Genomic DNA, 62,083 nt, shown 5'->3' with positions numbered 1-62,083 from the left:
AAGAAAAAAAAAAAAAAAAAAAAAAAAAAAAAAAAAAAAAAAAAAAAAAAAAAAAAAAAAAAACAGAGTGAGAGAGAATGCATTAAAACATAACACTGGAGGAGTCCCAAAAGAATTGGCATAAATACATGGAAAAAGTTGTTCCAGATCTCAAAGTACATGTAAAATAAGAAACTGGAGAAAATAGACATTTTAAGTCTTTACTGGGAATCCTATTTATTCCAACTCAAACTATGTTACTGAATATTAAGTAGCAAGTCACATTACAGATCTCTCAGATCTCTCTTCACATTGCTCTAGCATCATAAAAGTAACCCATTAAAATTTTGTTTTCATATTCAGTGTTGCTGATATGCACTTCATTTACAGTAAATAAAACACATGTAGTGGCTTTATGACCAAGAATATTAGTGTTGCATAAAGCAATAGTTGTTTGGTTGAGTTTCCTCTGAAGCAACATGCACACTGCATTGCCAGGTGTATGTTCATATGAATAACAGATGGGAAAATGGGAACCCTACTTGCCATTTTTAGTGTGATGTCACAAAAAACAGGCATTGTATGGGAATGTCAGAGACATAATTTATTTTGATTCCTGAAAATATTAACTCTTAGTTTAAGATTCCCCTCATGCCATCCAAGAGTGAAAAAAACCACCAGATTCTCCTAATTCTCTCATTATTATAAGTTATTTAGGATGCAATCTGTACCTTTTTTTCTCTTTTGCATATTCATGATAAATATTTCCTGTTTCCTTAATGTTTTCCCTTCACTCCATAGCTTCTTGCACTGCTAATACCTAGATGAAGAATCTTCACCCTCCTTTGCTGCATGGGCCCTTCCTCTTCCTTGAGAACTCCTTGTCTGCAAGGGTGGGCTCCTCAGCACCTTTCCAGTAAGGATCTCCAAAAATCATTTGCAGGAGTGATAAATTAACCTAGCAATATCTATAAGAAAGATCAAACATTCGGAGTGGAAGTCCTTTCACCTAATGTAAGTATGTAATCTATCTGGAAACTGAAACTTCTTATTTAAATTATGGTAAGAATTAAGCTCTTCTCTGGTGTAGTTCTCTGTCTGCTCTGACAGACATTTGGAAACAGATGAATTGTGTCCTAGAGTGCTTTAAAGGTAATCTGACTGATTGCTTTAGACCCAAATGTCTGCAGTTAAGTGGTAAGTGTCCCACAGCAGTTCCTCTTTCCTTCTTGTTTCCCTCTTGGTAGAATACCATGTGCATTTTCTAGAAATGCTGTCCGTGGTGGACAACTGAGGACATGCTTTTGTTATCATGGGTGAACTTGAACAACAATTTCTACAAAAATAGCCATATTCAGGGCATTCTTTCAAACCTGAAGGACCACAACAAAAGAGTTATTGACCGCAAGGTGGTTTTGCTTCGGACAACATAGGAGAGAGAGGGCAGTAGTAAAGGATGATATTCATAAAGATTAGAAAGAAATGAAGATGTTACTCCTATGAAAACAGCAGTGCAAGGAAAATTGGTCAATTCAAAGAGTCCACGAAATCTGTTTGTTGAGCTAACATGACTTTAAAACATCGTTCTGTGAAAGCATTCAGTAAAGGCTGGCATCTTCAGGAGAATTACAGGAAGGGTTAGTGAGTTTGCTTTGGAGCATGTGATACTGATGTCACTGTTACCCCCAGGCTGGGGATAACTCCAGCGGATGTGTGTGCTTCCCTAAGGGCACAGCAAATTATTATTTCCAGATGGAAAGACACGCTTCAGAAAATAGTTTCTGGACATAACTGTTGATGAGCCAGGTAGGCAATAAATGCTGAAATGAGGTAACTGCCTGAGTCTTGGGTAGAAAGGAGCTGCCTGCAGTCTGGATGACAAAACACAGCACAGAGGCAGATGGAAGCAATCCAGTGTAAATAATTCATTTACTGAGTGCAATGATCAGTCTTCTGCTGAGAAATTTTTGATAATTTTAGGAAGTAATCCTTTTGCATCGTTGTTGCTTTTGGCACTTTCCTTCTCATCTCTGTCTGCCCTTTTGCATCGGATCACATGGTGCAGCATCTGCTGTTTGTGCTAGGGAAGGTGTTTGAGGAGGAAAAGCAGTCCAGGCAACTGCAAGAGAACAGTCAGGGAGAGCTATAACCCTGGAAAATGTCAGGGCCATGGACAATCTGTGGTGAGGCTTGCGTATAGGGCAGCTGGATGGCAATAAAGAATAGCAAAGCAACTGGATTATTCTACCTTTGCATGGAAAACTACAAGTCCTTTACAAGTACCTGGGGATCAGGACTTAACAGAATAAGATCCTCCAATACATTTTACAAGAAGAAACTACATATATGCTGTTTGTGACCTTGTTGCCTGTTTCTCTTCTTTACTGTGATGATGATCTTAGAAACACTTTAATGTCTCAGACATGGAGAAGATGTGTTTTACTGAAGTTTAGTTTGTCCTACATACAGCAGCATGCATACACAGAAAGAGGTCAAGTACTGACTTTCATCCATTGTCTTGTCCAGTTCATTTACAGTTTGGATACAGTTGTAGTGACTGCCAAGCCACATTTCTCCGGTATTATACAAGTCCATTTTCAAACAGAAGAGCCTGGAAATACCTTGGAAAAGCTGCCACTATGTTTCCTGGTTCAGAAAGGCACAACTACATCTCCAGGTAAACTGTATGAACTCTTCTACTCTTCATGAAATCACAGAATAGTTATGGTTGGAAGGGACCTGAAAGATCACCTAGTCTCAATCTCCCTACCATGGGCAGAGACACCTACAGACCAGGTTGCTCAAAGGCCATCCAACCTGGCCTTGAACACTTCAAGGGATGGGGCATTCACAACTTCGCTGGGAAACCCATGCCAGTGCCTCACCACCCTCACAGTAATTTTCTTCCTAGTATCTAGTCTGAGTCTATTCTCTTTTCAGTTTGAAGTAATCAACCTTTGTCCTATCACTGCATGTCCTTGTAAAAAGTCCCTCTCTGCTTTCTTGTAGGTCCCCTTTAGGTAGGCTGTTTGTTTCTCCTTAGAAAAGACAAGTTCCCTGGGCAGAGTGCCTGTGGTAGAAGGTAGCAGGCAGAGCTGGAACATTGCCATGACAAAATTCTTCTTCATGGAAGGGGGGACATTAGTCTCATCCAGAGAATATATTTAACCCTTGAAATCCAAACTCCACTGGCACCGATTATCATCTGTCCTACACGTATTCATATGGTAGGATCTAGCAGAACAGGATCTGGCTAGATTTTCTAATTGGTGTTACAGTGCAGCCATTTTCCTAGAACAGCCACAGTCCAGCAGAACAGTTTCACTTCCAAGCCTCCAGCAATGTCAGGTGAGCAGACCTGAACAATCCCACATATTTTCTTAACATTTCCCTTACAAATTAGGTGGAATCACCGACCATTAAAACTGCCGCTTGCAAACTTGTAAGTGAAAATTCAGCAGTACAATGTGCACTGATGGTATTCAAAAGAGGACTGGGTAGGTATTGTCTGCCACAGATTGTCTAGTGGAATTTTGCAAACTCTTCAAATTTTAATGAAACTCATAAATCTAATCCAGGTACACACTGATGTACCGGCATTTCAGCTGACCTAAAAAACTCCAGTTGTTCTTTTCCCCTCTTTTCAAAAAAAGAAGATAGTTACTAAAAGTACAAGGATTGTGAATTGCAATTTTAATGAAAGTTTTCCTACTTGCCATACAGACAGCATTATTAAATACCCTCTTTATGAGGAGGCATACTTTACAGGTTTTAGATTAACATAAATTGAAATTTTATAGATTGCAGAGCTAAGTAGATATTTGGAAGGGGAAAAAACTGGATGATAAGCATTACATTAATTTACTGTTTTGCAAACAGCATTATTCATTAATTGCTGACAGGTATTTCGAACTGAAACAGCAGATCCAGGAGTGGGAAACATTGACACCCATGGGGGGACTTCATTGTTCATACAAACAGACAATTAATTCTTTGAGGCCATAAAGACAATCAGGTCCTCTGCACTCCAGTTCAACTACTTATCTCTGGGGCTTCAGTCTGTATTCATAATTAACATTGTAACTAGTGTAACAATTGCAAAGTTTTAGGCAAATTAAACAGCTATGTTCCAGCTACAATGGAGTCAAATGATTAATTTCAGTGGTTAAGAAACTGAAGTGGTTAAGACTCTGAAGGAGAGCAACTATTTACTTTGGCAAATTTAAATTTCTTGTCTAGGCATGAACAAGGCCTTTGGTGTTCCTTGACAAGCATGGGCTGATGTGTTCCCTTCACAATAATAAATGCGCATAAGGTAGCATTCTGCTGTTGGGAGAGGTTAGATTTGGTCAGCAATAAAGTCTGATACTTTCTTAATCCAGAAGACTTCTTTTTTCATCAAAGATTTTTAAATGTTTTGTTATTAATACTACACAAATTCAAATTAAAACTAAACAGCCCTTCTCTAGTTTAAAATGCTTACTGGCAAATTAGGAATAATGCTGTTTGGAAAACAGAAACTGATGAAATGTTTTGTCATGATTTAGGAATGGTACTTTCCAATTTAGTGCTCCCACTGAGACTGTCCAAACCACACTGATGCTCGCTTGCTCTCCCTCTCCTTTCCCCTCCCCCTGTGGCCAGCGGGAGGGAAGAACTGGAGGCATAAAAGGTAAAGATCGCAGATTGAGGTAAGAACAATTTACTGGAAACAGTAGTGAGATAAGAAAACAAACAGCAACAGCAGCAAGATTAATAACAAAGGTGTACAAAAGAGAGAGTGATTCACATGCAAAATGCTCAACCAAGAACCTGGCCTGATGCGACTGCAGTGACGCCACCATGACCGCTCCCTCTGGTTCTGAACTGGTGCCACCCAACTGGTCCCTTTGGCTCAGAACCGGGGTGTGGTGGTGCATCCTCCCCTTAAGCTTTACTTGACTGGAAGGAACTCCTCTTCAGAAGGGACTCCCCTCCTCCACCCCCACCACTGACACAAGGTGTTATAGAAAAACCTCTGGATCCTGGCCATGCCACTCTGAGGATCCTACCGGGCCTCAACCTCCATGAGTAACATCCAGCATGATCCTTCGGGATCCTAGGACAATCCACAAATCCTCAAGGTGCCTAAGAGCTGTGAACTGGTTTGACAGTTCTCTTATTCTGCCTCGAGGTCACCATGAGCAGGGAGCAATTTTGCTACCATGAAAGGGAACTCTCTCCCTGGTGCAGGACCACTGCAGACACCTGTCCACTTAGCACTGCTGCAGCAGGTGGCCTAAGAAAGGGAATTGGGCAACAATCACCCACTGCTAAAGAAAGGATACAGCTCACACTCAAGTTACTTCTCTTTTTTATTTTCAAAACCGAGAATCAAAATCTAGTGCTTGTGGTTTCAACTCCAGTACAGAAACAAAACAGGGAAAAGGGATGTAATAGGAGCCCACCTTACATAATCGAGAATGCTTTAAGGGCAGCAGTTCTGTAGTATCTGCCTATCACAAGAAAGTGATCACATGAGAGGGATGTCTCAATGAATGAAAACTCCTCTTGAAACAGTCCCCGAGATAAACTATGAGGGAGAACAACTGTATTTATTATGGCAAACCTGAGATCAGAATTTGTTTTTCTTTTTGGTGTTTTATTTCCCTCATGGATCCTGATGCCGGAAAATAATAGAAATGAAGAAACGAGATAGCAATTACTTTAAGATTTGTCTGCTGCAATCTGGAAATTATAAAGTACTGCAGGTTGCTCCAGGCCATAAATCCTAACCCAAACCCACGTGCAAAGCCTTGGAAAATTAAAATGCTGCAATTGGGTTTTAACTAGCCAAAAAACCCAGCTGCTGAGTCACTCTGACTACACAGTACATATTCTTCAACTGTTAAGGGATGTATTGCAACACCCTGTGGATTAACCAATTATTAAAGCACATGGGTAAACAGGTTTTGCCAACAACTCAAACAATCTTTAACATTATTCATAGAATCATTTCAATTGTCAGAGACCCTTGAAATTGTCAAGTCTAACTCTTAACCTGACACTATCAAGTCCACCACTAAACTGTGTCTGAACAGTACCCTGTCTATTCAAAATAAAGGATCTCAGAATGAAAATCACCTTTTTCTTTTTTTTAAAGAGAAGTTATTTGTATGGCTGACATGAAGAAGCTATCTTAAATCTCCCACAAGACTTCTGAAATTATCCTAATGGATGCAAAGAACAGTTAAACTTTGTTAGGCCAGCATGGGAAAAATACTAAGCAAAACAATGGTATCTTCTGTATTAGTTTATCTTGATATGGAAAGCTTGTAACTATTACAATTATTTTCTGAAATACAATATTGAATCTCCAAGAAATGTGTGAAGTACAGTATATTAGCTTGCTGTTTATTCATGACGCTTAATCACTATCATACTCTGATATTGCCTTGGTCCATGGCAGCTGGTATGGGCCAGGGTTTGGGGAGGAAAGCAAGAGCAGGGTGCCCATCTAAGCTGTGGTGTGGGTGAGACTAATTCAGGTCTGGCTCCCTCCAAATCTCATGACACCCCGAGCTGCTCAGCACATTCAGCCCCTAGGACTGCCCTGTGCACCTTCTATGAGCATGCACTGCTCACCCCCCTGGGTGCGTTGGTCAAGGGCTACACTGGATGAAACAACCAGGCTGCAACACACAGTCCCTGCACCATCAGCAAAGGCACAGCCAATGTTAATCCTCTGCAGAACTTTTCATGTGTTCCCATTAAAAAAACCAAACCAAAACAAAACAAAACTCTGCAAATAGTACTAATTAGAGACTTGTGCGTTTACAAGGGCATAATAGTGTCCTTCCTTTGCTAGTAACTGGCTGTGGGTGCCCTGCTCAACCACCCTGCCATTCTGGATGACCACAATGATGTCTGCTGTCTGCACAGTTGACAGGCGATGAGCAATGACGATGCAGGTTCGACCTTGCCGGGCGTTATCCAGAGCTTTCTGGACAATCTGCATACAGATATCATGAAAATGCTGTTAGCATCTGGAAAGTCTTCACCTGTCACAGGAACTACATTTGATTCTCACTCTGTGTTATCACTTGAATACATCTGCCACAGATATACAATCAGCACATACAGGAAACCCTAACTAACAGGATTTCTCACTGGGGTCAGTGAGCCTGATCAAAAAATCATGAGACACAGAGAAGTGGGTTCTCCAGTTATCAAGCCTTGCTTAGAACACAAATTCGATATTCACCATCAAATAGAGCTAATCGGAGGACAACTGAGGAGAATCAGCTCCACATGATGTTTTATGCTTAAAGTTCTGGGTTTTTTTCTACTTTATTTAGCAGATGTGTACAGCTTCCTAGTGTAGTTCACAACTTTCAGGTGGAAAAGCTACCATGGCACACCTGCCTTGTTGTTTCACAGTTGAGCATTTGTAACATGTCTGCATTAATTTTATTCTACAGAAATCAGCTAGCCATGTCCATAGACAAATATTTTACATAATAACCATTACTCACCTTTTCACTTTCTGTGTCAAGAGCAGAGGTAGCTTCATCCAGAAGCAGAACGGCAGGATTACGAACCAGAGCACGAGCAATTGCTATTCTTTGTTTTTGACCTCCAGAAAGCTGTGTTCCTTTATCACCCACCCGGGTATTATATTTCTGGATGTTTTAAAATAAAGAAGATCACCTGTGAATACTCTCACAAAAGGAAGATTCGAAAAGTGAAATTTTATGCTTGGCTATAAGTTATTAGTTATTTCCATCTTGAAAGAAAAGATTAGTACAAGTGGTTTTAATAAAGCTAGGGCTTTATAATAAACATCTTTAGTATAGGCAATTTTATGTACAAACACACACATTTATACCCAGTCTGAAAATGTACTCATCTAAAAACTGGTATATATCTTGAATGGTACTAGCAGTGATACAGCACTGAGGTGCCCACAGAGCATGTGATCATAAGAGTAACTGGAGATGTAATGCTTACTGACATACACATGAAGAAATTGTTCTTGCATTGCTTGTAAGTAAAGAATCCTAAACATCATTAGTAGTAATGAAGATGAAATATTTTTCAGCATCATTACATCATTTTCAGATACACAGAACCGCAGTGAAAACAAACTATCAAAGCATTTTTTCCTTGTTAGAGCCAAATTCTTGGCAGGCATGAAGTGAATGTCATGTCATTCACTTCTGATTTATTGCCCCTTTGAATTTATCAAGAACTGCTCCTTGTGCATGTCCCTTCACTTATTAATAGACCACTTCATTTTACTAAATTATTTTAGAAAAATAAGATTTCCTTCTCAGAGTAACTTGAAAAGTTTCAGCTGCCAAAGGAAAAATATATTAAAAAAATTATGGTCCCCTCACCCAAATATTCTGTTTTGTCTACCACTATTTTCTGGAAACATAGGTTTTTGGGTCTTTTTGTATTTGAACAAACCAAAGAGGGGTTTAAACCATAAATTCTATACTTTTTCTTATTAAGGGACACAAGAGTGTGTATTGTTAATTTATCTATGTAAGTGAGCAATACCTGTATTTCTACATATCATGACAAAAATCTGGTGATCACATTGTGAAGAGAAAATTACTGTCTCTTACCTCTGGCAGTTTTTCAATGAAGGCATGAATATTTGCTGCCTTAGCTGCTTCTTCAATTTCCTCCTGACTAACCACCCTACCGTTGTCTCCATAACTAATGTTTTCGGCAATGCTGCAGTCAAACAAAATGGGCTCCTGTGATACCAGGCCCAGTCTGGACCTCAGCCATTGTATATGCAGAGATCTGGTATCAAATCCATCTGCTAGCTAGAAAAAGCAACAGAAACGTGATGCCAAGCTGGCTACAGAGTTCATTCACAAATACACACTGTAAACAAGAAGTATGAATTGTAAGAGGAAGCCTATTACGTGTTAGATTCCCAGATGAAATCAAATCAATTTTTTGCATGCAAAGTGGAAAAGAACCAGCAGAATAGATGGATTATTTCCTTTATTTTTAATTTTGTGTGGTTTTGCTTCCATTTCCCAGCAGATGGAAACAACGTGCAGATCACAGGCTGTTCTTGCAGTCTTTCCAGCCCTACTGACCACAAGAATCACCAGGAAGCTCACCGGAAAGCCTGTCCCTTAAGAAGCTGAACACAATAATAATATTCTCAGCTGAAGGCCTTTAACTTAATCTTACAACCTCCAAGGAGGTTTCTTTGGACTTTCTATGCCCATTAACAGGAATTGCATCAAAATGCCCATTGTCACTTTCTGAAAGTGGCACAGTAACATCTGTATGAAATTACATTTGTGTTATCTGAAGCATGTATCTATGCCCCTAATTAGTGAGTTCATATCAGCAGGAAAATTTACACACTGACAACTAAGAGACATAAATGTTATGCCCCTGTGCGACCAAGGTGTGAGCAGCTTTGGGGAGGTAATGCAATTTCACATGGTCATTCCTTTCCCTGAGGAGATCTGTGCCCTGAGCCTGCACACCATGCCAACATGGGTGCTGGAGCTGCTACATGTGAGCACATGCACCAGGCAGGCAATGACAGGGGGGTTGGGTTTGTCTATGGTGGCACTGGAGCCACAGACTCAGTAACTGACACTTCTAAAATAGGCATCCTAACAGAGATACTGCCAGGATTGTCGAATGCCTATGAAACCTTGGAAGATAAAAAGAGCCCCGTAGATTTAATTTGTATTAATAGCCACACAAGTCTATTTTTACCACTTGTCCTTCCACAGGGTCATAAAATCTCTCCAAGAGCTGAATGGATGTGCTTTTGCCACAGCCGCTGCTTCCTACTAACGCCAGAGTCTGTCCTTTGTTAACTTTCACACTGAGTCCTTGCAAAACTGGAACTTCTGGCCTTGTTGGATATACAAAATGGATGTTTCTGAATTCAATGTTGCCTTCAAAATGGCTCTGAAAAGCAGCAGAGAGTTCACATGCTCATATTAATGTTTACTAGCTTTAACTATAACAACACTTTTTAAGACTTGGTTATTAAAGTGAGACAACTGAGAAAGTTTGGGAGGGTGTTTTCAAAAGTGCTTTTCAAGTTCTTTTAAAATTGCATGTTGAACTGAATGTAGTATCACCAGTTACACAATGATCCACAGATGTAAGTCACTAGATCCTTATGGAGAAGAAAAAAAGATCCTTATTTAGAGAAAAACTACCTTAAAGGCTACACATTCTTTTACTGAAACTCAGAAATAATATGGCCCCTAAGTGAGTGAGTACCACTATCTTATGCAACATTTGTCTTTTCATAGAATCACAGAACAGATTGGGTTGGAAGGGACCTTAAAACTCAGCTACTTCCAATCCCCCCACCATGGACACTGACACCTTTCACTAGACTAGGTTGCTCAGAGGTGCATCCGGCCTGGCCTTGAACACCTCCAGGGATGGGGAGGCTACAACTTCTCTGGGCAACCTGTTCCAGTGTCTCACCACCCTCACAGTAAGAATTTTTTCCTAGTATGTAATTTAAACCTCCTCTTTAAACAGTTTGAAGCCATTATCCCTCATCCTGTCACTCTTGTAAGAAATATCTTCCCCTCTTTCTTGTAGGCTCCTTTCAGGTACTAGAAGGCTACTATTAGGTCACCCTAACTTTGTCACCCTTTGTGACACCTTAAAAACTATGAAGCTATGAATACAGTTGCAGACAATAAAACATTATTAGTTTTTTACAATATCTTTTCTGAAAAAAGATTCCTTCAAACCACGTCCCCTGCCACATCCAAAAAAATCCCCAAATCCCCCCAAATCCCAAGCCAAAATACCCCCAATGCTTACCAATTTTTCACCTTCTTCACTGTAACTGTCAATTAGAGGTTTTCTGTCCAAAAGTTGAAAGATTTTGTTGGCTGACATTTTAGCTTTGCCATAGTCTGGTGCCATAGAAGCAGACTGACCAACATTCATAGCTGCAAATATGACAGCAGAAAAGACTCTAAAAGGCAAAAGACAAAGCACAATTAATTTCAGGGAGAACAATGTATTCATTTCCTCATGTGTAAAACAAACCTTCAGGATAAAGTTTTTAGCATCTTTAGGTTATGACATTTCTGGAGCTCCTCACCCCCCAAAATGTCATCCAGTATTAGGTAGTTCTATTCCCACAGCTATTTTTAGATGAACAGGGATATCATGTCACTTCTCTATGTAATGCCCTCTGCCTCAAAAGAACATCGAAGGCTAAAGGCTTCTCCAGAGTAGGTGTACTGAGCTTGCTGCTCAGTCTTGCTGTTTCACTGCCCAAATATTCACCTCTCCCCAAACAGCCTTTATGCACAAAGAATGTTTCCCATCAGACTGAATTTCTGAATCTCTATGCCCCGTTACATCTGTAATTTGATAAAATAATTTGCATGCATTGAAATCACTATCCCATGCACTGATTTTGGGTTTTCTACATTTTATAAAGTATACTCACATAAATACATTTTCAAAGTTGGTCAGACAATTAGCAATGAGCCATGCCCCAAATCTGAAGACTGCAGCATTGATGAAGTACTCTGCGCTTTGAGCTACTCCATAGTTAAATCCATAGAAAGGGGCTTTTTTCAGAGAATCTCTGATAAAGACAGACACTTTCCATAAATAACTCATAAAAGAGAAACAGCAGACACTGGGGGATACCCAGACTTTATAAATTAAAGTTTTCAAGCAATACAGCTCACAACACATTCACAACAATCTCTGCCACACCCAAAGTCTCCTCCCCTTCATGACACAGAACTGCCCTTAGGACAGAAAGCAACGAGATCCCTGATCCTCAGTTATGTTAATTTGAATCCCCTTCCTTTGTTTTTTAGCAGGGCAGGTCACTAGAACAGTTAAAATAAAATAAATTAATAACTACCCCATATGACCCATTTTATTAGAAAACAAGCAGGCTCCAGCTCGGCCAAAGAGCCACCTGCAGACTTCTGCCAGGTCATCGCATCTGCAGAGACACCTCTCATCCTGATTCAGAGAGGGCCATAATGTTTGGTATCCCCACAGGAATTCAGACTAAGTCACCATTTTTCAATACATCCCTCTGGAGAAGATTCATTTTGTGTAACTAATTGAACAGGCATTGAATCAGTCTGGAGTGCTCTCTGTTCTCATTGTTTTGGATGCTGTCTGAGGAAATCTTTCTAGTCTGAGCTGTAAATCAGAGACCCGTGACAGTTCAGACTAGCACCCTGGCCAAATCTAGGCTATTACTAGTTCACCAGATATTGAATTTTAACACCATTTTGGCCAAGGACAGATTGCAATACATTATTTTCAGTATCTTTTTTTACATTAGTTATTTGGAGGAGTAAAGAAACAAATTGGATTTTGGGCTATTTTGTTTAAATAAAATGGAGCTAGAAAAATCTTACATCCCTGGTGATTCAAATGCATTTCAGTGAAGACAAGTCAGTGCGATGTAGCAGGCCAAATGAGGGAAACATAGGAAGTTAATTTCAAGGTTTCAAAGTCATATGAGGGGAATAAAACTGATTTATATTATAAACGGTGTGGTGGAACTGTCAGTTCCTGAGTTAAGTAGTATCAATGCAATAGACTGAAATGGAGTGACCATATGTCCGATATTGCAGGCATACACATGCAAACACAATAATCTGTAACGTACATGAAGTGTAAAGTGTACTAAGAAAGAATCATTAAAGAAAAAAAAGTCCCACCTATATGGACCATTCAAACTAGCAATATATTTTTCATAAAATGCTTCTTCCCTGGTCAGTGAAGCTATAGTTCTTATGTTTTCAACGGATTCTGTTGAAATCTAAATGGGAAGATAAAACAAATGTGATGTAATCCTTTACAACTATCTACAATCTACAACATGTCTCCTAAACACTTGATCTCTTCCCTAGCAGTTATTATTTTAGATCAGAAAGTGCTTGCTTAAGGGAGGAGGGTTGAAGTCTACTCCCAGATGAATGAAAGCCCCAAGCAATGAAATTATTCCCTCCATAGCTGTGAGACATGGTGGCGGCTGAAGCCAACAATACATTTGAGTTCAGAACCGTGGACTAGCAGGAAGCTGCATGCAGGAAGCATTCAGCAGCATCTGCTCTAACCCTGATGAATTAAACCCAATTTAATAAAATAAGAACCAATATCAGTCATCTGGAGACAGCTTGCTCTTTTGCATGGACTGCTTCTGTCTCCTGGAAAAGCTCTATCAGGTGAATGAAGGCAGTATTCTGAAACTCTTGAGTGCATTAATGGTTTGCCGCTATGATAGAATAAAAAGGTTGCAATGCTTCTGGCTGCAGCAGAGCAGTGCAGAGTTACATTTCTCACCCCAGAGACAGGGCACACCAGTGCTCAGGCTTCTACTGTTACAGCTGTCACTGCCAAGAAATCCACTGTGAAGTTTTCAAATGCATTTCTATTGCCTAATTTACAGATGGTTAGTGTTATCTATGTTTTGCTTTTCTTGAGGATGTATAAACATTCCCCTCAACCCCCACCCTGCCTTGTCCCCTCTTTCCCCTTCATTTATCTTGGACAATTGAGTCAGCTTAATGTAACTACACCGTTGTCCTTAAAAGTGATCTCACATCATAACCCTGCAGTTAAAATTGAAGAACTTACTCTTCCAGCCTCTTCCAAAGCTTTTTGATCTTTTGCAGCATGACCAGACATGGACTTAGAAGTCACAGCATTTGTAACAACAATGTAAGGAATGCAGGCCAGGATAAGCAAAGTTAACTGCCAGCCATAAACAAATGCAATAATGACAGCAGTCGCAAGGGTAAAGACAGTCATAGTCATCAGTGCAAGTCGGCTTCCAGTTGCCTAAGAAAACCCCAAAAACCCCCCAAATATTTGTCATTAGATTCTTCATTTTGTTACTTATATCACCACTTCAAATTGCTTTATATCAAGGCCAAGGGTTCCAGTGGAAACTGTGTTTGGTAGTGTGCATGGACATTATGCACCTACTTACGTAACCATTCCTAGATATTCCTCATACCTGCCAGCATTCAGGCCTTCAAGAGATGTTAAAGTAGTCTAAAGAGTTGGTCATGACAGTTGTCTAATGAATTATGTGCCTGGGACTTCATGTACAACCCAAGGCACAGGACACTGTGACCACTGTCACAGTAAGGCAAGTTGGTGGTTGGGTATCCAGCATTAGGCAACAGGATCTTCATTCTAACAACAGCCATCCACTGACCCACCACACTAATGGTGGTGGAAAATACTCATCCTCAAGTTCTCAACTGCTGCACTTTAGGTTGGGTTCTCAGAGAAAAAAACCAACCAAACAAAAAAAAAATCTGAATTTAGCCACTCTGGAGAAATGCCTTATCTCTGTGGAGGAAAGATTAACTACTACTGAACTCCCACCTCCTCCCAGCCCATGTAACCTTTTCATTAAAAACTTTTAAAGATGAGAGATGATTAGCATACAGCATCTGGGTGGGCTCTGATCTGCAGAAAAAAGTTCTCCAAACAACCCTGTGGAAATAGTTCATCTTCCAAAATTTGGCATGATGGAAAAAAACAAAAATCCTTGGGCGGGAAGCAAATAATCTTCTTTCTTTTGCCAAAGACTTTCCTGCCCTGAAAAGGCTTTTCTTGTTCAATAAAATTTAAAATAGTAATAACTAAACTAATGCCAAGGTGAATTGTTGCCATATGTTCTAGGAGTTGCACATAAAGATGGATTTGGAAACTTCAGCCAGTGCAGCATGAGGCATGGTACTGACTTACTGACACTCTGCAGCACTCCAGAAAAAACAATAGCTGGACATGCCCTTAGGTGTTTTCTGTAGTCAGGGGACCATGTGCACCCCTCCTTTCTATTGCCCTGATAGGGTGATATAGTTCAGTGACACTGAAACAAACTTTTAAAAGATGAAAATGACTAAATTTTGTCAAAGACACTTTTCTCACTGCAAGCCCATAATGAAGGATGACAAAACAAAAGTCCCTGGAGACTGAAAAATGTAGGGATTAAAGGATTTTTTCATGCACAAATTTCAAGGGAAAAAATAAAAAAAGACATCTTAAAACAAACTAGTAAACGTTACCCCTCAAGTCCTGCATCCTGCAGTTATTTCCACTACCCTGTCCCCACCCCCAAAAGAGAAGGGAATACACAGATGTTTGGCAGATTATCAAGTTCTGCTGATGGGGTGAGCAGTTGGAGGAATTGTACAGAATTTGCTATATTCTCCTACCAGTGTCCAATGGCCAGCTCTCCCATACCAGCATCTTTAGTAATTCCCTTCCTTGGCCATCACCCTTCCCTGGTGCTCTTTATTAATGCCAGGATATTTCTGTTTGGTGTTTTGTGAAGCACATTTTGTGGGGATGGGAAGAAGAAGTCTCTTCACTGGGTCAGTAAGGGTTTGCATCACCTGCAGATGCAAACCTCCTTACGGCACTCAGGTGCCATAAAGAGGTAACCATCATAAGGTAACCCCTTACCCATCATAGGGTGTAAAAACCTGGAGTCCAGTGACTGTGGCCCAAGCACATATGCAGATTTCACTCTGCCTGGTGAAATGGTCTACAGTTCTTACATACTTAGCTTAAAGACTTGCAGGGGGAGACATGAAAGGCATATGAACATCTACTTGATTTTTGATAGCTCTCAAATTATCAGCTGGGAAATCCCTTCCAATATTTCTGCAGCATGCAATGTAAACGCATCTGCCAGTCTGTAGGGTAGATTTACTACCTTGTGTTCTGAAATAATCTTGGTGTCCCCTGCCAATCACAATTAACATTTGTAAGGAAAAAAATACTTTAAAAAAAGAATCAAAATACCCCTTTGACTTGGGAAGCATCTGTAGCAAGACGAGTTAGCAGAATACCAACAGCATTTTTCTGATCATCATACCATCCAATCTCCTGTAAGAAAAGACAATTAGATTTGTTTCAAAAATTACATGAAAGTACAAGTCATGATGACTAACTGAATATTCTTTCTTTGTACTCAGCATTTCCAAGTGAACTAAAAGAAAAAGCTTAAAAAGTATTATTCTTTTGAGAACATTTAATTGCTCATAATCAAAGTGTTATTGGCTGTGATGTTTTTCTGAATGTACCTATTTAGAAACTTTTATTATTAATCCCTTTTACTCAGACATTCCTTGGGCCTGAAGAGGTTAACTATTCTCTTCTTATGAATTACCTATTCCATCAACTATAAGAATCATAGAATATCCTGAGTTGGAAGTGACCCACAAGGATTTGTACATAGTGAAAGAAAATCAGGCCCTCCTACCTCCCAAGGCTACTGAAGGTGGTTTTTTCATCACCAATTTATTGTCTTCTAGTCCCTTTCAGATTTTTCTACAAACACACAGGTTCTTGTCCGCAGTGTGTATGTGGAGTGCCAAGTTACATATTCACATGATTATTACAGAATGAGAATTCTGTGATTCTCAAAACTTCTATGCAAATAACAAAATTGCACAATGTGACAGGAAGTGTTTAACATAAATAACTTCATTCTTCTCATGGGTAACAGAGAAATATGATTTTTTTTCAGTAAAAATTAAGACATTTTTTATTTGCTACAGATTGCATTATGTAGATCTAAATACAAATAATTAAATGAATTAGACTTACATCTATATAATAGATATTTGGATCACGACCACCCAAGCAAAGGGAAATTAAATATTTTTGGTTGTCCTTGCACACACATATATCTGCATATTGTGTGCATACTAGCATGCCAGAAATATGCACGTTTGTAATGACACTCCTTCAAAATCAAACTAATTGCAGTAGCAGTATTCAGCCAAATTGTGCATGGATTATGAGACTTCCAAGAGAGCTGTACTTTTTTTCTAAGCTAGTGCTAGAAGAGGCATGTTTTTGTTTTCTTTTCTCCAGACCCCACATGGACCTTGTAACAGTCTGCAAAGACACCTGGTTTTCTTGATACCCTAGCTGCATAACTCGTACCTGCTGAAGTAATGCTTTGAAGGACAAAGAGCGCAGTCTCATTGTTAGCATTTCTCCAGACTTCCCAAACATGAATCCCTGGAGGAGGAAAAAGAGTCATATTTTCTCATCTGGTGCAGTAACTCTGTTAATAAATCTGCACAACAAAAGCAATTACACCAAAAGGCCTCCTACAACCCCCTGTGAATACATATTCACGCTGGGAAAAGCACTCTTCACATTCCTGCAACCTAAAACTCTGCTTTCCCACAGAAAGGGTGCAACATGTCAAGGCAGGCAGGAGCTTCATTGTAATACCTTATTCCTATGCCCCACCAGCATTACAAGATAAATCAACCTAATCCAGTCACTGGTCTCCCTACTCCGACTGCGGCCAGAGATATTCACTCACAGAAGTCATACCATGGATTTTATGATACGGACATCAATGGGCACAAAGTATTTCCTGAAATCTGTAAAGGAGTCATAAGAGGACAGCAAATAGAGTTTACTTGATGGTATGAAAAGCACTGCCTGCTATGGAAGGAGTCTATTTCATAATTACTTTGGCAAGAATCTATAGACTGTCAGTGAGAAATGTCAATATTAACTTTGACTTTTAAGGCCAGACCCTCAACTTTGATTTCAATCATGCTGAATTCACATTGCCTTCAGTGGCTTATTTAAACCAACAGCAAATACAGACATATGTCTTTAAGTAAACATAACCATAAACCCCACATATCTCAGAGAGAACCCTGGCACTTCCATATATTTTTTAATCTCTGGTTGGTTTTTTGCTTCTCAGACTTCATAGACACGAGTTATATCTGCAGCCTGATGGGGAATTAAGAACTTTTAACATTTCAGTGTAGTGACACTTACTTGGATTATGTATGCTGCTAAGATAATCACTCCAAGTAAAAGAAACATTAAAGAAAGCACCAAAGTATTTTTGCTCCTCTTTACTGGATCTGTTTCTTGAAAAGCCTATGCAAGGAAAATAAAAACAAACCACAAAAATGAGTACAAAGATGAGTGTCAGTTACATAAACCAGCCCCTATCTCAAGAAGCTTGTCTACTTTAATTTCTCTTAGCAAGTATCCTGGATCTTGAAATCAGTCTGCAGTCAACTTTCTGTTGAGGACCAGGCAACAGTCCAGACTTCCATTTAACCTACATCACACTAATTTGTTACCCCAGCTCCATCAATGTTCCTCCTCTCCTCTGCTAGTCAGATGCAGTTCCACCACACTGTGCCTCTAGAGGAACTCTTTTAACATTTTTCAGTGGATCATTCATACAAGTTAAGCCTGTCCAGAGACTAACATAGGAAGAAATGGCTGCGTAGTTGAGCATGAGGGAAGCTCAGGATTGCAACATCCATTTACCAGAAAACTCCAAAAAACCCTAAAGAAAAAGCAAACAAACCCAAAATCTGAACACGCTAAAAATGCCAAACAAAACAAAAAAAACAACAGCCAAAAAACTTACCCCGATGACTTTTCCAAATATAACAGCAAATGCAGGATGGACCGCACCTATGACAGCAGCAGCAATCACTCCCAGCAGTAGATAGAGCCACTCAGGTTTGTTCAGAGCCAGGATTCTTGAGTAAGGCACATCAGGGAGGTTTTCTTCCTAAAAGAAGAAAATAATCAGTAAAAAACTTCTAATTTTTCCTTAGAAAGTTGCAGAACATAAAATTCCCCAGAGAGCAGATGCTCATTAGGCTTTGAGCAGTGAATTGCCTTGGGAAGCAGCTGAAAGCCCTCTTTGTGCACTCAGACCAAGCAAACATGCTGGAGTGGAGATCTGCTGCTTTGCTGTTTCATATCCTAGAATGTCAACTGCACTGTAAAAATTTGGAGGCAAAAAACTTAACAGGAGGCTAAGTCGTGAGAGGAGAAGGGCCAGGACAGTTAATTGAAAGTCAAATAGGACTGGTCACATCATGAATGGCAACTAGCATTGCAATCATCATAAAGAACTAAAAGTCTCACTGTTCAGAGCACAGAAGAGATCCCTCCAGTTCAGCTAAATGTTAGAGGGCTGGCAGTAGTACAATGGGTAGAGGGGTAATTTTTCTTTTTTGCAAACTATAGCCTATGCATCATTGCCAAAAGCATGAAAGAGGCATATGTAAGAGTCATCCTGTAAGTACAGCTTTGAAAGTACAAAAAATGTCCTGTCCTGCTTTACAAATTGATTCAAGTGCCTATGCCTCCACAGGGGGAATTCTGGAAGAGCAAAAAATGAAAACATTGCAAGTGAGACAAAATATTAGTCAGGATTACAAGCAAGTTGCTCTTGCTTCCTGGTTATTTTATCCCATGTTTCAGATCCTGAATGAGGGTGGCTAATCCTCAAATATAAAAAAGTGGGCTGATCTTTCTGAAATAATTACAACTGCTGGATGCTTGACTTCTTAATTTTTTCTGAATGTGATAAATATTGAAGTCTTGAGCATAGACACCCACTACTTCCTCTGAGGACTTAAGTACTATTAATATAGAGCCAAAAAGTATCTTTTGAGGTTGCATAACTTTTTATGTGATAATAGGAATGGATCCAGCTCCTTCATTCTACTTGAAATATGTATTAGCTGGAAGCTATATTTTAGTGAGAAGGAATATCTATAGATAAAAATCATACTAAAGCTTCCATAAATATTTTAAATAATCAGATGATGTTATTACAGATGAGGTCCTAACTTCCATAGATTTAAAAGGATTCATGGTTTTACTTTGGAATTTAGATTACAGCACACAACTCTTCCAATGCATTTCTTAAGGGGAAAAAAAAAAAAAAAGCTGTAGTTCAAGTAGTACAAAATGGAAAAAAAACAAAATGAAGTTTATTGAGCTGCTTACCGTAAGTCTGATCCAGAATCTATTAGAAATCCACTCTAACTGATGCCATGAGCAAGTTCTACTCAACTTTGACAAAACAAAGTTTTGTTTCTAAAACCTGAATTTCCCATATGTCTTTTATTTATATATGACATCTGTCAACTAAACTGTTTTCTCTGGGAAAAAGCCTCTAGAACTGGAGCATATACTAGGAGAGAGAGAATAATGGATCTTTTATTAAAAATGTTCAAAATATTAGAGTTTTGATTCTTTTTTTTAGCTTGACGTAAATGTAGTATGATGCTCCAGAGTGCCTTTAATTTTGGTATGCACACCCCAGGAATAACATAATTCACCAATACTTGCAACTGTGTGTACCAGGCAACAAAGAATCCTGCAAATGAAATCTCACAACTAGTTTTAATTAGACAGAATTGAAACATCAGTAACAGTGAAATAATACAGTTACTTGCATGAAGAATGACAAATCAATAGTCCAAGTTTTTCCAGTTCCACACTAACTCTGTAATATTAAAACGAAGATGTTTTTTGTAAGACATAAATGCTTGTCCTCAGATTCCTACAACAAGTATTCAGTCTGGTGTATACTGACTGTCATAGCACCAGAGTGAAGGTTGCATGGCAGCCAGCTATCTAAAAGTAATCAAAGTTACGTGCTTTTTGGTTTTATTATTGTTGTTGTTTTTGTTTATGTTATCCCTAAAATTCTAAACTGAAGTTCTAATACCAACCTCCAGCTCCTTTTTTTTCTTCCTTTTTCCAAAGGACTTCTTAGATGTGCTCTTATATCTGCTAGATCTTCTTCGAATGCTGTCTCTGCCAGAGATCACAGATTCTTCAAAGTGATCTTGAAGAGTCAAATCTTCCACAAGATTTATGTTTTCCTCATATTCTTCAGCCCCTGTACCTTCACTATCTTCTGATGTGCCATCGTCTTGAATATCATTGCTACAACCCTAGTGAGAATTCAGGACATACAATTATAAGGCATTTTGAGCAGAAAAAAGGAAGAGTAAATTTTTTTTGCTCATGAATACTGCTGTTTCAGTTGTGTAATTGTGCGTTGCCTATAAGATAAATTATTTCAGTATGTAAGAGTAGACTATTTGATCCCAATTTTTTGTTCCTCTGTTCCTTTAAGCAGTCTATGGAATCCACCTGGAATCTAACACCTCTGTGGTTAGGCCATAATTATGTATTCTGTGCCTTCAACTCATGTTGTTGACATATTGTGTTGTGTAAGTGTGAAACACTTATGGATAAAACCCCCAAGAACTGCAAGCCTGTGTCTGAGCCCAGACTAGAGCAACTGAGCAGCTGCCCATTGGACAACATGCAGGAACTAGAGAGAGAAAATGGCTCCACCTACAATCATATGACAGCTTTGTGAAATGGAGAAAGAAAAATAAATAAATTTTCCCTTACCTGCTGCATTACAAGAGAATAGTAGACTCCCTTCTGCAACATGAGTTCACTGTGCGTTCCTTGTTCAACCACAACGCCTTTCTCAAATCCAGCAATAGTGTCAGCAGTCCTGATGGTAGACAGTCTGTGAGCGATCACAATGGTGGTACGTCCAGCCCGAGCCTTACAGAAACACACACACACACAAAAACCCAAAAAATCAACGTACAAATGTGCAAGAAAACAGCACAGAAATAAAACAAAGTTATTTTAGTCATTTGTGATATACAATAAAAATAAAATCAAATAAAAATCAAAGTTTCAATAATAATTTTCTTTTCTAAATTTTTTTTTCTGTCTCTTGTTTAGTAGTCTAAGGACACTTTCATTTGACTAATTTGGGTAGAGAAAGCCACGTTAATCTTTTTAGACAGGCAACACAGGTATTAAAGACTATAAGGTTATTTGACTTTTTATGAAGCTTGAACTGTTTGAGCTAAAGTGCTCATAAAGTGTTTCCATGTGAATACAAGGGTGAAGGGAAATTGTAGTGAAAATAGTTAGATCTTTCTGAAAATAAAACTAGGATAGCAAGTATATAAAGAATGGATATTTTCTTTATATACTGTCTGTGCATATTTTTGGAAGTACAACATCAGCATGATTTCTGACAAGACTTAGCAAAGTGCAGAGGAGTGGAGCACAAGTAGGGTCAGAAATGGGTTTGAGCCACTCCCTAAAGCACTTTCCCAGTCTTTTGAAATAAACCAATTTGACAATAATCCTGTTGGGATTTGGCAGAGAGAGCTGCTGAAGTCCCAGCAGGTTACATGTTCCACCCCTCTCCAGTTCCCCCCTGCAGACCACTGGCACACACAGTCCTCATGCACCAAAGTAGCATGTGCCAGGTTGTGATTGCTGTAAAGGTCAGCTTCACTTGTCCCTGATGCCTGCAGCACATGGTGGCATGGAGGCAGGAGGAGAAATCCAAGGGGACCCCATGTAACAAGCATGCTCTGTGGTCCAGGGGCCTGCTGGAAGTTACTGGCTACATCATATGGGCACAGGAACAGGGGCATGAAGAAGATGAAGGCAGCTGTAGTAGATGAATGCTTCCACAGATATTTGAGTTCTTTCACTATGCCTGCCATCAAGATGTCATTGTTGCAAGTCACTGAAAGTCTGTCACAGGAGGTCTGCAGTGCGGTTTTCATGCCTGTCCCCTAATGCACAGAGCTTTCATCACTGCAGCTGGGAGCTGTGATCAGAACAAGCAAAATGCTTTAAAAGATTCAGAGTTATCTGGAAAACAGCAGCCTACAAACAGGTGTACATGACTGCCCAGAAAGAGTGAGCACTTAATGAGGTTAATGTCTCTGCTCTTCAGCTGTAAAAATGATGAACAATATTAGCATCATTTTTTCCACTCAGGGATGTTGAAATTTGGAAATTCCATTTGGGGACTACACTGATGGATATCAAAAAGCTGTGAAAAGATGATTAAGTTATGATTCAAGGCTCATGTTGGCGTATTCCGGGAACATGCTGAAGAACGAAGAATTCTATACAGAACAGTCCACTAAATTAAATGACCTCCCTCTTCAATAAGCACTAAATGAAGCAATGAGATCCCAGAAAAGGTAAGTATGTGATAATGAAATTAAAGAACATGCAGAAGAAAGCTAAATTATGTCTGGAGCAGCAATCATTTAATGTTAAATTCTCCAGCAATTGTATCATGAATATAAAAATTAGATTATATAATATTTTTGCATCTACATGTTACCTCATATCTGTTACTAATATCGTTAGAATCAGGTGAATATAACAGACAGCTGCATTTTACCTCAGATTTAAATTGACTGGCAATGAAGATGGCAAATTCTGTATTTCCCCTGAGCCATACTAGTAATTTCTATCTCTCTGCCTAACTACTGTTATGAAAAGCAGAATTTTTCACTTAGTTTTTTAAAAAAACATTAAAAGAAATATTAGCAAAAGAAAAAACACTAGAGCCCAATCATGAAGTTCCTTTTCAGTCAAAGCCTTTAGGTTCCACTACATGTTGTTGGAAACTGCTGATGAGAGAGGGCTGTGAGGAGGGTACTGTGTGCTTATCAGAAGAGACAGGGGTAGAAGCTCTGACAGCTCTCTCTGCAGCAGCACCCACCCTAGAGCTGTGGGGCTGATAAAAAGAGGTTGTGGGGCAGAGACTCAAGTATTTGTAACTGGCTCTGCTTTTGTCCTGTGGTTTGCGCTATCTCCGAAAAGAAAGAAAATAGCCAAATACCAAGAGATGCCTGAAAATTATGAAGCAGCTATTCAATGAAGAACAAATACTAGGAATATCATATATAAATTTCTATTTATCTACCTGAAAAAGGCGATTCAGTCCTCATACCTTGCCTTGATAAGATGCCATCAGTATTTGACCAGCAAATGAACAACTATGATTTGAAAAAGAGTGCAGGTCACCTAAGCTGCAGTTCCACACGACTAAGTGTCTTTGTAATTAGTAATAATGCAAAGCCAAAAACCCTAAAAAGCAACCTGATTCCCATGTATATTTTTGATAGTTCAAACACCCTGTTAAAACACTGAAATTAATTATCCACCCAAATTTTATTTTCCAGTGTCCTCAGTTCCAGTGGAAACCTGCACTGAAAATCATACATTCATTTTTTCTTAAATGCTCTTGCACCTTTTCATGGCAGCTGGTAGTTTCAATAACACGAGTCTTACCTTATCGAGAGCTGCTTGTACTATGGATTCACTCTGAGTATCTAATGCAGACGTAGCTTCATCCAGAAGAAGGATCTTGGGATTTCTTGCTAGGGCACGAGCAATAGCTATTCGCTGCTTCTGTCCTCCACTCAGCTGAGCCCCTCTTTCTCCTACCATGGTGTTAAATTTCTGCGGAAGGAGAGAACAAAACAGAAGTTGTGGGACATCTCAAATGAAATCCACACTCCTCTGTGCAATGTAAATACTCAGTTTCTAGACAAGAGGTAGCTTGATCCACATGACTTGAGCATAGGCAGAGCAAACATGGAACTATATCCATCCAACTAGCCCTTAGTCAAACCGTCCTACCGCCACTGCACACTTTAGGTGCCTAACTTTGAACCTATGGCTCTTTAAAAACAGAATCTTTCTTGCTCACTCAGAGAGTGCTCCAAACCCTGGGTTTTCTCAAGGTGAGTCTATAAAAGACATCTCTGTATTTACTGAGGACTGCCTACCTTTCCAAAAGAATTGGAATCCTAGGCACAAACCAGGACCTACAAAGTTGCGTCCTGCACCTGAGACATCCCACACAGAGCCATGGCTTGGTTCTTACTGACTGTGGCACTTACTCTAAAAGTGGTAAGCCTCAAATGCAGCCACTGCACCCATTTCCCGTTGAATGTATAGACAGCTTCTGACAAAGGGTTTGGGATTTCTGGATCTTCTCTTTAAAAGCCCAACTCTTCCCATGCCTCATGAGATGATTAAGGATGGCAATATAGCTGTGAAGCTCTCTTTCTCCTCAGTTAAGGCACTGACATTTTTTTCCCAGACTTCAGCAGAAGCCCTTTGAGAGCAACTGAAGGTGTAATATCTAGTTAAAAAACTCACTAAACTGAAAGCTGATGGAGGCTGTAAGAATATTTTCAGAAGTTGTGGTATAATGTAAATTCCCATGCTCTCCTTCTCAGAAACAGGACACCAGCCTAAATGAACCTTCCATTTCTACACTCAACAGATGTTTGTGAACTTACATCAGGCAGTCTAGATATAAAGTCAAAAGCATTGGCTTCCTTGGCTGCTCGCTCAATTTCAGCATCAGAAATGTCTTCTCTGCCGTAGCGAATGTTCTCAGCTATTGTGGTTGCAAACAAAACAGGCTCCTGACTCACAATCCCAATATTTTCTCGTAGCCACTTTACATTAAGTGTCCGAATATCCCGACCATCTAAGGTAATCTAAGAGGAAAAGAGGGCGTTAAAGAAGTTGAGGAAATGCATTTTGTTCATAATTAGAGCAACTAATTACCATCAACTGACTTGAGTATCAGCTACAAGGTCAAGAAAGAAAAAAATGCTTTCTTTGGTAGAAAACTATGTTGGGGAGAAGCTACAACTGCAGTTTTTCTGTCCACTGCACAAGCCGGGAAATGGTGAGGGGCAGCATAAACAGAGAAGACATTGGTTTTTTGGTTTGGATGGGATTTCTTGTCTGTTTGTTTCCCCCCAATAACCATCCTGTCTGAGCTGACTTAAGACTTTTCCAGCTTCTTTGCATACTTTTTACCCAGTTCTCATGCCCCTGTGTCAGTTTGCTGTCCTCACAGCTGTGGCTACACAATTGCCTCTGTGGCTGTGCTTTGCATCAGATCAAAGAAACAGTCCAAGTTGACTGAAAAGAAAGGGAAAGTTATCTTTAATGTAGATAATTTGCAATTTGGTCATATGAACACTGGCACAGCAAAATCAGGCATGGGGGCAGGAATAAACAGCCACAGAAACACTATGAAATGTGTTGGTAACAGTCACCTTGGTACATTATGCACTGATAGGTAAACATTTTAAATATTAAACATCAAACTACTTTCAACTAGCAGTAGCAACTAAGTAGCATTCTTCAAATATCAAGAATAAAATCTAAATTTTCCTTAAAAAAAGGAAATGTGGTTTATTTTCCGCCTTTTCTTTTTCCTTTGGAAATTTCTTATGAGAAGTATTTACCATTTACTGACTGGATTTAGTGTTTAGTGGTAAAAGACATACAATGCATAATGATGGAGACTTTTGCTGTGGGTTAGCAGATAGAGAAAAAAACCTCACCAAGCAAACAACCATTTTAAAATAGGAAAATTCTCTCCAGGTTTTAGTTACCATTCAATGAAAGGGAAGCAAAATACAGCAGAACGTTGTAAGATTATGCTTTGCTTAAAGTGTACAGAATTTTAAAAGTCATTTGTTGATAAAAATTATTTAAAATTCAGATCTTGTATATATTGAAAGACTAGTGGTATTTGCTATTTGTGGCATAGTACTGTAAGAAGGAGTAGAATAACGAAGTTAAGCCAACAGGAGAATATGTTTCACTTGAAATTTAAATTGTGGAAATATGGATGATGCAGACATATGCTCAAATTCAGTAAAAATAGAAAATGAGGTTCAGTCAACATGGAAAACTCATGTTTGACCTAATAGCTCTCAGTTTTTACAGTTCACTTATAGACACTCACTTCTCCATGGTCAGGATCATAGAACCTCTGCAGCAACTGAACAGTAGTGCTTTTTCCACAGCCACTGGAACCAACTAAAGCAATGGTCTTCCCAGTTTGAACTTTCAAGTTTAGACCTTTGAGGATCTGGGAATAAAAAACCACAAACAAACATATCTTAATTTGACAAGTTTGGTTAGAGAACAGTTTGTCAAGATAACTTCAGTAACATTCAAGGCATTCGTAAGGGCTGCAATTTAAAGATATGTCAATGTTAATAAGTTAATTGTACTTGAGAATATTTTGAAGCACTGATAGGGGAAAGGTTGCATTTATGCTTGTGAAGTGTATTAGCCTTTGAAACAGGATGGTTACATGCAATCTCTCTTTTGGGAATGGTCCCTGGATCTTTCTGGGCTACCAAATCAAGCCTGGGAATTATTTGAAAAGACTGATAACTGGAACAGGCCAAGTTCATGCCAAGAAGCATTTTTTAAGAGTTCTCCTGCATAGATCATTGCATTCCAGTTCTTGGGAAAATTGCCCAGCACACTCAAATCAATGAATACAGACTTAGCCACAATACTCTAAACTTGATAGCTCATTTTCTCCAGTTTGTGTGATAGCAGGCTGGGGATCTTCCATTCTCCTGCTGTCCTTCATTTTCCAATGCTTAGCCAACGGCATAACACTCAATTATGAATCTCACAGAAAAACACTTTTCAGGTGCTAAACATGATGGCTGAGAAACAAGCTTGCCTTCTATTTTTAGAATATAAATGGTTGTTTTGACCAGGTAACTGCTGGAAAGCCTTTAGTAAATCTCATTCCTTATTGTTAACAGACTCAGCAACCTGGGAGGTAGTTAAAGATTAATGGTATCCTTGTTGCTATTTTCACATTAAGGAACATTTTACCTCAAAAGATGTCCATGTCATATACAAGTTAATGCTGTGTAGCTGCCAAAATATTTGGCTGCTATGGGAACTCCTCTTTTTTATACCAGGCCGATTTATAATTTTGCCTGCAAATGTTTTTGCAATGAGAGATTAAAACAGTGGCAATATTCCTCTCCTTTCCCTGCATTACATCCAGCAGGTTTGCATCTCCAAGAAGCTGATATCCTCATGCCTGCATTATCAAGAAAGAACCATATTCTGGATGCCACAGTATCTCCAGATGCAAATGGTCACAACCACATAATAGGGTATTTCTAACTCTTTCATCAGGCAAGGTGTTGTCAAGATTAAAACTAACAACAACTAGACTCCTTAGATCTCTTTGATTTGGTTTAACATGGACAGGGGGGATTATACTGTATTGCATCAATTGCTTGAGAGATTGTGGATAACTTTTAAATACCTTTGCTGATTCCTTTTGGATACATTAAATAACATTGATGCTCTTAGTATGGAGAGCTGCTGACTTAGATTTGGGAAGAATGACAAATATTTCTTATTTCCCGCCCATTTGGCATGCTGACTAATAACAAAGCTTATCAGTCTGAACAGCATTTTTAGGAAGAAGGACGAAGACTCTGCTCTCTAACTTCATATTTGTGATCTAAGAGGGACAGAAGATGCACTGCACCAACTTCTGTTAGGGAAGAAAGGCCAGCTCTGAGTCTGCCCTTCAGCTGCCCCAGAGTCCTGGAAACAGATTTGATGCCCAATGGGACAGGCCTCAGATGACTGAGGTAGGAAGACCCATCTGAAGAAATAACCCCAGTGATTTCTGTGTGTGAAGTCAAGTGGGAGTGGGAGTGAAGCTCCCCATTCTCACCACTAAATCAGCATGTCCAGCTTTCAATTGTTGGCATTTAAAATCTCTATTCCAATCTCTTTTTTCATCAAGTAAGCAAGAACAGCAGCAAATTCGTCTTTCTTTTATCTTTACCAAGGTGTTCAAAAGATTATAAACTGTTGAATACGGCAAAGAGGTCATACTAACTGTATCACCACAAAAGTAACTAATCACAATGAGATGATGTACATAGGTCACTAAGGGAAATTGAACTGGCAAAGAACAGGGACAACAGTTTATCAAACAGCAATTTTAACATCTGCCCAATATAACTTTTGACTTCCAAATGCATATTTAGGATGACACTTTTCAATCCATTTGACTGCATGTTGTTTTAAAGCCTACGTCACAGATAATTTTTCACATGGGATATCATAGCAACTCTGAATGACCAAGGAACTAGAAAAAGCAACTTTCTGACTTAATTGTTTAAAGTCTAGAAGTTTTAATGACAGATTTTGAAAAATCTTGTTTGATTTTTCAGAGTGCTTGTTCACAGTAATTCAGACTAGGAACAATACACGTGCTTATATTTTTCCTGCAGAAGAGAATTGTGAGCAGATACAGTGACAGTTGATCCAGAGCTTTGTGCGCTATTGAGGGAAAACTAATATCCCACCCTCCAAAACAGGAATGCATTTGGCATTCTAGAATAACAAGATTAGACAAAAATAGACATAGGCTGAAGAATTTCAGTACAGCAATTGAAACCAAACACTTACTTTAACATCAGGTCTGGCTGGGTAACTGAAATGGATGTTTCTGAATTCAATTTCTCCTATGAGTTTGTCTGGTTTGTAGCCTTCCTTAGAACTGCTGTCTATGAGCCGTTTCTGGAAAGAGGTTTTTAAAATATATTACTGTTACGTCACTTTTGGAATTATTATTCCTGCTAGCTACATTGCTGTTTACTCTCTCAGCTGCTGGTTTACACTGCAGTTTACCATGGCAGAGCTGCTGCATTTTACTCACAGGATGTTGATTACATGGGAACATGTAACTGTGAATTCTACTTTGACAAATATAGATGATTTTCAAATGCAGCAAAACCCATAGCAGAAAATCTGTAATTGCAGAACTTAACTGCACTATCTTGCAGCCAAAACATGGCCCTCAGTAATCTGTACAGGAGGATTTTGTACTCACATCAAGAAGAATAGTGCAGCCATTTCTCCATGAACTTTTTAGTCCTAATTGTTTAAATTATTTTATATACACAGATATGCAACTGCTGCATAGCATAGCAAGACTAAGATAATAATATGGAAAACCTTTTTCATAGCAACATCAGGATCACAGATTATTAATATTGTAACTTTCAATAGCACTACTAATCCATTCCTTACCAACTCCTCCCACAATAAACCACAGCTCAGCTCCTATTCTGCACATATGCACTTTTTAAAAATTAGTACAGTGCATTACCCCTGGAGCTGAAAGTCCAAGACTAGAGAAAGACCTCAACTATATATCTCAGATAAACATGCTAAGTTTCCCAAAATTCATTATAACAAATAAAGAGGCTGTTTCCTTCATATGAATTATTATGAGTTTGTGTGGTAGGCATCTATAGAGTTTATGGGTTTGGGGCTTTAGAGTGCTTTTGTTATATCTCAAAGAGGGAAAAAAAAAAAAGGGAAGGGAAGTTAAGTGTGGTTGAAAGGCTTGTATTCTATTTACTTAGCTATTTACCTTATTAATAATCTTATATACTTCATAGGCAGCTCCACGTGCCTTAGCCACACTCTCCAGGTTGGGAGCTGCCTGGCCCAGGGAGAAAGCTCCAACAAGCACAGCGAAGAACACCTGTGGGAAATGGAGGGGAGCATTGCACTTAATGCTTACCAAGTCCCCAGTGCTCAGATGTGCACTCAAAAGACTTTGGTATTTAACCCTTTTCTGATAAGTTAAATACAAAAGTCAAAGGTGCATTTCACAGTTGCTTGTGTGCACACCCCATTATCCCAGAGTAAATTATAACTACTGACACAAGCCTTTGCGGCATGAATTACTTTTCTTTTTAATGTTCTTGCATTTTCTCTTATTACAAATATCTTTCTCTGTTGTTGTCCAGATGTTCCCAAAGTTAAGAGGCTCACAAAATTTAGTCCAGATTTTCTTAACACACAATTCACTTAACATGCTGTGAGGAAGTATACTGAGGACAGAGAAAAAGTTAAGCATGTAGCTAAACTTCTGATGATAATAAGATAGTTAAATATCCTCAAACCATTACCAAAAAGAGACATATTGGTAATGTACTGTTAAACACTCTAGTAAACAACAACAAAATGCATAGAAGACACTGTGGCTAAATGAGATCTTGAGAACTTCCCCGTACACATTCAACACACCAGTGAGATCCATTTAATCTCTTTCTAGGTAGAATTTTGTTGGCAATTCAGATTACTTGTCTTCACTTCTTAACCACCAGCTCTCGGTTGTTCATCCTACTCTACAAATAGAGTCCAAGACAAGTGAGAAAAGCGCAGACACTTTTGCTTCTGCATTGATTAGGGTGGGAATACAAGGTGCCCTGTTCAAGCTTCTTGTATCAAAAGCTAGGCAAAGTGAATACCTTCCAGCTCTTTTATACCAAGTGAGTCTGTAACAGCTAATTTAGCAAGCACGTGGCAGAAAACAGATACACCACTTGTATAACTATTTTCTTGAAGTTATAGAACATTTTTCAAAGCTGGACTGATGTACTTACAATTAAGACACGACCAATGTCATAATGTTCATCCTCAGCAGTGAGCTTGGTTCCATACCAAAATCCAAGTGCATAGGACCCAAAGATAATAAATTGTGAAACACCTAGAGATATGTTGGTGGTAATGGATTTTTTCATTCCAACACGTTTAGCCGTCTCTAAATTAGCATTGTATCTGAAAGTGGACAAGGAAAAATTTGACAGGTTCTACATGGCATTCTGACTGCTATTTCCCAGTGCCCTTTTCTTAATTGAAAGGATTTATGTAATAAAACTAAAATCTCAAACAATGTACAGATTTATTTTTTGACAGAGGACTATTAGGGATATAATTAATCTGAATAAATCTGCTCTGACCTATGCTGGCAACATTGGCATACTTATATGTTATGGAAGACAAATTAAAAAAACAAACAATTGAGCATCACTTTGTTATCATGATGGAAGACACAATACCAGTCTTGAACCACTTGTTTCCTTTAATCCTGACAGGAAACCTTGAAAAAGTTTTATCAGCATATTCTACCAGAGGTATGGTTTAGTCTTTCACGTTTTAAAAAGGCAAAATAAAAATGAACCACCTCAACAACCCTAGGCACTAGGGAAAGAGGTAAAAGAAAGCAAGCTCCCTCTGATAGCAGAGTTGTTCTCTTACTGGCCATTCTGGGAAGTCACACATCTTTCCCTTAGGTTAGTTTACTGATTAATATGGCATTCATATGAAACCACAAGAATTGCACAGGAGTCACAAACCCCTATCTGCAAAGTGCCCTAGTCAGTCCCTGATAGGAGTTTGTCTGTCCCTAGTAGAAGATGTTCCTAGGAGAGCCACCAAGGGGTGTTTTTGATTTGGTGGGGGGTTTTCTGTTTGCTTTTTTGTTTGTTTGTTTTTACATTAAATGGAGGTAGAGCTTTGGAAGAGGCTGACTGGTCAGCCTCAGAAAGGAAAGGCCTTACTGTCATGGAGTTACTCAGGTATCAGTTATTTTGTCTTTAGGCAAGATAGTTTGGAGCAGCTCCTACCCTTTGATTTTCAGACACTGGTAATTGCAGAGGATAGAGAGGAGGGGAAGACAACTGATCTAGATCATCTTAGGGGTTTTTTTGCCTTTTTTACTGCATAAGCAGAAAGCGTTGCATCTTAAGAACAATTCCTAGTAAGCAGGATACAGACCTATATTATAGTCAGAGCTCAGTCCTTAGAAGCAGACAAATACAGGCTGTAGGACACTGAGCTAGGGCTGACATCACCTTAGAAATTTTGCACAACACCAAGACAAATGTAAGAGTTGAAAAATATACAAGTTTCATTAATCAGGTCTTCTGGGTTGCCTTTCCCAGCTTCATAGAATCATTTATTTGTATACCGAATGTTATTGTTTACATTTGTTATCTGATATATATGTGAATAAGTTCCTGGCCAGCCATAACCACCTCACCTTTTAGATTTGACTAGGGCCAACACCGGTCAACTACAAGTGTTATTTGCAAATCATGAGAGTAGCAAAAATCAGTAATGTGATTTTACTTAAGGCTGTTATCCAGTATAGCTTAAATATAAGTTCAAAGATCATAACAGAGCACATGTGCTATATAAGTTAAGCAACTGATCACACGCTTTGCTGTCAGACGACTAGGTGAAGACAGTCTTTCCACCACTTTCACATTAAGTTTAACTCCATATCCGAATCAGAGGGGAAATTTTAGTTCTATGCTTCAATGATAACACAAACTAAACTGTATTCGCTGGCTAGATCTAATTACGTATCTGTTTTCAGGTGATTTACAGAAAGATAAAATTACTCTAAGGAGAATCTCATTCCCTTGTCCCTTCCAAAAAAATAATTTTAAAAAAACCACAAACAAACCAAATCCTTGCAAACCAAATTCCTTTCCCATATTTTAAATTAGTTAAAAACTTACTTTGCTAATGCCTTCTGCTGTCCATTGAAAGCCACAACAGTCCTGACTGCTGTCAAAATTTCTTCTGCCACAGCTCCTGCTTTGGCGTAAGCAGACAGTTCTTTAGCAGTAAGGGATGCCAAGAGCTGGAAAGTTGAAAACCAGATGTTATTGCAGCCTACTGAAAGGATATAAATAAGATGAGATTTTAGGAAAGTGGAGGTCAACTCCTCTGAGTTCCCCCCAAATCCAGCCCAATTTATCATTGTATCCCCATTACAGTCACATGCTACACAAGCATCAGATGAGCTTCACTGCTGATCTGCTTTCATCCCAAGCTGAGGACAGCCTATGAGCTCTACTACGATGTGTGCAGGAGCAGAGAGGTGTGCCATAGCATAGGAGAGTGCCAGCAGAGATTGAAGTAAGCAAGTCAATCGCTTTACAGCCTCTAACATCCTTGTTCCTAGCTTATCTGAAATGCTTTAATGAAGAAAATAAACCCCCACAGAATCATACATAAGTATCCATTTAGGAATATGAGCCATACCCATTAATATGGCTACAACAGCACAAACTGAGAAAGTGTTTTCCTATCTGAAAGGGAAACCTCTCCAGATATTTTGCTGATTTATCTCACTACAGTCTGCAGCAGCTGTATGTATGTCCTAGGATCTACTGTGTACACAGAATGCGATTTGGTAAATTATTTGCAAGAGATGTGGTACATGTAAGTGCAGATGGAAAGCACTTGAAAAGTATGTTTTGGAAAGGAAAAGTGAGGGTTACAGGTATGTGCTTGGGCTTCCCCAATGCTCTGTATGAGGAAATCCCCATGCAAGGAAGACTCTCTGATGCACATTACCCTCCTGTAACATGGAATAAGGACAGAATATGCAGACAGAAGGAACATGACTTACAAGTATGTGCTTGGGAACGCAGAGAAAGGCTACAAAAAGAACAGAAATCATAAAGTAAATGTGGGGCCAACCTCACAACTTAGAAACCAAACCAGTTTTCTTCCATTCTCTCCCCATTTCCTGTGCATAAGAGTTGTAATGTTTTTGTGGTATTTGTTTTTTAATCCACACACACTTACAGCTGACCAAACTGCTGCCGATGCAGCAAGAAGAGGGCTGACTGACAAAACCACCAGTGTGAGCTTCCATCCATAGATGAATCCTATAATAATCCCTGTCACAAACGTGGTAAAATACTGTAAAAATATACTGATCTTGTCTCCGATGCCTTGGTGGATGGTGTTGATATCCCTTTAAATAATAATAAAAAAGATTTGTTAGCTTGGAATGCCTTTCATTGTGACTCCCTTCCCTTTCATGCTGGGTGGCCTAACGTCAGAAGCTTTGCCATTTCCTAACTGGCACAGGGACATTTCTAACCACAGCTACTGGACTCTACTATTAGGCTCTTCTGCAGCCAAAACACAGCAGAAACCTCCTGTTTTAAAGGGCTCACTTACTGTATTCTTCATCATTTTCTGCTCTTTCTATGCCCTGTCACTAGGTCATAAATGACCTAGCTCCCTTATCAGGCATCCAAATGGAACAGTACAAGTAAACAGTCAAGGAGCCTCCTCACCCAACATAACTATCTCCAAACAATTTCTTCTGCTCAGCTCTGATGCATTTTATGTTCTGAATTTTAGCTACAGACTCAGAGGAAGGGTTACCTCTATTTCATCAGAACATTATTTGGAATAACTCCATTTTTCATAATGGTCATTTTCTCTTCCCAGAACATATAAATGCTAGAGTTGAGAGTACTTTGGTTTAAGCTTCTCTTACACCTTTCAGGATACAGCTCTGTCTAAAGTTACTTTAAAATCCAGGAAAAAAGAAATTCTGCTCAAGCATACAGTCCCATAGCATCTTGAGGTTTACAGTACTTATCCCTAAGTCTATTTAAGTTTATGGAAAAGCTCCAAAGACTAACTGCCTGGACAGAGTTCAGCCTGAGATCTGACTGGATGCAAGTACAAGCTCATTTTCATTCGATAAAATGTCAGAGCTTTCAGTGTTTGTAAAACAGGAAGAGACAGCAGAGGTGTTTATCTAGTACTGACTGCCACATACTTCATGGACATCAGAAACCCAGTGTCAGGCATCTCACACCAAAAACCCTTCCAATGCATGTATCACAGATACTTCACAAATTAGGTTGAAAAGGATTTTTTTTTTTAAACTCTCTATAGGCTATTCCAGAAAGATAAATGGCAGTTTTCTTCCAAATGTCACGCTTGGTGGGGCAGGGGGGCAGTATGTGTGAAAAAAGAGCAAAACTCTCACTCTGTCAGTCTGGTGTTCAGCATTCCTATCTGGGTAGTATCAAACCAAGCCATCTCCTGATGGAGCACTGCAAAAAAGAACTTCTGCCGGATCCTTGCTGTTTGCCTCGCAGCAGCAACCAAAAATGTCCATACTTGGACGGTGCTCAGGATCAACACAGCAAAGCCAATTCCCACGTAATAGTAAGCAAATCTGGAATAAGAGAACAAAAGTCCATGTGATGCCACATGGGTGGTGTGAGAGAAGTTAGACACACAAAGCAGCAACTAGTCTTGATTTATCACACCAAATTAAATATTGAAGCCTGCGATGCATTATTGGAAAACCTTTTGAGAAGGCAAACATTTGGCTTCTGCTCAAAGAGATAACACAGTAAAAGAAAATTCTCCAATACTCTACTAACACGAAAACTATAAAGACTCTTACTTTGTCATGTCACCTTCTATATCCACACCTGGAGCTGATGGGCAGCTGGAACTGTTTACTGAAGTATCTGTCAAGGGGAAATAAAAAATAGTAATGTTTGTGAAAGTGTTATATGTAGAAGATAATTCATGGCAATATAAGGTCATCAGTTTCTTGCAAAATACAAAATGATTCAGCAAATTCACATTTAAGGAAATAATGTCAGATAATCAATACAGAAGTTGGTTATGCTCCTTACTATCTCACCCAAGTTGAAGTTCATTAATAAAGAGCACATCCAATCCTTTGGTTCTACCCTGGCTTTGTCATTAAAGAGTGATTAAAATGACTGGATTATTTCCAGCAGGATGAATGTTTCTCATTATATACTTGTTAGATGTGTACTACTGCAGAATCTGGGGGGAAAAAAGGCATCTTAGCCCTTGTAGCAAAACATAAGCAATATGCAGAGAATTCTAATTTTAAACTTCTTACCGTTTGATTCCACGCCACTTAGCACAAAGCTGTTTGTCATCTCTCCAAAGATTATGATCATAAGTGGCATTCCAGTACCATTTGCAGCAGCTGCGATCAAACCAACTATCATCAAAAGGACATCCACCCAGTCAGCATAGCAAAACTATGTGTGCATTAAAAAAAAAAAAAAAAAAGAGAGAGAAAAAGTGACATTGCACCTGACAGTTTATGTATTTGCTACAGTACAGCATGCAGAACAGCGTTGTTTTTACCAACATGTTCTAAAGTAGCAACGCTCCAGCTGACAGTAAACTCAGAATATAAGAATCTTATAGTAGTTGAACACATCTTTACATCAGTACTCAGTAAGGTTGCTAAAAGAATATTGGCAGAACATGGACTCGCCATTTGGAAAAAACTACATGTTTGTAAGTGATGATGACCTTTGTACAATATATTGCACTTTCTGTTCCATGAAGTTACTCATTTCCTAAGATAATGCCTTTACAATATAAACAAGAGTGAGTTATTGACCAAAACCTGACTTATATCTACCAGTAGAAAATTATTTTAGCAGAGATAGGTTGTATCTTCAGGCCCATCTACCCTTGTACATTTGTTTGGTTTAAAGAAGGATGTGAATTTAAACTGCCATAGCTATGCTAGGGTGGGTTAACCTGAAATCAGAGTATTTTATTCCTGACTGTCCTAACCCTCTTAATAAGGCCTAAATGGGCATGGAATAAATTAGAGAAGAATAAAACTTCTCTGTTCCAGAACAAGCAAGTCCAGAAGTAATAGCTATTTGGGAATAGATGCTGTAGAGAAAACTGACATAAAACTATACTAGAGAGCAGATCCCTCAGATGTCAGACACAGGACAAACCACTTATAACTAGAGGTAAGGCAAGGCCTGTGCAGTATATATGTCCTAGAAAGCCTCAGCAGGGGTGAGGTTCATCTTCCAACAGAACTAAGGTTGAACTGCTGTCAGTGCTACCAATCCACCAAGAGGGGAATCTGACATAACAGGGCAAAATGTAAAGAGATTTAGAATCAGTAGGTCTCAGGCTTTTTCTCGGGTTTTTTGTTGCCTATTAATTACAATTCATAAGCAACTCACAATGACAAATAAAAAAAAAAAATAAAACAGACCATTAAACTGGACACTAACCAATTCAAAAATGCCAACCATTTGTTTTTCTGACTTCTCATTTTCTTTCCTAGAGAAAAATACAAAAGACTAATTAATATAAGGACTTTTTTTTTTTTTTTTTCTCTGTAAAGCTGTACTAAACTCTTCTTTTCCTTCCCCTGCCCCCATATAACAAGCATACAAGCATCCAATGCCTTGAGTTCAAATAATACCTACTTTTTTCTCTTGGGCTTTAATTTGTCACTTTGTTCAAGATGTTCTCCATGTTGGAAAGAGGGATTGTCATATCCTTCACCTGCAGGTTCTGTTAAATAAAAAGCAGACATTTTAAACTTAATAACCTAACTATTGGACCAATTTCCTGCATCTTTCACTGCTGAGACTTTTGCATTCTAGAAATAGTTTTCTCGTGTCCTTGAAAGAGCCCAGTGAATTTTTCTTGAAAATTCCTTTCTATTCAGTTCTTCTTTACTCCAGAAAAAACTTCCACTTCCATTTCCAATAGGGAAACAAAAGTAAGAGTTAATTAATTCTTCAAACACACAAGTGAATGCAAATGAGAAGAAGACCTAATGAAATGAGTGGATTTGCTTAGAGCGAAGGTTATAACTGCACAGAAGAGATGGAAGTTAACTGAAGAAACATGTCTTTGCCTATACTAATAATCTCCATTTTTTCTTTCTATTGCAGTAGTTGCCATGTGTCCCACTTCCTTTGTGCTAGGGACTTCAGAAAACCTACATGAAAGATGAATCCTACCCTGGAAATCTCATAATTCTAAATGCATAAAATGACATGTAATAAGTATCTAAAGAAACTGATGAGCAACCGCAGTAGGGAACCAGCTGTAAAACGTGGGGAAAAAGGGGCTCCCCACAGCAGCGACTGTGGGGTAAATTTACATTTGCCTTAACTGCTGATTCACTATGAATAGAATTTTCTACATTTTCTTTTTTTTTGTAATGCCAATCAGTCTATAATAACTGGTTTAGACAACCATTTAAAAACAATAATGTACTCCCAGCTTAGCTTACCTCAGAAGTATTTTCATGCCAAGGCTAGAACCCTCCTAAACAGTTTTACCCACATAAATGACTTCTGTTGAACTTGATGGAATGATTCATCCAGAAACACTTTACAGGTGTGGCTTTAGTTCAGTGGAAACTCATTATGTTATCTCCTACAAAACCACTATAACATTAAGGAAAGGTTTATAATGCATCTTTAGATTGAGAGCTGTGGAATATATTCCTCAGACACACATAGTGTTCATGCCTACCAGCATCAGAGAGGTCCTTTCCTGTGGAATTTACAAAATGGTCCTTCATTGTTCTTCTTTGTTCTAATTTTATAAGGAAGTCGCATTCATCAAAGCCTGCACTTAAAAACCAACATTTAGAATTAGTAAATATTTAAAGAGTTCACATCCGTGAATTTTTCCATGACTCATTACATCTTGGTCTCCATTCTATTTAAATCGAACAGAAAATAAAATATGTAACAGCATAACAAAATAACTACTATTAATGAGATACTGGGAACAGTGCACACTTTTACAAGGGGACCTAGTTGAGTAGCCTGCTTTAGTAGTCTTTTATGCTAAATCCTGAGGTCATACAGAAATTATTGTAGATGATCTAATACAGAATCGAGGATTTCCCTCATTACTTTATGTTTGATTAAAACTAATTGAGCAGTCACAATATGGTCATTATTACAATGATAAAGACATGTACTCATTATGCCATATGGTACTAGGAGAGATTCAGAGGCTGTAAATGACTGGTGCTCCAAGTCTCCCTAGACTTCTCTTCCTGATACATCAAATACACTGGTCAAAAAAAACCCCAAAAAACCCAAAAACCACACAAACAACAAGAAAAACCAAAGCCCCAAACGAAAAGCCACGTGTGAATTTGATGAAGGCTAAAGTAATAAGGATAACAAAATACCTAATCGACTTCAGATTTAAAAAAAAAAAACAACCAAACCAAACAAACAAACAAACAAAAAACCCCACAAAAAACTACCCCGTTTTTGTTCGACTGCTGATTGTGCTTTCCCCCTCACGTTATTTCAGCTTACCTTCACAGCCCACGCTGCGCACACACGGGTGGGTTGGCGGCTGCAGCCACCAACAGCCGCCCCGCTCCCTGCGGGCGGATCCCCCCCAGCCCGCCCGGGTGTTATAGAGGCGGGCACCGCCCTCCCTGCTCCGGCTCGGGTTTCAGGTGATGGTCTGAGCCGCAGCCGGGCTGAGCCCTTGAGAAGATGACTCCCACCGCCCCCTGCCCTGCACACTGCGCACGGCGAGCAGCTTGCCCCCCTTGCTGGGGCTTCGCTTCCACCCTGAGCCCTACAGAAGGGTTAATGTTAGAAGAGACCACGGGAGTTCAGCCAGTCCTACCTCCCTGCTCGAGCAGAGTCCCCTAGAGCATGTTACTCAGTATTGATCCATCCGGATGGATTTTGAATATCTCCAGGGAAGGAGACTCCACAACCTCTCTGGCAACCTGTTCCAGTGCTTGGTTACCCACACAGTAAAGAAGTTCTTCCTCATGTTGAGGTGGAATTTCCTGTGCATCAGTTTCCGCCCATTGCTTCATGTCCTGCTGCTTGGCACCACCGAAAAGAGCCTAGCTCCATCCTCTTGCACCCTCTTTTGTCAGATACTTACAGACATTTATAAGATCCATTCTTGGTCGTCTCTTCTCCAGGCTAAACACGCTCCACTTCCTCAGCCTTTCCTCAGAAGTGAAGTGCTCCAGTACCCTCATCATCTTCATAGCCTTATGCCAGACCCACTCCAGGAGCTCCAGGTCTCTCTTGTACTGAGCAGCCCAGAACCAGACACAGAGTCTTATCATTACTTGAACTGAAAGAATTTTAGTTAAGAAAACTCTGCTGCTAAGCAGAGGTGAGGGGTTATTTGAATGAGTCTCTTTTCCAAGGAAACATTCAGGCTTGCGAAAGCCATCTGCAAGGTCATTCCTCATTTGCAGAATTGCATCACTGCTTCTGGTGAATTTCAACTAAGAGTAAAGGTATACTGATGAATTTGAACTGAGAAAAGTTATTAAAAGAAGTGTTTCAATTTTTCTACTTCTTAATGGCATGAAGAGCAAAGCCAGCTGAATTCATCATTGTTTTCAGAGAAGCTAAGCAGCATATTTCACTCAGTTAGTTCCCACCTCTTCCCCACAATTTGTGTGGGGTTTTATCAAAATTAAGACTCTTTTTTGTTTAGGGTTGTTTCAGAGGATGATGTGGGGTTTTTTTGTTTGTTTGGTTGGTTGGTTTTTTGTTTGTTTGTGTTTTTTTTTTTTTTCTTTCCTGTGAAGAAATCAGGCAACCAAACTAGGTTTTCTGCACAATCTTAAAAATAACAGTTCTTCATCTTCCCCACTGGAACATGTTATAGTCTGTATAATTTGCTTCCAGTATATAATTTGCTTCCAGTAATGCCTTTAATGTTTATGAAAAATGAACTAGTAGTTATTTTTTCCATCTACTCACATACCATTATCCCAGAGCTGAGCCCCAAATAATTTAACTAGTTAGTCAGCTGAAGTTATCCTAAACTAACAAGTTCAGGACTCAGCCTAACTTAAGCTTCCTTTTTCTGCCTTCTGCACAGGATTGAGAGTATGTTTTATACATTGGTTATGATGCCCTGGAAGAACCTCAGAAGAAAAGGCATTATTAGGTATCATTGTACCATTGGGACCCTACATGTTCAATTAAACTCCTAACATGCTATTATTTTTTTTAGTGCTTTCTTATCTCATTAGTATTACCCAGGGTTATATTACTGACTTATATTAAATATATATATATATATATAATTTTTATTGGCCTGGAGAAAAGGAGGCTTAAGGGAGATCTTATTGCTCTTTATAACTTAATGAAAGGAGGTTGTAGCTGGGTGAGGGTCAGTCTCTTCTGACAAGTAAGAAGAGACAAGACGAGAGGAAGTGGCCTCAAGTTGTACTAGAAGAGGTTTAGTCTTGATTTTATAAAAAATTTCTTCACCAGAGGCATTGCCAAGCATCAGAACAGGCTGCCCAGGGAGGTTGTTATGTTAGCATCCCTGAAGACATTTAAAAGGCATTAAGCTGTGGCACATAGAGACATAGTTTAGTGGTGATCTAGGTCTTTTCAAACCTAGATGGTTCTAGGATTCCGTGACTCAATGTTAAGCCTGCATTATGCACATACACATTGGTGTTCTCTTTTTCAAAAAAATTAGTGAAAGAGTTTGACTTCTGCTGCTGTGAAGAGTATGGATTTACAGATTTTTAAGAGACAAAACAGCTAAAGTACTTCTCTGCCCCAGCCCAACATTTCAGAACTGTATGCAGTATTTCTTTCCCCAAACACAACAGTTTTATTTCTTATTTATCTCAAGGAAAGTGAGAACATCTCATCACAACATATCAGTTTTTTGTTAAAAAAGGCAATAAACAGTTATTTTCAAAATAAACTATCTTTACATTTAAAATTCTAGACATAGGGACATCCCACCTAGAAAGCAAATGCCTGGTGTGGGACTGAGAGCACATAGATGGCAAAGTAGAAGGATACAGGTAGCATGAGCAAAAAAAAGTCACTTAGACCACTTTTCAGAGCTGCTAGATACTCACACATCTGAGTTGGCATCACTGGCACTTAGGGAGTATTTGGTACCTCCAAAACAGAGACACTTTCAGTTTTCAAAGCTTCCTTATCAGTTATTCACACACAGTAACTATGAAGTGTCAATTACAATTCAGATCCATTGCTCTGTTCACCACAGGCCTGGTAGGAAAGAGCCTCAGGGTTCCTCTGCATAGAAAAGTCAATCCAAAAAGGGTGGGCGAGATGAGCAGAGCAAACTGATCATTCAGAGAAGAGAATCGCAGGGTGTTGAGAAGAAATCTATTTTCTCTTTCCCTCCTCTCGCCATTTCTTCCTTTGGAAGTGATGCTGTACTCCGTACCAATTAATGAGCATATTCAAAGGGGAAAAAGCCCCACCCAAACTATAAACAAACAGATTAAAATAGAAAACAAACAAAAAGAGGAGTAAGAAACTGTCTCCTGGAAAAAGATTCCCCATCAAAACTACTGAGGAACATGGTCTTGTAGTCTTATTGCTGCTAACTATACTGTGCTTCAGTACAAAATAAATTAGCATATTCTGACATTTTTGCAGAAGCAAAAATTCTGGACTAAAACACATGTGCTAAACAGAGAAGACTTCCGTCAATAAAAGAAGTTGGAGAAACAACATAAAAAATTGTAGAATGCCCTTGTAATTTTGGGAGGAACACCTTATAATAAAATATCATAATGCAATTTGGAGAGAAAATACTATTTCTTCTTTAATCAGAAATATTTGTATATCTTTGGAAAATACTAGCTATATCTGAAAATTATCCTATTCCAAACAGCCAGTGTACACCCATGCCTCCATGTGTTTGATTCCTCTGTTCAAAAGTGGTCACTGACAGGAAGAGCAAAATTAAACACAGTCAAGTATCGTTAATTAACACCAGCCATAAATGACGGTATTAGAAAACACACCTTCTTGAAAGATCTATTAACCTTAAGCACAATATTATTTAAAAAAAAAAAAAAAAGCAAATAAAACACCCTACCAGAAAAATCCTTTAATGCAAGCTGGAAATGAGAACTCATTTCCCAAGAAAAGCATTAACCCTGAAAAGAATGCAACACATGGTATGCAAAACCAGTAGACACCCAACTTTACTGGAATGTTTCCTCAGAATAAGAGTCAAATACAAAGCAGGTGTAGTGTATTTCACAGGTGTTATAGTTCCTTACTGTTTTTTGACTTCTGTAACAGACCAGAAGAGCATCAGAAAGACACCTAGCCTGCACCTAGAAACCACACATGGGGAATCAATGCTAGTATTTGACCTGTTATCTTAATTACAGGTGATCATCTACATGTTTCATGCAGCTGGGTTGTAATTCACAGCGTGGAGCTATAAAAAAACCTTTTTCTTTCTGTATTGCACTTCAGTCTTAGTTGCTTTGTGACTTTTGCATATGTATTCCACCTGCGATTCAATCAGAAAAGACTTGGCAGAATCACTTTAATATAAGAAAGCCCAGTTTTCTTATTTATTTGTCAGAAATCAGCCCCAAAATAGAAAATTGGTACTGTAGGTTTGGAGGGCTAGTCACCAATAGCTGTCATCAAATCCCATATATCTATAACAGTTCGAGGACATACATATTGTACTAAAGCTCAACAGTACTATAGTAACTGTAGTCATGGCACAGTGAAGTCAGGAGATTGGGTCATATTTTGGTGGACACAAAAGGAATGGCTCACGAAAGGGGGCAGCTAAGTAAAATACTGTAATTCTCCAAACGGAAACAGTGTTGCTGCTATAACATTGGCAGCTGCAGAACTATTGGGAATTTGGTGCAGTGAATGGAGAAGGTCTGGGTAGAAGTAAGTGCTGGAAGAATTAAGAATAAGGTAAAGAAGTATGTCCCAACACTTAAACTTTCTGAGGAAGACTGAGCTATGTTGTCCAGAAGTCCTAATGCTGTTGCAAAACCATTATTTGTGGTTTCCCAGAAATTAAGGAGCAGGAACACATATGATTCTTTTAACTAAACTGTGACATCAAAGCTGGATATTTGATTATAACAGTTTTTAATCAGAACAACTTGCAAAACCATTTTAGCCTCAATAAATCCTTGCAAGTTCTCTGTAGTACACATTTTCTCAAAGTAAGAAAACAAAGACATGCATGAAGTTTGCAGGTCTGTTTTAGGAGACACTTAAGTGATAAGTGCGAAGAATTTGGCAGAATTACTATAATCCTTCTTGACTTAAAAAAAAAGTCAAGTCAATGAAGTTCATTTTTTTATAAAAGAGAGCTAATACCACTTTTTTCCCCTCTTGTAAGTAATAGAGTGGTACAGGTAGTAAGATCATAGTAAGCACAGAAGGCAGTCATTCTGCCAAACGCTTTGTGTACCCTAAGCAGGAAAAGTGATAAAGCCCTATAGGGATAATTCAGAGGATTGGATGTCATTATACACCTATTTCAGAAAAACACTGAGATAGAAAGGGAAAGGGTAGAGGAACTGTCTAATGTAAGCAAGTTCTTAACTCTTGGGCCTTCTCTCTGTATCAGAAGAAAGACAGCCAAGCAGTTTTGGTCCATCAGACCAGGAATATTAGGTGGACAACACAGACAAGAGGTAAAAAAGGCCTCTTAAATTCTTGGAGAGTGCCAGAAACAGCATTTTCTTTCAAGAGGTGAGAGAAATAACTGGAGATGGGCTTTTCTACATTTCATCCCAAGAAATACAGAGAGATCAAGGAAGAAGATCTTCATGAAAATGTCAATGACATTATGAAGTTCGTGATTCTTTAGAAAAAAGAGAGGATCAATAACAGAATAAAGAAAAGTATAGGATTATTGTTAGTCATGGAAAGACAGTCTAAGGGCAAAGGGGATAAAAAGTGCTGACAATTAATATATATTTGTTATGGACATGAAATAAAAATAAGATCATTATTTCATGCAGAAGCACAAGATCCCTGTGTAGGAATAATCTTTCAATAAGTAGAGGTTGGGAAAGACTTTGTTGGTAGCTTTTCTTCAGAATAGCATCTAGGAGATGTACTGAAAGGAAAACTGAACAGAAGCCAACAGTGTCAAACTGCAGTGAAAAAAAGAGTATTTCAGAAAAGCACAGAAGAGTCATATGTAGAACACATGGAGTAGTGTTTTCCCTGTGTAACACTGTTAAGTTCTCAGCTGGAGTGCTGTGTCTCATTTTGGTTGTTTCAAGAAAGATGTGGGTGACAGGAATTACGAAAGAAAGCAAATTGAAGGCCTATAGAAGACATGACCTCTGAGGAAAGACAGATGGAACTGGGTTTGGTGTAGTGGAAAAAATTCAAGTCATTTTAGAAAAATCTGAGAGACTGCTGCAAAACAAATATAATCCAGTGTCTTCCTTATCTCCTCTGGTAGTGAATTACATTAAGAAAGACAAAACCCCCAGATATTAGGAAAATGGCATAATTATGACACTGCACCAGATTAGTGATGAAACTGTTGGCATCTAGACTGTTGCATTGTTTCTTTTTTTCTTTTTTTTTCTTTTTTTCCTTTTTTTTTCTTTTTTTTCTCTTTTTTCTTTTTTTTTTTTTTTTTTTTTTTTTTTTTTTTTTTTTTTTTTTTTTTTTTTTTTTTTTTTTTTTTTTTTTTTTTTTTTTTTTTTTTTCTTTTTTTTCTAGTCAAGCAATTGCCTACAAGGTAAAATTTCATATAGATGACTTTGCCTTGAAGATTGGGAAAAGATGAAACTGTCATCTGAGATCTTCATCAGCTCTGTTTTCTCTGTTGTGCTGATAAAGATAATGAAGTGCAAAATGGAATAAAAATGAGGTTAGGTATGAACTGAGTCTGTGGAAAAGCTGGCAACAGTTGCGGTGAAGGTTTTTTCTGTTGAAAGATGGGAAAGTAGACAAACAACAGAATGACGGTACAAACTAGTTTCTATCCTGGGATGGGTTGTTGGCGTGGTATAAATATTCATTTCCAGGCTTCTTTTTGGAGTATAACTATTAGTTCACTTTCAGATGAAAATGGGATTTAGTTTTGATAATAGTTTATTTCTGAGTTTTCTCCCAACAACTAGTTTTTATAGAACAGTTTTGATTCTTTCCACCTTGTTCTGTCCTGGAACGTTGTCCTTATGCCTCCATTTCTGCACTGTCATTTTATATCCTGGAGCATGCAATACTTATCCTTAACTTTAGTCTATAGAAATATTTCTCTGTGGTTTTGCTTTTATTGTAACTCCACTATGATACAGCTCTGCACTCATACACAGCACTATGGATGGTTATAAGGCAAAAAGTAAACAGTATGTTTTAGGGTTTTGGGTATACCTCCTTGAGATGCCGAGGAAACTCAGATGAAGTGTAGTCTGTAGAAATGTGGCCATCCAGAGGGGCTATTTTTGAGCAAAAGGGTTAAAATCTCTTGAAACCATGAAGGCCATGGACCTCTTCTGGAGTTAGATATTTTTAGCAGTGTAGACGTAGCTACTGATAAGGTTTGTTCACCGGTAGGATTTCATACTGTTTTACGAACATAACCCTGGGATGAACAAAGACTCAGTCCTATCTCACATCAGGAAGTTAGGTGATGGTGAATTGTCAACAGTTCACATACAAAAATGTGAAGAAAATATCAAATGTCTTGATTACAAGGGCAGCACCACCCAAGCTCCTTTCTTTGAACTGAATAACATCTTGAATGTGATGCACCGTGTTGGAAAGGGTGTGAGCAGCACAGGGAATTTAATTTCCTTTATTTTTTAATCTCAGACTCTCAGGGGGAATTACCAAATGACAATTACTTTATTTTAAATATTTGTATATCTCAACACAATGCTAAATCTTGAGGGGAAGGACCTCTTTCTCTTTTGCTCTAGCCTCACCCCCTCCAATACTATAACATTTTGTACATACATATAATGTAAATAACATGACTAATTCAAACAGGTGTTATTAATACATGTAATATGAATACTGAACAATGTTCTGATTAATTGTTTATATGCTCTCAAGGGTCAGTGAATGCAATCATTTTCATCTAAAGGAATCAGTGTAAACACCTCTGCTCTCTGAGCATGTAATTCATGACTCTAATGAGTACATTGCTGAGTGTTTCTCTTGCCAGGACAGGCCATGGTCAAAATGGAGGCTTGGTTTGTTTGAAAAGAAGAGGCAGAAGAGAAGTGTTTGAAAATATATGTAAGATGTTTAACCCTAACTAAAATAAAACACTTAAGAAAAATAAAAATGGGCTTCCTATTTAAATAAAATATATGGACACCTCCTCCCTGATGGAGAGGATGGGTATATCAGGACTGGGTTGGTGCTGATGCCATGCAGTTCAGGATCACAGTTTCTCCTAAATCACCTTCTCCTCCACCCAGCTCCATACCATGGTTGTCCTCTCTTCTGAGAGATGCAGTACTTGCCTGTGCAACTGCTGTCACCACTTCCCTTACTCCAAACCCACGTTTTTCCTTTGTTTAGACGTTCCCAAAACTTTTTCCATGCCTTGAGTGTTGCAAATCCTAGCTGACCCCTACCATTAAACCTTATAGTTACCTCCAAGTTATATGGTCCCTGAGTGCACAAATGGTAAAAGGTATCCTAGAGTTAATGAGAAATTGTCTTGGAACACAGGAGATGGGGAAAATTTTTGAAGGCAGCTGCCTTGTACTGCTTATATGCAAACAACAACTGATCATCAGGATAAATTGCCCTGATTATAAACCTGACTTAAATCTCTTGAGTTAGAGAAGATGTTGCTTCAGCTCATAAAGTTGCATTATGTGGTCATGATATTGTTTTGCTTTGGAGTATTTAGGTCTTTTCCATGACAGACCATTCACATGGCTGTATTCTCTTTTGAGGAAAAACATTTTGGCACTCTAGGCAAAAGCAGTGGGATTTCTGCCAACTGATGATTCCTCTGTTTCAGACTGCAGTGTCTAGTGGCTAGTTCTGATGCTGGCTATCATGGCACTGAATTCTGGTTCAGAGGGAACAAGAATGTCTGAAAGGGCTGAGGTGAGGAACAAAGTACTACACCTGTCTCTCACATAGATAGGCAGTGTGAGAACATATTTCAAAGCTGATTTAGTCAAACTCCAATGCTTAAGAGGAAAATGCTAGCATATTCTAAATTTCCTTCCCTTTTGAGTAGGTAGGCTCTCAGTTATCACTACAGTCTCCTTTTTCTACTTCTTTCTCCTTCCACTTTGAGAAGTAATAGTATTCACTGACTTTAGTTATCTGCATACTCTGCAGACTGGGAGCTAAAACTACATCCTTTTCCTGTGAGTCCCTCATCCAGTCCTTCAACTGAGAGGTGAGTAGAGTTTAGAAGGAACTAATGTGTAATGTAATGTCCAGTGTAATGTTTAAGAATTTACACTCCCAAAGGTGAAGAAAGGCCTTCACGTGGACTGGGGAGTGCTCACTTAACTAAGGGGGCTAGTGAGATACAGATCCTGGGGTTTGTCATGTTGGTGTAAACTCTAGAACAGGACTCTCTGTACTGTTTTCATGCAGTGCTGAACTTTTAACTCTGTGTTTGTAATATTAAACTAGTTATGTAAGTGTACATTTCTGTATGCATCACTGAACAGTCATTCCTGGTTTTCACCAAACTTTCCTTCTGTTGTATTACTTTCTAAACATATTACAAGGCCTCTAATGAAGTTCTGGTTGGACCTAAATTACCGTGACTAACAAAGAGATCTGATAAAGGATATTACCTTCTAAAGAGGATTTGGTGCTTCCAAGGTATGCACAAGAACACACATGGATACCTCCGAAAGATTCAGGAAATTATTAGGCTTTTCAAGTTAGCAACAGCATTCCAAAAAACATTAGACCACCACAGACTAGTTTTTGAAATATATTCTTTAGTGTGCCTGTGATTAGAAGAGAAGGAGTAGGAACATTGAAAAATGACTGTAACTGCTGCCATGTATTTTTAATTTGTCTTTATTCTTTTCAAAAGGATGTCAGATTACTTTACTACCAAAAGCTATTTGAAGCTCCTGAATGGTCTCATAATTGCCTAATGAATAACTTAGTACAGGAATAAATTCAGGTAGTGCATCAGTTAATTAACTGGCCCATATAATAACTTACATTCAGAGAAGCAATACTTCATTTTAAGGGATCTTTAGCTTCATTGCAGAATGATACTAAAATAGAGATCAGTTTCACCAAAAGTAAACTCAATGGAAAAGAAGAAATTATGTTTTAAAATAGTTGCTACTCAAATATTGCTTTGATTTATTAATAGATACAACTTTCTTTTTAGTTCAATGGAAAAGGAAAAAAAAGAGTTTTTCCTCCTGTTCCTCCTTTTAGCGGTCTATGTCATTCACTAGGTCCCAGTTGTACTAATCTGATGATCTGATACTTATGGAAATAATTAGAAGATCCCAGCTGCATTACCTATTACTAAATATCCTTGAAGTCAACATGCAGTGTGTTTCCCTTTTTGATGTCATTCAGAAAAGTTTTTAATGAATTACAAGTAAATTCTTACCATATGTCCAAGAGAGCAATCAGGAGGAGCTTTCAGGCAGTATCACTGTGAAAGCATTGGATTTTTTTTCTCTGTTTACATTGGATGCTATCCTATAACCAATAAAAAGACAATCTGAACATTTATCATTCACTTTTACACCTCCAAGCCATTTATATTGTAATACCATGGAATACAACATTCTGCAATATTGCCCTATCTATAAACCTGATAAAAATGAATCTAAGCTCAGAACCCAGTTATTTTTTCCTGAGAACTCAGAGACTTATGTATATTTTATTCAAGAAAACTATTATTGTCTCTTTTCCAGCCCCAGACCCCAGCATGAACATATCTAGCCTTAACCAGAATCCAACAGGGAACAATCCCTCGCTCGCCAAAAGCACATGAAAGTTCAGCCGTGGAGCAAAACAAAACCGAGATTTACTGAAGGGCTAAAAACAATCAAGAGTGAGGGCAAAAAGCTCTTCTCCACCAGCAGCTCAGCACAGGGTGGAATGTCCAACATTTAAACTGCTGCTTTGCTGGATGTAGGTCACGGGTGTGGCTCGGAGCCTCCCAGAGGAAAAGGGTGCTCCAGTGCCAGGAGACAAGCCCTGCTGCCACAGGAGAGAGGAGATGCAGTCATGCTGGTGGGACATCCAGTTATCTGGCAGGGCACTTTGAGTCCTGCTTTTGGTCCAGTTAATGCTGTCTTAAGTAAACAGCATGGAGCAGTTTCACAAGCAAGATTAGATACCCGGTGATTAGCAAATTCTCCGTGCTAATGAGGAATGATTTAAATCCTCTTTGGAAAATTACAGGTCTGCTTTTGGCTCTTCTACAACCTACGCTAGAAATGGGATCCAGTGGACAGACTCAGATACCTACATTTATGTGACAACATGTTGATGCCTGCATATGAACTTTATGTCCAAATTCCCATTATAGCCAACAGGGGTCTAGTCAATAATATAGACAATTATATTAAGGTGAGCTGACCAGTTTTCCATCTCATTCTGTAGACTAGATCTTCACTGACAGTCTTGGGACTTGGACACATTACAAGTAGACACCTAAAAAGATGTGTCTGACTGTGAGAACTGTGTCCCACCTTGAATGTAAGTACACATCACAGCACTTCTGCTAATGATATCCCATTTTTCCCTAGAGGAAGGTCTGTAAAGAAAATGGTTAAGCATGGTTAAAACTTTCAGTACACATGCTCTTTGTTTAAATAATTCAAATCTATAATCCATTTGGCTCTAGAAATACTCTTGAAATGTTGCACTGGAGGAATCACAGTAGTCTTGGTTGACATTCCCATGGAGACCAAAAAATTAAGTTGAGGTTCAGATAAGTGTTCCTTTTGCTGTCTGAGACTCAGTACATAAGGCTCACTCTTTCAAAAATAGAATATCTGACTTAGTTAAACTTGGCATTATAAAAAACTATGCTTGTGGGTATTTCCTTCTGATGATTTTTATTTCATGTGCCAACATGTTTTGACAATAATATGAGTTTAAGGTAACTAACAACATTAAAAAAACAAACTTGTGACTTTGGTAAATATTACGGACTTGCACTTAGTGATCTGAGTATTTATATACAGAAAAGTCACGTGATTTGTTGTGTCAATGGTCACAGATATGAAAAGAGAGTAGCTAAAATACACAATTTAAAAAAAAAAATTCTCCTGCTTTGATGATCTGTTTTATAAAAATCCAGGTATATTACTGTGTTGGATAAAATTTGCTGTCACTGAAATCTTTAATAAAATATCCTCATATAAGAGAAAAGACTGCAGTATCACAGGCAAGACTTATTATACCCAGTAAGATGGACTTAATACAAGAAAATTAGAAAATCAAATGTATCTCTACCAATATAGCATTATATTAACCACTGTAACTACCAAAAAAGAGTTACTAATTGAGTAGAGAGTTGAGAGGTATATCATGTTTTCCTTTATTTCTAAGTATCACAGTGACAGCGTAAAGCATGATGTAACTTTATAAATCTGAACAGGTGAATGGTAGGAAAGAGAAACAATGACGTATTTCTAGAATGCTGCTGATGACAGCCTCAGTATTTCTATGGCACTGAACAGAGTTCAGGTTATTTCCTGATGGTTGTCACCTTGTAAAGAAGGAATCTCTTCCTTTGGATTTCAGTAGGAAGAACACCTGGCACTAAATGCAGCATGCAGGGGAATTTTCAAAATGTATTTACAATTATTTGGTGGGTAAAATAACTTTTATACAGCTACAAAAAGGCAGTGGCTTTACATATAGTTGTGGTTTTTTAAAAATAATATTTTCCAAATGGCTAGATTATTTTTATACTCTTCAAAATACTATTCCCCAAAAACTTTCCCAAAAATATTGCATAACAAAGGTTCAAAGTAGCTTCTTTAAGACAGCATTTTAAACTGGGTACAGAGGAGACCTCCACACGGAAATAAAGGAGTGTTATTGTATTGCCGACATTTGCTTTTATGTGCATATCCTGTATTAAACTAAATAGAAATCCTTTCACCAGAAGCCAGAGGTTTCACAAGAGAGGCAAATCAGACACCAGCGTGGTTGATTCAAGAAAGCTAATTGGAGTATTAATCTGAAACTCCACACAAAACTTTCCTTATGTTATATCCCTCATTCCTTTAAGTATATCACTGCCCTAGGCTTATAACAATGGGAACTTGGTTCTAAATCTTTTAGAAAATAATTGTTAGACATGAGGTGGTCTAGAAAGTTGTGATTTATTTGATATTTTAACTCTTCTACCTCTAACTTCTGTGATCTTGGGCACAAATTTTTCTCCTCCTATTTATAAAAAAAAAAAAAAAAAAGGATTTTACTGAAGTTATTAAGTATTTATCTACTTATGCAATGGAATTTATGAAATAAACCTTTCCTGGCCCACAGAAGTGATGTGAGAATGCAAAGAAAGGGTGAAATGCCCAGGTTCTACAAACAGAAAAGTCGGATGTGTACCTGATACTAGACATCAGGCAACAAAGTAAAAAAAAAAAAAATCCAATAACATCTTATTTTCTTCAGGCAGGATGAACTGTGTGAGTTAAAGCTCAGAAATACAAATTTTTAATTGGGAATAGCAGTTACCCACAAGAGAGTATCTAGCATTTTTTAAGCATTAGCAAACATGTTAAAGTCAAGGTTAACTTTCTCATTTTGGAGGAGAACTTACTACTGCGAGTCACACCTGTTTAGATTTTGCTGAATGTTATGATGCATAAAAGAAGCTGCTGACCTCTCTTAAGGAAGCACAGAACTGTGCCAGGCAGGTCAAGAAACCTTGGCAAATCTGGAAGGCTACAGCAGGACACACCTTTTCTTTAAAGCTCAGACATTCTGTAAAGCATTATGTATGCTGTAGACTGTGGAGGAACTACTACTGTTCCATCCTTCATTTGCTCTCCCACATGTTGAATAATTTATTTAAAAGAGAGGAAAAATATCCCAGTAGCTGTTTTTTAGCTCGGTAACAACCCAAGCCGTGAGGAACATTGTGAGAAAAAGCTGAAGAAGTTGGTGAATTATCAGCATGCAGGGTCACGCACATGTACGAGCACACTCCGCCTGATTGCAGCAGCCAGCGTTCGCAGGCTGGGCTCTAGCTGAAACGTGATAAAAATGTGAAGGGCAATCTAATTAAAAACTTGATTTGCTGCACTGAGGCCATTCCTGTTTACCTCCCTCTGTAAAAGACGTGCCCTCTGTTTTGTGCTGTACAGTAATAAACAACTCTATAGCAAGGCACTGTGGCAAACAGGGGACCTCTGCTCTAATTCCCAGGGCTGTTTTTTCTCCCCTCTGTCCTTGGCCTCAAATAACTCCTCTTTTCTGCCACCACTAACCTCACCAGCCCTCATAGGCACTACTGGCAAGGCTCAGCTGTGCCCATCCCTGCCATGTGCCTCTCAAAGGTCACCAAGGACAGGTGCCCTGCTGCTGCACTGCATACCACCAGTGAGTAAAGGTAGTCAGAATCCCAGTCTTGGCTCTATAAGAACTTAAAGAACAAAGCAAAAAATCTCTGGGCATGAAAGGAAAATCCAGATGTTTCCATCCCATCTCTGATCACACTTAGAAGGAGGGGGTCACACCTGTGACCCCCTCAGAGTGGGAACAATTTTATTATTGGAGCTGTTATTACTTAACACCCCCAAATTAGTAATATTTTGAGTTTGGTAGTGACTGTCATCTGAGACTAAAGAGGTTTTGTAAGCTTTACAATATTGGCTGGATTTAAACTACTGAAGTAGCAAAACTTTCTGTCTCCCTTATTTTTTATCAAAAAAATGGGAAGCAGTGTCTGAGTATGTAGGAGAATTAGAAACCTTTTGGGTTAAGGCAGGAGTAAACCAGCTGATGGGAATCTGAGGAGTCTCAAGGACTAAGTGTTTTGAGAACATGACAAGGACGGAACATCTACAGGAATGAGAAAAACAACACCTGCAGACGGGAGTTTGAGTTAGACCTGCCAGTAGGCATGTGAATAGAAGTGTTGTGGTTAGATTTAGAAGGAAAAGAATTTAGAAAATAAGATATGTTAACTAGCCAATAATAATCGTGTGAACAGTGTGTGTTTTGTGTACGTGACCGATAATAGGTTAAGTAGTCAAATATGTGGTAGTTATCAAACTATATAAAAGTAAGTGTAATTTCCAATAAAGATGGAGCTTCTGAACATCATATTGGTGTGTGTGCAGCTTCCCTTGGGTCTCACACGTGGTTACACGAGTAGACAATCAGTTAAGTTAGTCATGGTAAAGTAAACCCAGCCAAGACACGCTCAGTGCTAGCACAAAAACAGGCATTAAAATCTGGAATACTATGGTAAAAGCATCATTTGAAATAGACAAAGTGAAATGCTGGGATATGCTGTCCTTCTCACCAGAAGGCCCTTTAGGGTGTTATAGATGACATGTCATTGGTGGCAGGTTTGAGCAATTTTTAGTCTGAACTTTGCTACTAAATCTGATCTCCATTTAATGTGATGGTTATCAGAATCAAATTACACTTAAAATTCCTAGTAACAAGTTACTAGCAATACACCACAAGTTTATGCAGTGGGAGGCAGATAACTAGATATAACCACTATCAGAAAGAGATAAAATACCTGTGTCCACCAAAGGGACCATAAATAAGAAGGAGAAGCACTACTGGTTTGTTGGAGGAGTGAAAAAATGGTGAAATAAAAACACAGTTCCTATTACTTCTTATCACTTAGGTTTGCAAATTTGCAAGAGCCATAGTACCTCACACTTCCAGTTGGTTACTATTATTCTCTCCCCTGTAGATTGATTTTGTATGCGGGGAGCAGGAAATTCCCTTGACCAGAGGGAAACTTTAAGTCAAGTTTCCCTAACTGCCTTATCTGTTTTACAACTGCCTTACAAAATGCTTATCAGAGGGCGGTTTATGTTTAATATTTTCAAAGAGATAAAAGGTTATGAACCAGGAACCTGGCCCTGACATTCATACAAGGTGACAGAAAGAGGGATTGAGGTTCATATCAGCGTAGAAAAGCTGCTTTTTGCCATGTGCATGAGCACTCAAAGCAAGACACTGTGATGAGTAGGACATATCTCTTTCTACTGTTAACTTATTAATCCAAACAAACATCACTAGCAGAGGGGCAGGGCAAGCTGTACAGCTGCTTTGTTATGCAGAAGGTAAGGTTGCCTTCGTGCACAAGACAATATTTAGAAGATAATCCTTGCTGGGTACAGCTCTGTAGATCTTGTATTGAACCAGGTTAATGTGTACCAGAAGGCAGCGAGAGCAAAGAACAGTCTTCTCGTTGTGTTGGGTTTGCTCTATTGTAAGTCAGCCCAGGGGAAGTACAGATACAGCACTGTGAGAACGGAGTCTTTAATGTAGCAAGAAGGGGATATAAGGATGCAAAAGGTGACAAAAGGATGTAAAAGACTTACAGGTGTAAGTTTGTCTGTTACTCAGTTTTTTCGTTTCCAAGAAGAATTTTTAGACAGTTTTATAGCTTTGTGTCCACCAGAGACCACAGTTTTAGCTGTCATGGGTATGGTCTTGTCCAGCAATAGGCAAAGCAGCATGCTTAGCAAGATGGGGAGATCAAGATTTTGGTTTTAAATTTTGGAAGTTGGTTTATTTTCTCAAAACAAACAAACCCTCCAAAGCTACTAGTGAAAAGTGATGACTTTTTTTTCTTACCAAAGTTATGTTTTTTTCAGGGAGGTCATATATGATATTGAAAAGTTTTCACCCATTTCATACAAAAAAAAAAAAAAAAAGAAATTTTCCATACAATATGGAACATTTCCGGCCTTAGTGATAGAGACTGAGTGTTTTTTGGGTAGAAATGTAATGAAAATTGTAAATTAATTGTAAATTAATTTCTGCTAAAATCACCTGCCATATCTCTAAGGATAAGGGTTATTGTTTACTTCTTTATGATCATATCTTCAATGTATTCTGACCTGGGAAAACCATGTCCAGGAAAATTGGAATTTTTTCATGTTTTCTTAGGAAAGATCCTCAGGATCATGTCTTCCACTCCTTAAAAAAAAGATTGGTTCCCAGTTGTCCTTCTGACCTATCTTCTCTGAACCAGATTCCAGCCAAATTTTACATCTGCTGTACAACACTTGAAACATTTTTCCTATCAGAGTGGCATTCCAGCTGGAGATTTCCAAAAGATTTTTACATTTTTTTAAATTCCTATCTCCAGCTATCCCCATGGATAATTTTCTTGTTATTTCCAATGTCTGGTTGGCAGGATCTTACTTCCAAGGCAGTAAGTTTTACAATTTTAAAATTATAGGGCTTTTAGACAGAGGATTACTGAAATGCATGCCAATGCCACTTCCTGAAAAATAAAATATCAACAGAGGTAAATTTATTATTTTTACCTGATAGAATTTAGATGATTTCAAAAAGCTTCTATGAGCCACTGAGATCTCCTTTATTCAATTTAAAATATACAATATTTCAATTATTCTATTACTTTTATTTCAGTAGCATGCAGGAGCCAGTCCTTTAATATTTGCTTTTTACAGAACATGTAAAAATGAAAGGCCTAAAGAAGAGGAAAACAACTGAAGGCATTGAGAGGGTTTGCACAGGTCTCACAGACAGTTAGAACCAATTACATGAACTTTGAATACTGTAAATACTTTGGCAAAGGAAAAGCAGGAAAAATACAGATTTTTCTAAAATTAATGACTTTTCTTGATTAGAGCAGTGATATCTTACATGAGGAAGATGTGTTCATTCCAGTGTACCTGCCATTCCTTGATTTATTTGCATACTACATGGAGAAATGCAAGTCAAACTGAAGCAAGTGCAGATTTGTACAAATATTGTGAAGCAAATGCCGGCCAAGCAAAGGGGATCAGTATGAAGCTTTATCTGAAGGAAAAAAGTCTGATGGGAAGTGAAAATTTTCTCCCAGATCTGTTTTGCTTTGTGGAGGAGGCTGTTCCCCAAAACTTATCCTGTCCTAAACAGGACAGGATTGCAAATGGACTTTACATCATGCAGAGTTTGGGTAAATATTTCCCTGCTGGTCAGAAACTTCCTCATGCTTCAGGATCCTTTTCCATGTGAATCTTTATGCTCCAAACAAACTTCTTATGAAAGACCATGACTTTAGCTATAGTTTCTAATGGTAGTTATTGGATGCACTATGACAGATATGAACATCAGTGCTACTCAGAAATTCAGTCACCTCCTGACCCAGTTTACTTCATTAATGGAGGTGGTCTTGATATGTAAATGAAACAAAATGGTCTAGCTTTTTAGCTAAGCTTGAAACTCATGTATTTGACTTCAAGTAGGATAGGAATGTATGCCTTTTTCTCTCCCAAGTATGTAGTCTACCAAATTTTTGTTCATAAGCTGTTATCACTAATCAGCACTTGGGTATTCATCAGTTTCAGTATATCAACAAAAAATAAAATATTCATCTACCCTCAGGGAAACAAAGCAAAACCAATTATTCATATAAAGCCATTAAAACATGGTTTGCTCCATTTACTGTGTGCAGTTCCTGTCTCGTGGAACATTTGTTTCTTACTAGTTCATGCCCTACTCGGCAGGTTAATCACATGAGACTGCACTGGCACTGCAGAAATCATAAGGCTTTCTAACTTCGTATTTATTATATATTCAATACCTGAAAGAAGATAAAAAACATGGAAAACAGACTCCACTGTATAAGTCATGTTAAGAGGAGAAGGCTAATGCAGAGAACTTGAAGACACAATGCACGTTTTCAGGAAACTAATTTAAAACATTGATATCCAAGGGAGAATAAAAAAACCCAACCCCAAAAAAATCGAAAACAATGGCCAGGAAGCACAAATAGTGCTTTTCCTGAAAGTAAACTATTTACTGCTGTTACTTTCACTTAAATGCTAATTTCCTTGTGATGTACTATTCAGATGTTAGATAATGGAACTAGATAACGGAACTAGATAACATAAAAGAAATTGCTTGGGTTTATCCCAAACTCGGTATCCAGCAGTTTTGGAGGTTTGCTCAAGTTGGCTCTGTTCTTAGCAAAGTTTATTTTTTGTATCTGCTTATCTAAAAATTGAAGGACCCAGCTGGGACTGCAAGTAGAAAAGCCAAAATACTGTCTGAAGAAATTATGCTTATAGTATTTCTGAATCACTGAGCACAGTTAACTCTCTACAGGAAGATTGCCTTGGAAAAGTGTTACCTCCATGTGGAACCTAATGATGCCCCATTACAAGGGCTTTCCAGCTTGCACCACAGCTCATGATAAAATTTTGTAATTCTATTACTTAGGAGGGATTTATCCACATGGTGACAATAATTGTAGCAGATCAGAAAAATATAAAAGATTCTTAAAAAAAAAAAAAATAAGGTCTTCCTTCGAAATTAAAAGGATCCAAGATTCTAAAGCATGGTACATTTTGGGCAAATACTAATGTCTCCTACAGTACTGGAGAAAAAATTGTTGAACTTACTTGTACCTGCAGAGTGGTCCAGCTGATAACAGTGGAGGTATTAGAGGATACTGTTCTCCATGTGATTAACAAAAGAGGCTGAGGTTATTAATATGGTGGAAAATATTCTATTAGCATACCTGCTAATGACAAAGTACTTTGTCATTTTCAGACTGATGTTTCTGTAAATGATTTTTTGGGCTCTTTTTAAAAAGGCAGACCACGTAATCCAATAATCCTGTAGAGAGCTAATACCAGGAAAAGGTGGGCATTACAGCTGAAGGAAAGAGGAATGGAGCACTGCTGGAGTGCAGAGAGAAGAGCTGAGTAGCTTCAAGGGTAGTGGCATGTGGTCACTATGGCAGCTGCCTTTTCATATGAGTAGTTTTGTCAGTTTATGCTTTTCCCATTGCAGGTAAAGTATGCTTAGGATGCTTTTTGTGTAAGGATGCTTTAGGATCATTTTTGTGTAGCTTGACCTATTCCAAATAAACACATCATAATTTTTTTTACATTTTTGAAAGTTTATTAAAAAAAAAAAAAAGAAAATACTGTGATCTGATGACTTTCATACCTTGCTTAGCTTTAGATAATATTTACTCCATGTTATCTAATCTGGTTAGCACTTAATGAGGAAAAAAAAGTACAGAATGCTTTTAATTCAATATTACAGTGTGGAAATATTTAAAGAAAGAAGCTATCATTTGGTCAAATTAGTATGACCAGTACCAACTGGAAGGCCTCCAAGGGATCCCCAGAAATAAAAGGAGAAAAAGAAGGTTTGCTATAATAGAAAGCTTAATTTTTCATGCTGAGTTAAGATCTCCAGATAGGCAGATAAGGTATTATGTAAAACTTAGAAGTAATTAGTTTTTTATGTTGATTGGATTTGGGGTTGTAAAAATTGATAAAGTAATTCACTGAAAGACTGTACCAAGTATATGCTGAATGAGTCAAGCTTCTGTTGGATAAGTAACATGGAGAAAAAGTGGAAACTCTAAAAGAGAAAATTGTGTAGCCCAAGTATTGGCAAAAGTATAGAAAACAAATACATTTTCCATCAGAATGTCTGATGCTGTATGAATAAGCCCACTGCAATAAACAGAAACTGTGACTTGAAAATATGAATGGGATTACAAAATAAAGTTAAACTTTTCACCCACACTGATGTTTTCTCTTGAAGAAGTATTTGCGGCATTTGAAGCCTGGAGTTTTGACAAACCATGACAGGACTTGTTCTCTTTGATGAAGCTGGTTAGAAAGCAAATTGTTCATCTGAGCAGCAAGAGGACCAAGCCTTGTGCTGTGTCTCTAAGGTTTGGACTCTTGCTGTGTGGCACTGAGGTCTTGGAGTTCCATCATTGCTCTGAACTCTTCATCTGCTGATTGAACTTAAAATACAAATGCAGAAGCTGGAAGCAAAGGATAGCCTGTTGGACTCTGCCTTCCTGCACTGGTAGCCTGTGGGCACAGCTGGAGACACCAGTGCTGGAGAGGAGCAGTGAGGTGCAGTTCACATGATCCACTTACTGGCAGGGATGGCTGGAGCAGCTCCCACAACTGAGAGTGGATCCAAATTGAAAGCAACCCTCTGCTTACATGGAAAAATGCAGCTTCCTGCTGGACAAACCAATTTGTAACCTTTTAGCAAATTCTACACCTACTTCTGGCCAAAAATGGAAAGAAGGAGAGGAATTTCATTGCTGGCATTCATTCCATAATAACTTAACAAAAACCTTTTCACTCACTGGGGAGAGCAAGGCTGAGAGTCAATTCATTGTTGAATAAGGCACTTGGTGAGTAAGAAGAGCTTTTCATGAAAACAGGTGGGGGTTTTTTTTGTTTATTTTTTTTTAAGTGCCCATTGACTAATGGCTTCTGGGTGGTGAACATCTGAAAATGTCTCCTTATACTTGGGAGCAGACACATTTTCAGCATTGCCACTGGTACCTGCAAGTGTATTTTGTACAGGCTCAGCAGACTATACTGTCTGGTATGAATGGATGGATTTTTCTTTTGGGCTCTTAAATTCGATGTCAGCAGGGAGGGAGAGGAAGGCTTCTTGCATGGCAGGTCTTCCAGTCCTATAAAGAAAACCTCCTTCAACTGTAGAAATATCTGCAATGAGAAGCAACAATGATGTGAGAATAAACTCCACATCTGCTTGCTCTCAGCATTTAATCCACACTGAAGCAGGCAGGAACTTACCTACTCACTGCCAGCAAAGCCATGTACCCACAGGTGACCTTAAACAGGTGTTTCCTCTTGGGTCTTGCCTCTCAAAACTCCATTGCTGTCTTGTCCTAATTTCATTATTTTCTCTCCTTAAATTAAGCACCTTCTTTTTCTGCCCTGTGTTAACAGATTTATTTAAGGTATACAGCTCTGTGTATTGCATCTGATATGAAAAGTCTGGATGTTGGTCAGAGCATTTTTGTGCCACTTTAACAGAAGTAAAGAAAATTTAGTAACACGATTCCATTGTTCCAGCAAAAGACAACTGGACTGCTAGGAAGCAGCATTCGATCTGGTGTCACCAGTTCCCAGATCCTGCCAGAAAACACTCAGCAAAAGCCTTTGTTTTAGTTTTTAGGAAGAAATTAACACAACACGTTAAAAAATAATTAAAAAGTAAATGAATAACCAGTTAAGTCACCACAAGTTCCTAAATCAGTGATTTTATCTCAGAAAAATCTGGCAGTGGTTCTCTGCTGATTTGATTTTACAAAAAGAGTTTTGAATTAAGAACTCCCTCAGAACTTGCACAGTCCAAATTTGCAGGAAGCAAAATTTTGTTCAGCCTGTTCTGCACATATAATTTGTGCTAGTGACATGACAGCAGGTCCAAGAGATCATAGACAAACTGAGCCTTTCGTGTTACTCTGCCCTTAAGCTTTACTCTGCCATCTCACTGCTGGTGTGATGATCTAGCAAATGTACTGAGATCAATTAGAATTTACAGGATCAGGGTGAAATGTCTGTCTGGGCATAGAAGCTCCCAATGATTTGCAAGGGAACAGAAAGAAAGAAGACTGAATATCTGTGTGATGATGGAAGATGTCTGCCTTTCATTCAACACTTAATTACATTTATCTTAATTCACTTGATCCTTGGTAAAAACTAATTGACTTAGGAATTCCTACAGCAAGATGAGCTAAAATTAGTATTAACCTTACTCCTTTGTGCACTACTTCTCTTTCTACTCTGTTGACCTCATCTCAGAAAACCTTCATCTTTCTGCCCTTCATTTTCACATTGTATCATTCATGGTGATGTATATTCTCAGTGTTAGTACACTCAGGGTTTTTACTAACCCCAATTAAAGCACTGTAATGTATTAAAGCATACCTACAGAAAAAGGCCTAGTTTTCACATTGCTCTGCCACTGCCCTGATGCCATGCCTGCACTGCCTCTGTATGTGGTGTGATACAGTTTGTGGGGCATGGGGTCTCTCCTGCCCACTGGCAATCCAGCTCACACAGCTGCATGTGCCACACAGCACCATGTGCTAGCACACATCTGACCCAGAGCTGTGCTCCTCCTGGATGACCCACAGAAGCCCTGTCCACTGTTGACTCATCTGAGTGTGGGGACCTTGTGCTGAGTCATCTCCAAATGGGGCAAAGGTGTTTCCATAAACCTCTCCCATAAGAGCTGTGTGAAATGGTGTCATGGCTTAGGAATGCTATTCCTCAGTTTAGTCTTACCACCAAAACACTCAAACACACACTGCTCGCTCACTCCCGCGTCCCACCTCCTCCTCCCCTGCGACACTACCTAGAGGAGAATTGGAGGCACAAAAGCTAAAGATTATGGGTTGTGAT

General features: G+C 38.6%; 1 protein-coding gene across 1 annotated transcript; it reads right to left on the bottom strand.

The window, feature by feature from the left end:
- Positions 1–6,389: 6,389 nt before the first annotated feature.
- On the bottom strand, positions 6,390–39,326 carry ABCB5 (ATP binding cassette subfamily B member 5). Its single transcript, XM_027877948.1, has 29 exons — positions 39,258–39,326; positions 38,452–38,547; positions 37,389–37,476; positions 37,191–37,239; positions 36,035–36,179; positions 35,561–35,627; positions 35,135–35,326; positions 33,928–34,099; positions 32,850–32,974; positions 30,927–31,101; positions 29,906–30,019; positions 28,936–29,046; positions 26,432–26,557; positions 24,960–25,163; positions 23,941–24,111; positions 21,220–21,381; positions 20,526–20,750; positions 18,416–18,562; positions 17,806–17,910; positions 16,942–17,019; positions 15,793–15,876; positions 13,606–13,809; positions 12,687–12,787; positions 11,441–11,581; positions 10,801–10,957; positions 9,721–9,918; positions 8,592–8,798; positions 7,494–7,640; positions 6,390–6,970 (listed from the first exon to the last, which is right to left on the bottom strand). The coding sequence occupies exons 2-29, from the start codon at positions 38,498–38,500 to the stop codon at positions 6,773–6,775; spliced, it is 3,942 nt and encodes a 1,313-aa protein (XP_027733749.1). The 5' UTR covers positions 38,501–38,547; positions 39,258–39,326; the 3' UTR covers positions 6,390–6,772.
- Between the last annotated feature and the right edge of the window lie 22,757 nt (positions 39,327–62,083).

This window comes from Empidonax traillii, unplaced genomic scaffold (genome assembly GCF_003031625.1).
Source record: "Empidonax traillii isolate 1590-97213 ecotype Southwest subspecies unplaced genomic scaffold, ASM303162v1 scaffold35:size4298261, whole genome shotgun sequence".
Taxonomy (NCBI): Eukaryota; Metazoa; Chordata; class Aves; order Passeriformes; family Tyrannidae; genus Empidonax; species Empidonax traillii.
Note: the sequence above shows the minus strand (reverse complement) of the source record. Positions and strands in the feature narration are given on the sequence as shown.

Coding starts and splice junctions, on each gene's coding strand:
- ABCB5 (XM_027877948.1), bottom strand. CDS start 38,500: ATGAAGGACCATTTTGTAAATTCCACAGGAAAGGACCTCTCTGATGCT. Junction 24,112..24,959: donor TTATATCTAGACTGCCTGAT/GTAAGTTCACAA, acceptor CTCCTTCCGCAG/AAATTTAACACCATGGTAGG. Junction 12,788..13,605: donor CTTTGGAAGAGGCTGGAAGA/GTAAGTTCTTCA, acceptor CTTCCCATTTAG/ATTTCAACAGAATCCGTTGA.